This window comes from Rousettus aegyptiacus, unplaced genomic scaffold, assembly GCF_014176215.1.
Source record: "Rousettus aegyptiacus isolate mRouAeg1 unplaced genomic scaffold, mRouAeg1.p scaffold_m13_p_7, whole genome shotgun sequence".
Classification (NCBI taxonomy): domain Eukaryota; kingdom Metazoa; phylum Chordata; class Mammalia; order Chiroptera; family Pteropodidae; genus Rousettus; species Rousettus aegyptiacus.
In genome coordinates, this window is record NW_023416310.1 from 60,539,203 (window position 1) to 60,592,999 (window position 53,797).

Here is a 53,797-nt window from a genome sequence, read left to right on the forward strand (position 1 = left end):
CTCGTCAATTCATTAGGCAGCAACCGAAAAAGACAACAAAAATAAAAAGATTTAGAAACAACTTTCAACACGGCTTATAACAATAGTTATAAGTGCAAGGCACTGGATATTATAGTAACACCTTTGTTTTGTTTTGGGCGGGGCATAAATCTTGCAAAATACATATATACAGATGAACCTCATTTAACTCTGATGTTAAGGCAACATAATAAAGATCTTCACTTACAGCTTAATAGAAGGAATCCCCAAGAGCTTTTAAAAAGATCTGTGACATCAAAACTATTTTCATAATAATATTAAGGCCTTATTATGTTTTAAATTCTCATTCTCTCACCAGTGTATAGTGAACTTTTTCAGATGTTACATGATGTGTTCCATCACAAGAGATTAGATGAAGAAGCAGATATGAGGGTCCAGGTGTCTTCTATTAAGTTAGAATTAAAAAGATTTCCAAACACTGAGTATGAGTATGTAGTTGTTTGCAGAACAATATCACTTTCCTCAATAAGTCTGTTTGGCAAAGTATAGTTATTTTTCATAAAATGCATGATATTTATGTTTGTTACGTTATGTAAAATAAATAAGAAAATAAATGTTTAAAACACTCTCCATTTTAATTTTTAACATAGTATTACCGATGACAAAACTCACATAAACAAAAGCACTTTGGAATCCTCAATTATTTTGATGAGTGTAGACACTGTCAAACCACCGGCTTCCATTTCAGGAAGTTTTCTGACAATGCAATTACTTCATCCCTCACCCTGCTGCTGAGATGGCTACTGACTCACTGTCTTAAATCCCACAAAACCCACCCGTTGAATGGTAATTATATCTTATATTTTTTTCTAAGTCTCAGAGATCCCAGGGATATCTCTCTGGGCTGTCTCCTGATGGCCAGGACGACGGGCCTCTGTTGATTTCCTTTTATTAAAGTTTCAGACAGGGGTCTTCCTGCTCCCGGTATTTGAACATCACTACAGAATGTGTGTTTTTCAAAAGTTAACGGGCACGGCTCCTGCAGATAAATGATATTCCTTACAAGCCATGAGGGACAGCGCCACTTTTGAGGGTGTAGCCCAGTCAGGGGCATGTAATAACTTCTCACGCGAGGTTTGGAAAGAAATGAATAATTCATTTATAGAGTTAAGCCGGCATTACAAGTGAGGAAAGCCTTATTAACTGCCAGAAAATTAGGCAACAAGGCTTCAAACTCACTTCCTAGTGTGACGCCACAGTCCTTCCTACACTCCCCCTGGAGAAGGTAGGCCTGCCCGGCCCACAGTGGCAATGGAAATACTTGGCGAGGTTCGGTCCCTGGGGTCAGATCCTCTCGTGCAGGTTCAGATCGTGTCCGGCATGTAGACATCAGGCTGGAGGACAGCGGCGGAGCCGAGCGCGGCTAGGCGCCCATGGTAGGTGCGAAAGGAAAGAGGTGGCAAAAATGTGCGCCACCCTGAGCGCAGATATCCGGACTCCTAGGCGGATCCCCACCGGCTGGATCCTCACCTTGCGGGGAGCAGATGCGCTCTCTGGGCGAAGGGGTGGAGCCGGCGTCTGCCTGCCCATCCCGCGGCGCTCCGTCTTCCTCCACCTTGTCCTGCTATTTGCCAGGTAGACCTAAGCTGGCTTCTCCCCAGTGAGCTGTTTAGATCGCGGGTCCGGTGGATCCAGAGGCGGGGGATGTGCACAGGAGGCTTCGTGCGACGTGCAGTGGGAACCCGGGGATCCGCGACCCGGGCGGGGGGCTGAGGCATGCCTCCCCCGGGGCGTAGGACACACGCACACTGCCTCCCTGACAGATTGCAGAAGGGAGTGCCAAGTGTCCACAGAGGCGGCTACGGAGCACCCTGGGGCAGGAGACTCTGCTCCTGTAGCCATCCTACCCTGCCTCGCCCCGAAGCGCCTCCATCCTGGATGCTGGAGGTCGGGCGCTGAGAGTAGGGAGGGAACAGTCTTGAGGGCATGTCTGAGTAAGTGTGGGGCCAAAGTGGAGGACTCCCTAGGAAGAAAGGAAGATCAGTGGCCTGGCCTGGGGTCCTTGATGTCCAGATGCAGCGTAAGCCCGCGCTGTGCCGCTTCCCCTCCCACCACCTTCTCTTTTTCTTGTAGCCGGATATAGGGATGGTGTCCCTTCTGCTGTGCGGCCTGTCCGTCGCCCTTCCGCTTTTTATCAGAGCAGGTATGTTCTGTTTGTCCTCGGGTCTCAGAAGCCCGCGCGCCTTCCCGTCCGCACCTAAGGGTTCCTGGGGGACCCGAACCGTGCTGATTACACTTCCCACCAGATCATGCAGAATTCCAAGGAATGAGAGTTTCACTTCCAAGTGTCCCGTGCTCAGCCCCGAATGTCACCTTTGAGTTTTGAGATAACTTTGGAGACGGGGAGGATTAGGCAAATTTGCAAGTCAGGATTTGAGTTAAAATGCTCAAAAGGTTGTAATACTGTTTATTTTATAGACAAAGGTCATTTTATGACCCAGGATAAAAGCAAAGAAACCAACAACAGAACAAATTTCTTCCAAGAAAAACTAAGCAGTTCGGTAGATAAGGACTTTAAAATGAGCAAATTTTTAATGGTCTTTTTTGGGACGAGATGCTTATACCTTTCATTCAAGACAGGGTGAAATTACTGGGAGGCAGAACAAAAAGAAACCAGGACAGGAAGGGCTCAGAGAAGGAATATTTCCCCAGACAGAGTATGATAGAATGAAAGGTTACAGTGGAAAGGAAGTAGAGAATCATTCCGGGAGGGGAAGATGACTTGTGAGGAGGAAACTGAGCCAATTCCATCCAATGGACACATTCGAAGGACCGAATTATGCTTTCAAATCAGCAGACTATTTTTAGGACACTCTCACACCAAGAAAACACTGAAATAAAATTGGCTACAAAATGGAGACATTTGTTAAAACTAGTAATAAATAACACTAGACTTATCTTTCCCCTTTCTTTTCCTAGACGAATGCAAGAACATCAGTGTGCAAAATGAGACACCATCGGTAGACCAGCCTTTTGCTGTTAATTGCACATACCCTCCGCTAACATCTGGGAGAACATATGTAACATGGTATAAATATCCTAGCAAAATTCCAGTATCCAAAAACATACAGTCTAGAATACACCAGGAGCAAAACTGGATTTTGTTTATCCCACTGACATGGAACGACTCTGGGATTTACCAGTGTATTATAAAGTAAGTTACTCATTTAACATAGAATTAACACACTCTCTTTTTCTCAAGTATATAGTTATATGTATATAATTTTGTTAAGAAAATTCTCAGTAAACTCTTAATAAGCATAGAAAACTAATGAAAATAATAAAATATAGTTTTATAATTATCACAAGGTGGTTTCCAATGAAAACATTTTGAAACAACAGATTTATAAATCGGTTATTGAAACTAACTTTTTTTCACTGATATGATGCCACAAGCCAGACTGGCTTACAAAGGCTGTTTATTCCAATATCATTGCTGCCTTCTTTCTTGGAATGCCAAAAGGTTTTGAGGTAGGTGGCAAGCACATGCAGATAGGAATAAGCCTCCTTTGAGTACCTTTTTATAAGGCATCTACTATAGAAATTTAACAGTGACTAAGCATCAAGTATGTTCCAGACCCCATGCTAAGCCCTGTGTTAGAAAGTAATGTAAATGAGTGAGTGACACAGGTCTGGTGGGAGACAATTGAGCCTGGTGGGGATTGTGATGATTGGGAAGACATGCCCCACCAAAGGTGGCAATCTACTCAGCTCAAATCCATTTTCCAGAGAGAGAAGAAGAGGGAGAGGGAGGGAGAAGGAGAGACAGAGAGATAGACCGAGAGAGAGACAGAGAGAGAGATGAACTTTTCAATAAAAGTTTTGTGTGTGTCCTAAAAAAAAACACATCTGTAAACCCAATTTTTACTCAGGGCCCCAGTATTGTTACTCTCCCTTACATGCACGAGCTTAACAAATTATTTTACCTCTCTGAGCTTTGGTTTTCTTTTCCGTACAATGAAAGTCATGCCAGCCTGACGGGGTGGGAGCGAAAACGAGCTGAAATCCCATGTGAAGTAGGAACTCTGGAAATGCAGTTTCAGTCTTCCTCCCATGTTTCGTTTCCGTGGTGTTTGCTGGCCCCTTTCTGTGTCCTAGGATGGCCCATGTCCCACTGATTCATGCCACGGTCCTCATTTTCATATGTCAAATCAACTCTAGGAACAAAATTACTTAGTGATATACAAACAGAGGCGGCTGGTAGCTCATCTGCCCAGCCTCCTTCCACAATTTCACTCACGACATAGATCAAGCTACTGATGTCTTAGGGAGGTCTGTTCTCCTGTTTTTTATTCTTGGTTACAAATTAACTAGAGCTGGAGACTATATGTCACACAAATGCATCTGGACATCTAGGCTGGATTTAAAATATTTAAATTGGGAAGCTGTGAAATGGGGGAAGTCGTCTTTCATAGAAAGGAGGCATAGATATCTGTCATGAAAGAAAATAAACATGAATTTTCATAAATTTTTAACATACATATATGGTACATAGCAAACTGTTTTACTTTGAAATAATTTCAAATTTACATAAAATTTACAAGAAGATAAAGAACTCTCATCTACCTTTTATCTAGAATCCTCATTATTTACTATTTTGCCACATCTACCTTATTATTCTCTCTTCACATATATGAACATTACATACGATATTTTTTCTAAATCATTTTTTACAAATCATTTTAATTGTATACATTGTGTCACTTTATCCCTTAATATTTTAATGTGTATCTCCTATCAACAAGAATATTCTCTTACATAATGACAGTATAATCACATTCAGGAAATTGAACTATCAGACAATATTTTTAAAATCTAATTCCCAATCCATATTCTAATTTTATCAATCATCTCCATGATGACCCTTATAAATTTTTTTCTTTCCTTTTCAGTAGAGGATCTGATCCAAGACCATGCATGCATTGCCTTTGGCGGTCATGTATTTTAATCTCTTTTTATCCGGAATAGTTGCTCAATCTATTTTTGTGTGTGTGTGTGTGTGCGACATTGACATTTTCAAGGAGTAAAGGCAATTATTTTATATTATGTCTGTTATTTTGTGTTTGAGCCTCCTCCTCAGTGGTTTGTGTGCACTTCAGACAGTGCTCAGAGGAGCCTGGTGTCCCTTGCCCCTCATTGGAGATGTTCATTTTGATCACTTGTTTAAGGTGTTGTCCTGTGTTTCCACTGTACAAATGCTTTTTTCTTTTTGTAATGAATGATTCGTGAGATGCATGTTGTCTTGTTTGAGGCAGAGGGTTTGAAAATAACTTAGACATATCTGAAGATGAATGGACTCATTTGGTTTTGTGATTGTTTGAGTTTACAAGGTTCCAATCTGTTATTTTCTTCCAGTAATACAAACATGTGTCACCAAATACATGTAAACCTAACTGTGTTTGAAAAATATTGGTGTAGTACTTCCAGAAATAATCAAATGAATTTACCAACTGAATACAAACAAATATTACACGTTGGAAGAGATGACAGTCTCACGTGTCATCTGAACTTCCCGAAGAGTTGTGCTTTGGATTCAGTAAAGTGGTATAAGGTAAATAAAGATAATTTTTCTATTAATATTTTTCTCCTCTTCTTTAAAATCCACTTGTCTTTTCCCTTTAAGTTTTATTTTTAAGGCAGAATTGGTAAAGAATCTCACTCAGTTAATTATTGATTTTTAAATTTATGGTTATTATACCTTTGTAATATTTTATTATTTGTATTATTTGTATCTACCACCTTCCCTCTATTATCGTTATTTTTCAGACTATTCTAAGTTATTCTTTTTCTAACAGATTGATTAGTTTGCTTGGGTACTACATGAACATGAGTCGATAATTACAAAGTGTAAAAAGTCACTTCCTAGAATGTCACCTTCCCACTCCTGATCCATATTTGCCCTAGCCCATCATACCCTTGTATAATGCTATAGAAACAAATGAAACAATACACCTTAATTCTTTCTTTTTTATGCAAACAGGACATTCTATATTCACCTTTCTGCACCTTGTGTTTTCACTTTCAACATTATTATTATTATTATTTTTGAATAAGTGTTAGCCCTTATTACTCATCAAGAATTGAACATCTACCAGGTGCTCTGAGTTACATTATAACTAATCCTTAGAACATGCCTAAAATTATTCTCTCATTGTATTGAATATTGTCTTTTTCTCAGTATTATGCAATAAACAGCAGAGCTTTTTGATTCCAAAGACTGAATGCCTTCTGCCATTCTCTCCCCTCGACTGTACTGGCAGACAATAACACATAAGACATAGTCCTTGAAATGGAGGAACACTGGCTTACTAATAAAGGTTGAAATAAGCTTTCCCCAGGTCAGCTTGTTAGCACTTGCCAGCACAACCATCTGAGTCAGGAGTTTGCTTCATGAGAAAGTTTTCACCTACTGGTTCAATTTCTTTAATGGTGTGTTCATTCGATTTTTGAATGAGTTTGGTAAGATTTTGTTTTTAAGTAAATTGCTGTTTCATTAAACATACAAAATACTCTGACATGAAACTGTTTATCATCTCTTCTCTTTTAATGTCAGCTTTTGCAGTAAGATTCATCTTTTAATTCCTATTACTATGTATCTCTCTCCCTCCCTCCCTCCCTCCCCCCCCTTCTCCCTCTCTCCACAAACACACATTCTCTCTCTCTCTCTCTCTCTCTCTCTCTCTCTCTCTCTCTCTCTCTCTCTCTCTCTCTCTCTCATATCTCATAAGAGATCTATCAGTTCTATTCTTTCAAAGAACCAGTTTTTGGCTTTGTCAATACTTTCTAATATATAAATCACATTTATTTACTTTATTTCCATTTTCCTTTCTTATAAGAAATATGGCAATGAATGTCCTTATCCCCATCTTTTAATGCACATTTGTAAGTGTTTGAGTGATCACTAGCCTTAGAATTGCTAAATTGTATGCTTATGCTAAAGTATTCAACTTTATTCAACTTTATGATGTTTCCAAATTGCTCTAAAGAATTTATATTACTTTATATTCTACCAACACTATTCTGGATTCCCTAAAACCTTGTGTAGCACTTTGTATTGTCAGACTTAATTTTTTTTAAATATAATTTTGATGAGCATGAAACGTTACCTTACTGTTATTTTAGTTTGCTTTTTCTTTTCTTTCTTTTTCTTTTTTTAAATTTTATTTTATTAGTTTTAAGTATACAGTACATTGGTTAGACATTAATATAGTTTATAAAATGATCCCCTAATTATTCTTTCTCTACTTTTTTTTTAATTATTAGTGAGATTGACCAATTTTTTGTTTTGTTTTGTCATATATTTATGGGCCATTTCTGAATCCTCTCTAAACTGCTTACTCATATCTTTTACTGTATTTCTTTTTTCATTTTCTTACCATTTTCTTACTGACTTGTAGAAGATTTCATATATTTCTATATTATGGATATCAGTGCTTGACATGCATTAAATTTTTTTCCTTGAAGTGTATATATGGAAAATACATGACTAATAAGTAGACAAGCTTGATGAATTTTCAAAAAGTGAACACATCTTTTAATTACTCATCTACCAAGGTTCAGAACTAAAATATCTTCTCAGAATCTCAGAAGGGCTGTTTCTGCCATCTTCCAAAAACTATGTCCCCCTATTCCCTCGAATAACCACTCTCCTGGCTTACAGTGTCATAGATTAGTTTTGCCAGTTTGTGAACTTTGTTGAAATTGAGTTATATTGTATGTAGTATTTTGTGTCTGCCTTCCTTGACTCAGTAGTAAACTTGTGAGAATCATCTATGCTGTTGCAGGTCAATCTTGTTAATGCATTTTTTTGTTGTTGAACAGTGTTGCATTATTATTATTATCAGACATTTAAACTATTTCCAATTTTTGGCTATTAGGAATAAAGCTGCTAGGAACATTCTTGTGTATATATATATTTTGGTTCACATATTCATGTATTTCAGTGAAACATTTACATAAGAGTGAACTGGTTAGGTCATAGGGAATCTAGTCAAAGCAATTGTGCCAATTTACCACGACAGCTGCGGTGTGTAAGGGTTATTTTGCTTCAGATATCTGACAACACAGGATATGTTCAGTCTTTTTAGCTTGGACAGCTGGGGAATCATATCTCATTTTGGCTTCCGTTAATATTTCTCCTTTACATTTTGGATATGCATGTGTATGTGTATATGTATGTATATATGTATATGTATATGTTTATGTATATGTATAATTATGTGCCTCTTAAAGTATCTTGCCTGCTTTTATACTTATTTTCCAAACTTTTTCTGTAAAGAGCCAAGTAGTGAATATTTTAGGCCTGTGGGCCAGATGGCCTCTGTTGCAACTACTCAACTCTGTTTGAGTAGAGTGAAAACAGCTATAGACAATATGTAAGTGAAATAAATGTGTGTGGTTGTGTTCCAATAACATCTGATTTATAAAAATAGGCAGTGAACCAGATTTGGCCCAGTGTAGTTTGCTAGTTTTTGGTCTTGTGTTTTTTTCATTGATTCGTAGTAGTTCTTTACATATCTGGATATGAGTAATTGTTAGTTATATGTATATGTTGCACATATTCTTCTAGAGGCTGTGGCATGCCTTTTTGTTCTTGTAATGGGGTGTCAGCCTTCATAATTGTAGTCTAGTTTCTTAAATTTTCTTTTGATTAGTGCTTTCTGTCCTACCATCAGGTCACAAGATATTTTCTTATGTAATCTGTAATTTTCATTGTTTTTCTCTTTTTTGATTGATTTCTAAGTGTGTGATAATAGGTAGAATCAAATTTTATTTTTTTTCCGTTTGGATTTATAGCTTACTTATCCTTTCTCCATTGTTTTGCATGCCAAATCTGATTTAAATCAAATTGTTATTTGCCTGTGGATCTGTTTCTGAAATCTCTGTACTGTTCCATTATTTTATTTTTTATCTTGTATTGGTTATTATGGTATCAGATAAGTCTTATCAGTTTTGTTTAAGTCCTATAGCTTTTTCTTCTTCCTCAGTATTGCCTTGGCTATTCTAATTCCACTGCAGTTACACATATTTTGTAATCAGCTTATTAACTTTCGCAATAACATTGTGGGAACCTCTATTGGAATTGCATGGAATTTATAGGTCAGTGAGGAAATAACTTTTCTCACTTAGTTCTCTTTTGGGTTGTTATCTGTGGATCATTATCTTGTTATTTGTGGCATTCTAAAGTTTCACATAAATTTTAGAATCAGTGTGTAAATTTCACAAAAAAATAATAGTTTGGATTTTCATTGTGGTTTTGGTATATCTATTGATAAATTTGGCAAAGGTTGATATATTTACATTTTTTGAGCCTTCTAAACTATAAACATGATATAATCCCACATTTGCTTTTCTCTAATTTCTCACAATGTTGTATAATTTTCTGTGTAGTTATCTTGCATGTTTTCTGTTAAATCTATTTTTAGAAAATTGATGTTTTCTGATGCTGTTGCAATAGTATGATTTTTAAAAAATATTCTGTTTGTTGCTGGCATACAGAAGTATAATTTATCTTTTGTGTATTGTTCTTGTATCTAGCAAACTTGGTAATTTCATTTGTTTATTGTAATGGTTGATCTGTAGATTATTTTGGATACCATGCAGACACAATCATGTTATTTGTAGATTACTGACAGTTTTATTTTCTACTTTCCTATCGTTTTAACATTTATGTTTTCTTTCAATCATATTGCACAAGCTAGGTCCTCCAGAACATTCTAGAAGGTATTACAGCTTCAGTGTTACCAATCTACTACAGCGTTATCACCACTTGGGAACTGACAATAATAGCATCTGTTATTTTAAGCTTTCAATATTTTCCTATTAGGTGCAATGTTTGTTTCAGGATTGAAAGGCCTTTGTCATATTAAGGAAGTTCTCAGAGTTTGTTTGGATTTTGATTATGAATTAATATTAAATTTCATCAAATGCCTTTTCCATTTATTATATATTTTTTCTTTTACTGTTACTGTTTCTTAATCTGTTACTGTATTGAAACATAAGAATTGTTTTTTGAATGTTATACCAAATTTGCATTCCTGGAATCACCTAAATTAGTATGTAACCCTTTTTATACAGTGCTGATTTGGCTTGCAAATATTTTGTCTAGGATTTCTTTTTTCACCTACATCATAGAGAGATTGGTGTGTAACTTTTGCTTCTTGCTTTGTCCTTGTCAGATTTTGATATAAAGGATATGTTGACCTTGTAAAATAAGTCGGGAAGTAATTGTTACTTTCTTCTAGAAATGTTTAAGATTAGCTTTATTTTTTATTTTACATGCTTTTAGAGTTTACTAGTAAAGTTATGTAAGATTGGAACTTTGAGGGAAGGTTTTTAAGTTAAGGACACAGGTTCAGTGTCCTTAATTATAGAATTACTCAGATTTCCTCTTTCTTCTTGTAGCAGATTTAGCTCACTGTGGATTGAGGATTTACCTTTGCTTGGCTGGTTAAGTGTATTTAATTAATTCAGTCAGTGATCAAAAGATACTTTTTGAAATTATGATTGATTCGGTCTCTTTTAGGGCTGTTTGTTTAGGGATTCAGCCAAACTTTGTGGCCATTTAAGATCCCAATTAAAGGCCTGAGAGTTCATCGAGGCTATTCCTCCTTGGCAGACACCAACCCTAACTTTTGTCCCATAAGCCATAGATCTATCGAGTGCTGTCTTATCAGTCTATCAGTCCTCGCCCTCAGAAATATTTAGAATAGTTAGTGCTAAGCACCTTGTTTTCCATTAATGAAAAGCTCATCTTGATGACCATTTCAAAGACATTGCTATAAACTTTATAGCCACCACCTGTGCCTTCCCGACTTGTGACAATAATACCTGGTATTTAGGGAATGTTCAGTAAATATGTATTGCCTCCAAGTTCTTTCTACTTCCCAATATTTTTCATTTTTTTATCAACTATTAAGCCAATGAACAAAATTACATAACAAGTATTCATTTAATGCCTATCATGTGTCAGGACATATAAAATGCACTTTACATACTCTGTCTCGTTATTTTTTTCTTAGCATTGACTCTCACTACAGTTTAATTATTAACAATATTCCTGTTTTGTTCAGAAGGTTTTAATTTCCAGACCACAGTCTACTCAGTCTCAACTGGCTTTGACTGTGGCATTGCCTTAGCTTTGAACTTCTCAGGATATAGAGTCATATATTCCGCCAGTGGCTTCTTTAGGCTCTATTTCTCAGGCATTCCCTCTCCCACCTTACAGCCTCACAACTTCCACCTCCCGGCATCATTATTATAACCTGTGAGGGTCTTGACAGTAGGAATTTTTTCCCGGAAATTTTTTCCTCCTGACTTGGACCTATTATGGTCATAGATATGAAAGCATTTGCCATTTGTAGAGAGGTAGAACTTTAGAAACAACTCTGCCACTACCCCAGTGTCAAGATATAGATGTTTCGAGTCTTAATTTTCTCACTTATAGAATGAGGGTTTAGATTACATGATTTCAGAATGCTCTTCAAGCCTTAAGACTACTCTTCTGAGGATAAAATATGTTCTCTCTTATTCCAGTATGATCAGACTTTGAGGGACTGGGTGATTATTAGCAATGTAGGAAGTGTTATAATCTTTATCATTACTTAATATAAATTTCAATTTCTGTAAGACTTGGAGATGGACTCAGATCTGTGATTACCAGACCTAAGTGGACATTGAATTTTACCTTATGGACCTTTTAAAATATCAGATGCTCAGACTCACCTTCCACTAATCAAATCAAACTATCCATGGGTAAGCCTCAGATATCTTTATGTTAAAGGTAACCACTCAGCTTGAGAAGATAAGCGGAAGCTAGGAAGCAAGCAATAGTAGGAGGAAGCATCATTCTGAAAGTGTCCACCTGTCCAGATTCAGTGACTCCAGTTATGGCTCTGTTTTTCCACTAACTAGTTCTCTTTGGTCACTCTTTGGGCCTCGGTGTTTCCATCTGTAAGATGGGAGGGTTAGAATACATTCTCAAAATATTTAGAGCCTATTATCTGCCTGGCACTGGTGATGTAATATTGGAAAAGTGTCCCTGCCTTCAAAAGAGGTTATAGCTCACCAGAGGAAGCCAACAAGTAAACTAAATTTTTTATTGTAGCATGAGGTAAACACACAAAAAAGGCAGAAGTAGATCAGTCACTAGGAATGTATGAGAAATGCTTCCTGGAGGAAGTGACCTTTGAACTGTGCTTTAAGAATGACTAGCAGTTAACCTGGGGAAAGGAAGGAAGGATGAAAATTCAAGAAAAAGAAAAGAGTGTGTGAAAAGGTGTTAGGGAGAAAGAGAATGGTATTTGAGTGGCATTGGTGAGAGTTTAGGGTTCATGTAAGAGTGAGCCAAGGTGATGTTAAGAAGTAGATGACCTTATATGCTAACCTATACATAGCCTTTTCCCCACTTACAGTATTTTAACAGCCCATTACATCATCAGGATAATGACATGATCAACTTTTCATTTTGGTAAAGTCCTCATGTAGGCGCTGTAGTGAATAAATTGGAAGGGCTTGAGTATGGTGGCATGATGACCACATAGGCTGTTTCAGAAATTTAGTTAAGAAATGGGGACTGTTTAAAAGAACGTATGAAGTAGAACTGATAGAATGAGGAAAAACAAGGAGAAGAGTTAAGTGGAGGGTACTTGTTCCTGATGGCCCCTATTTCCTCTGTTAATCAAAAGACGTTATGTGGAAAATTTGAAAAAAGCAACATAGGTGAATAGGTGAGAGAGAGTTGTAGGAGATGCAAAGAATTTGTAAGGTGAAGAACATAAACTTGTAGTGGTGCCAAGACGCCCATTTAAATGACTGTTAGGAAACAGTCATTTAGTGCTTGTCTGGTTATAAGAGAGGAATGATGGGGTTGACGTGGGTTGGCGGTGTTACAGCATGAACATGCTGGAAGGCTAAAGGGCTGGAAGTGGGGGTGATTAAAAAGATGACCACACGAGTCTAGGTTGGGTAGGAAAGGAAATAACACCTGAAGGAAACTGGAAATTAGAAGAAAATAAAGAGTTAAGGGGATCGATTCAAATTAAGATTTTAAAAAAGAAAGGGGTAGATGAATAGAAGGATCAGGTAAGAAAAATACAGTGGATATGGTGGGTAGGCGCTCACTATTCATGGTGAGCCTCTTTATACTACGGAGGCTGTAAAGCTAGAAAATAATATCGAAAGAACTGAAAACACACCCTACGTTTTCCAGAGTTGCCTGCAGCTGTGGTCTTGGATGTGATTCTGTTTCTCCAGATGGCTTCACTGAAAATCTAAAGTGAGGATGGTGGATCTTCCTGCTTTTTTTTCTACTGGACAACATGGCAATGGGAATTGTTTGCAGCGATATTTTGGGTTCCAGTCCCTAGGTTTGTGAGAGCTGCAAAGCAGTGCATATGTCTTCCGATTTATTTGTTGGTGTGGCTCTACCAGATGTGGCATGACTTCACACTACAGTTGCATAAGTGGCAACTCTTGATCTCTGACTTGCGAGTGGTGTATTTCAGAATCTTAATTATCATTGTCATGGTTGTGGTAGAGGGAGCAGCTGTCACATGAACTAGTTTTGCAGTGTGGTTCTGGACTAGATCTCACTCTGTGAGTACTTCTTAAGATTTTGTAGGCATCTAATATCTTGTATTGAATTCTTTTCTGCCCGAAATAGAATGCTTTTTGTTTTCTGTGGCTAACTGCAGTCTGAGAGATATGGCCTCTTAGAGTTTTGAAGATTAAATGAAATAATTTATGCACTAAGCATTTCATTCAGTGTTGGTACATAATGATTACTTAATAAACAATTATTAGATATTGTTATTATTTAGTGAAAATAAAGGAATGGAAGAGGTGGAATAATAAGAAGTTATAGCAGAATGGTGGCTCTGTTTTTAAGAATTTGTAGACATAGTAGTGATGGACAATGACAAAGTCCAGATTGTGGCTGGGAGAATTGAGGTGACGGGAGTAAAGGTGGTACTTGAAATTGAAGGTTCAGGTACTAAAACATCCATTTTTACAGGTAATAAAGTATTCATACCTGGAAAAGTAGGCATGTCTCCATTTTTTTTTATTCCAAATTACTCCTTAATACATGATTTCTATCCTATCACTGTGCTGAATCTGTACTTCCTGAGGTTACTACTGGCTTTCCATCTGCCAAATCTGACATTCATTTTCAACCCTGATTTTGATCTCCTTGTAGCATCCATCACTGCTAGACGTTGCCATCAGGTAAGAATTCCTTCTTCTTTCTAGCTGAGACATTCATTCTTGATCTCTGTTTTCCCCTGTCCCATCCCTTCCTTAGTAATCATTACTAAATTCTCATATTCTTTATTTGGGTCTTAGATTTTGAGATGTCAATATCAGTCATGATCATCTTCTAATCTTGTTTCAATTTCATTCAAATGAATGGCTCATAGAACCATCCATATACAGATGGCTCCCAACTCTCTGCCACTTGGATCTGTAGCTCAACCTCCAGATACTGTCCAATAACATACCATATATTCTTCTTAGACATTTCAATCCATGCAACTCACCAAAATCACCACGATTAGAGCCACTTTTTATCTTAGCCTTGAATCTGATCATACATTTGTATTTTCTTTACATTTTCTCATGTAAAGATATTTTGGGGTACCAAAGCTGGGACCACAGAAGTCCTGTTCTCTCTCCATATTCAAAATTTGTCACTAAATTATGTGGATTGGAATTGCTTAAAATGATTGTTTTTGTGTTCCTGTCTCACTGTCACCACTGTCCTGCCTTATTTCATGCTTCATTTAGCTTTATGGGAATAAGTTTATGGGGATAACTTCTTAAACCATTTCCTATTTTTTAGAATGTCGCATCTTTAATCTTTTCCCATGCAACAACCAGATGGATAATTCTCAAAAACAAATTTAGTCAACTTATTCCTTTGCTTAAAAAGCTTCAGATATTTATCCCCCTTTCAAGTGTGGTTCTTTTCTTTTCTTTTTTTTTTTTTTTTTTTAGTTTTTATTCTTTTATTTATTTTTTATTTTTTTATGACTGGCCTTCTGGCTACCTCACTGGTTTCATCTCCATCACTCTCATATAGTCACTCCAACTTAGAATGCTATGGGTTATTTTATGTCTCAGAATCATTGTACATGCTGGGCTAGGAGTGTTCTACTTGGTGTTTGAAATATAAAACGCATTTAAATATTGGCTAATGTTATGGTTAATATTTTAATTTTAAATCTTGTAGTGAGATATCACCCTCAAAATTTTAAATAAAAATTAAAAACTGAGAATTTAAACTCTAAAATAATGCTTAAGTAGATTACGGTAGAGACCATCCTAAATATTACAAAAGAATGGATGGCTCTTAAACCAGGAAGGCTAAACTTTAATATGATTAAGTATCTGGAAAGAAAGAATTAGTCAATGAGAAAGAGTACTGATCAGCAATGGAAACACAGAAAAGGAAGCCCCAGAGACTGTGCCAACCCAAGCTTGTCCAGGGAAGAGGATTCCATAGTCCAAAGATTTAAACTTTTTGCTTGTTCTTTCTCTGAAGAAGAAACATCACATTATCAGAGTCTGATGCCTTCACGCCTCTGGCTCTTATTAGTAATTCCCATTCCATTTGGTAAGCAATTGTCTGGTTATAATTTAGTTTCCCATCTAGGATATTTATAGAGAAATAATGTAAGACTTCTAGAAAGTAGTAGTTCACATCATAAATAAGCAAATGTTTGTCCTGGCATTATTTTCACCTTTTGAGATAGATTTGTTAACACAATTGCAGAGAATGAGATCTTATGCCGAATTGTGGCTGACTCTGTGAGGGGACCGCTCAGAACTTGGACAATTAAATCTTTATTTATGTTAGGGGTTTGCGTGTTTGACTGTGAGCTTTTGAGGGTAGGAACAGCATCTTGTTCCTGCATGACCGGGATCTCTCACAGTGCTAACAAATAGCAGGGCTTAAAATGACTCAATTGTTCAATAAGTCACCCTGTAGAGTGGAGCTTCCTGAAGAAAGGGAAAAGATTGGAGAAAGAATTCAGAAGTGGGCCTGTGAGATGGAAGAAGTGGTGATTAGCATGAGAGTGTGTGCTTCTGCCAGGACAGGACAGATGAATGGTGATGCTTGCCCTCTGGGTGACTGCTGAGGATGACAAGTGAGAACGACATTGCCAAGAATAACCAGTCTTCAAGTTCAGTCAGAATAAGGCTGTTTCCTTGTTGGCGCAGTGGAAGTATGCAAGACGTGAGAAGTGACATGACATCTGCTGTCTGTAAGCCTGGCCAGCATACTTTGACTATGGTGATGAGTTATTTTGGACCTCTGTAGACTCTGACCTTTGATAGGTGCAGGTATGATTGAGCCTGTAACACAGTGGAAGCCACCTTATATTTGCAGTCTCGGACAAGGGGCGTAGTGTCATTAGATGGTGGTCCTTTGGGACAGCTGGACTCCTGTAGGTAAAGGACTTTCCTGTCTGCTGACATCTTTCTACCAGACTCATTTATGCCCCAGTCTCAGTCCTCCCCCATGAAGTCTTCCTTCCAGTCTATGTAGGCCTCTGTCCATTCAACTCCTATAAACGTAATATTTATGTCACTCATTTTCACCTGTTAAAAATTCTTCACTAACTGTATATTCTTCAGTTAGATTATAAAGCACGTAACGTCTAGGGACCAAAGTGCTTCCTTGCATCTCTTCACAGTGGTAAGATGGTGCTAACAAGGAATGAAACTGATACCCCAAATACTCTGAATTGATTTCTTTTTTGGTATTTAGGACTGTAAAAAGATTAAAGGAGAACGGTTTGCTCCTTGGGGAATAAAGCTTTCTGTGAACAATGTCTCGGCAGAGGACAGAGGAAACTATGCATGCCAAGCCAGACTGACACATGCAGGGACACGATACAAAATTTTCAACAGGATTTCTGTGAACACCGGTAAGGGCTTAGCTCCATCGCCTGGCTTTCTCCTGGCTTTGCGTGAGATGAATCTCTGATTTTGAGAGAAGTGATTCTTGATCTTGACTTTCCTGAAGGTTAGCAGGCTCTGGGAGTTGCTGTTATTAGAATCAGAGAGGCCAAAGAGGGAGGCAAAAGGGCACAAGCGGTTTAGTTTCCTCATCTGAAAAAACAGAAGATTCAAAACTCTTGGTTTATTTAGGAAAATTGAGTGAGATCACGTATATAGAGTAGCCATTGGGGTGCCTGGCCAAGTCTAGATATTCAGTAAATGGTGGATATTATGAATATTGCTTTAATTTCCTCAGTCCTCACTACCATGGCTCTTCCAGTGGCCCATTCCAGGTTTGCCCTCCCCTGGCTCAGGTGCTTCAGAGTGTCCAATGCTCATGGAATTTTAGCTCTTAAATATACGTGCTGGAGATCTGAAAGCAGAATCTTGGGGGTAGAAAAAACCTTGGAAATAATTTAGCTCAAGCCATTAATTTTACAGAGGTCCAGGAGGGACAGACTTATTGATGCTTACAAAGCTGGTTAGTCACAGAAATTGGGCCAAAACTTGGGCCTTCAGGGCCCAAGCAAACATTTTCTGAACATATTCAACAAGGAGTTCCTGCTATGTTGCCTTTTGCTTTTTTCCCAGTAGAGGGTTGTTTTCTATATTCACTTATCTAAGTGGAAAGAACTTAAGGCTGAGTATGTCTTTTACTTGGACCTTTATGTTTGCCACTAATTTTTGTCAGACTTCATGTGCTAGGGGACACTTAGAGACTTCTCGATGATGTGGCCCTCTTAGGGGATGTGTTCAGCATGGATGGCTTCCTGTTTTCCACCTGGAGCCCCTTAGTTATGAAAATTAATTGCATTAGATTATGACTTTTATGCCTTGGGATTTTGCTAACTGCTATAATCCTGTAAGTGGGCACTTTCTGTGTCTCATTCACAGAAAGTGAACCCCTGACATCAACCCAGCACATGGCCTCTGTTAAGTACAGATCCAGTATGGACTGGATGACTGACTCCTACCATGCTCTAGTTTTATCAGGAGCTGGGGAAATTCTTGGAAAGGAGAAATTTCAAAGGCAAAATGAAGAATAAGACTTCAAGAGGTCACTGATCCCAGTAGTCTACATTTCACATCATTGCAATAAACATTTATTTATGATCTATTATATGCCAAAATTATTAGAACCTGATCATTAAAAAGAAAAAACAGGTTTCTTCTGCCTAGTGGTGGAAGAGCTAGAGATATAAATGGATCATTTTAATATCGTGTAGTAAGAATAGAGTTATATACAGTTATAGGAGCAGGAGTTACAGAAATAAAGAAGAGTAAAGAGGGGCAGAGAAAATACTATAAGGCAAAGTGTAGATGTGTCTACCATCATAGTTGATGTTGATATAAAATGAATCTGTTTAGAGCATCAGTATGAGGTGAGGCATGATGGAAGCTGTGGGCATAGAATCAAACTGGGTCAGGGTCAAGGGGACCCATTATATGTAGGCTTTATCATGCAGCACTGACGAGCCCTGGAATGGGTACAAGCACAGAGTAACAAACCTGCACTTGGGATGGGTGAGCTCAGTCTTGAGATGGTTTGAGCAGGCATTTAAAGGGATCTAGAGGCATGGTGGTCACTTAGGCAGCTGCTGCAACATCCAGAAGAGTACAAAAATCTGAACTTGGATGGAGGTGGTAAGGATTCGTCTTCAGGCAGTCATTTAGTGACACTTTACTGAGTGCCCAAGGCCAGGTCCTGTGCTAAGCAGAGAGAACATGGTGATGGGGAAGACAGCCCATGACTACTGCTCTGATGGAGCTTTGAAGTCTGAGCAGGGAGGGAGGCAGAGATTAATCAAATAATCTACTAGTGAGCAACTACCAAGGAGATTAATGCAATGAGCGAAAGGAAAATAGGATATCAAGACACAAGGACCCGTTGAGAAGACAGTGGGTCAGGGAAAGATTCCTGATAATAGTGATGCTGACAGTCAGGAACCATTAACTGAGAGATGGAATGAATGAGATTTTTTGAGACTGAGTGTGCAACCAAAGTGAAGATCCTATAACAAGACAGACCATGGTATATCTGAAGGATGGAAAGCAGATAGGTCGGCTGGAGCAATGCTGAGTAAGGAAGATCATGGTAAGAAATGATGTTGAAGAAGTAGCCAAGGGCCAACATTGGGTAAAAACATACAATCTGAAGTGGGGAGAACAAATTTTATCTAAGAACAATGGGAAGCAGCCAGAGGGTTTGAGAGCAGGACAGCAGCATGATGTGACTTATGTTTCCAGAAACTCACTGTAGCTGCTGTGCATAGAATGATCTCTATAGAGATAGCAGTGGTGGTTAGTAGACAAGTGCAGCAATACAGGTGAGACATCGGGTAGGCACAGGCAACATGATGGCCCTGAAGATGGAGTGATGTGGATGGACTTGAGGCATTTTAGGAGGTAAAAGATCTTAGTGTTAGACTAAATCTGGGGTGAGGGATGTGGCAAGGTCAAGAAAGCTTTGCCTTTGGGCATGTACAATTAACTAGATGGTAATACTATTCAATGAAATAAGATAGCTCTGGAGAACAATTTAGGAGTGAGATTCTAGGTTTTATCATGGCTAAGTTGAGTACTTGGTGCTCTTGAGGCATTCAACTGGAAATATGGAGTTGGCCTTGGTCTCTGTGAGTCTGGAGCTTAGAAAAAGTGCTGCAGATTCAACTTATAATGTTACTGGCCCTTAAATGCTGTTCAAAGAAGTGGATGTCAATGAGAGTGCCTAGGGAAAGAGTAGAGAATAGAAAATAGAAGGTTTAGTGGTAAAGAAAAAGGCACAGAGTGAGAAATGTCAAGAAGTAAAATTAGTTTGACTTGGTGATTGATAATTTCAAGAGAGTGAGAGAAAAACTGTTGCCAAGGATGACTTTCAAATTTTAGTTGTGCGTGATCAGTGGAAGGTGGTTCTTTATCTAGCTGGTGATGGCCTTTATTTGGGACACACTAAATTTGAAGAATTTCTAGAATCTGCAAATATTATGGTCATTATAAAGAACATGTGTTTTTGCATTTTCCAAGCTTCCTTTTTATATTCCCCCTAAATGTATAGGAGGAGCGTGGGAGTAACAAAATTATTAAATTTTGGTGGACAGATGGGGAATGGAAGAAGTAGAGAAAGACAAAGGGGAGATATAAGGGAGATTATTATAGAGTTGAGTGTAGGAATGAAGAATTACAGTAGGGGTAAAGGAGGAAAGAATATGGAAAAGCAGGGTTGGAGGATCGAAGAGTGGAATTGGGACCTGGGCAAGAGATTTGTTCATATCTACCTCTTAAGAAGTATATTTGGATTATTAGATAATGAGATTTTATTGTACAATTTCATTAGTTTATATTTGTACCAAATATATGATGGGAAAGAAAATTCTCTTGGTAGCCTGTCTTTTAGTTTTTTTTTTCCTTAGCAATTCAATTATTTATGATTTAAAAATATGCATTTGTGGAGTCATATTTTGTCACACTATGAGTTTTGATTTTGCTTGACCAATGTTTGTTGAAAGTCTGCCCTGTGCCATATTTTTTGATGCCATTTTCTCATTAAAGAAATTGGGAATGTATCATGTGTATTCTTACTCAATTTCATGTGGGTATGATTTTTTAACAGAAAATGTTGGACATGGAAGAAGAATCCCTAATATAACTTATCCCCAGAACAATACAATTGAAGTACAGCTTGGTGAGTAATGTTATAGGAGCCATTAAAATCACCAAGGGTAGAAGTCCATGTGTGCACATATCCTTTTGGGTGTTTGAATTTCATAGATGAAGACACACCCCATGCACATTCAGTTTCCAGAGCTAAATGTATCTGAGCTCATTAGGAGAGGCATCAAAACCAAAATTTAGAGAGTGGAAGCCTGGGGAAGTTGTAGTATCAAAGCTCTGGCAGTGAGCACTGTGGGTCTAAATGATTAAATTCACTTATGACAAGGTGATGAAAATGTAAAAATCATTCCTGAATAAGATGATACTACTATAACGTTGATCGAGAATTCTGAATTATATTATCTCACCCTGGAAAGTATATTAAAGGAGTAGGAAAAGTTATGTCATATTCTTTATTTTACATAGGAAGAGACCAGTAAACATCACCTCGCTTGTAAAATAAAAATATGTTGAGTAACTTCTGAGGAAAAAAACGTAACTTAAACAAAGTTTTTATTAAAAGATAAATGCTCAGGTTGGGTTGAATATTAAAATATGATAACATTCTCTTCTCAAATGATATAGATTTAAAAATACATGACATCAGAAGGTATAGATTTAAAAATACATGACCTATTCATAAACAAGATATATCTTGCAAAAATAACACAAAAAATCATGTTGGCAATATTAATCTTTTAATCTGATGATATACCTTTCAATGTAAAAATTGAATGGCAAATTGAACCATTTGATACTAATAAAAATTACAATACCTAACCCTAATAAAAAGTTGTATGTATCAAGTAGCAGTGCATCAGAATATATAAAGCTAAAACTCAGATATACAAAAACAATGCAAGATAACACAACTATTTCAGTTATTGTGGGCAAGTTTAACATACTCTGGTTTTGACACATTAACTAAATAAATAGGGATCTAAAAGATTCTAGTAGTATAATAAGAGTAATGTATTGTATAAATCACACTCATAAACACCTATGAAAAACTCAAGACTCTCAGAGGAGGAAATTATACAGACCGTATGGTGCAATCACAATGCAGCAAGTCTAGAAATTTACAAAGTAAAAACAATGATAAACCTTACATAAATAAAATTTACTTATTTTAAAAATTAAGGGACAACAAATTTATCTTCTAATTATTTGCTTTGTTGGTTAGATTTAATCCATAGTCATAGAATATTTACAAAATAACAGCAGTGAAAACATTAAACTTTATGGAAAGTGTCCAATGCTAAACTCTAAACAAGTTAATCTTTAAATATCATTAGTATTAGTAATGAGTATAGAAATAATTAAAATACATAAACTAACCATTTAACTCTTTAAAAGGGGCAACTAAATAATTCTCTGGAAGAAAATAACAAAGATAAAAGTAAAAACTAATGAATTTATTAAAAGATAAGTCCCAAAGTTGGTTCTGAGGTAGAAGTGTTCAGGGAAGGGAGGAATAAGAACAGAAGACCGAGAAATCTCCCACAAATCTAATCCCCCAAATGTAGAGAAACTCAAATGTAAAAGGCAGAAGTGAGAAAGGTTATAAAGCAACAAGTAGAAAGGAGATGAAATCTGTTTAAAACACTTTGGACTTACACATTTTAAGAAGTCTTGTTAATTTTTAAGAAAATAATAGTGCCGATAATAGAGGATATTTGTCTACATATCATTACCATGTGAATACTCTAGTGGATTTCATAAACACCTAGAAAAGATAAGTATATCTGTTATTAACTCTCTTAATTAACTTTGTTCCTCCTTCCTGTCTGAAAATTCTAGCCAATGTGCTCAGACAATAAAGAGACAAGAGATGTAAGTCTTGGAAGAGGATGTTAAGCACATAATTATTTTAAATGATCTATGAATATCTACTTGGAAATTCTAAGAAAGTTTTCTAAAACACTCTAAGTCACCATAATCACTGTTTAGTAAGGTTTTCCAATACAAAATAAACTTTCAAAGCGAATAGCATTTTTATATGCCTGAATTAATTATGTATTATGTAATTGGGGAAAATGACATTCAGAATTGCAATAAAATAATAAAATAGTAGAGAATAAAATGAACACGAAATTCGAAAGACCTGCTTACATTAAAATAATTATGTTTTAAGCAAGGACATTGGAAAAGGCAATTTTTAGTGAATTTCCTTACTGTGTCTCTAAATGGGAACATTCAATATCAAAAATAGGTTATTTCTCCCAGATTAATAAACAAGTTTAATATACGACCAAATAAATATCACTGAATGTCCTGAAATTTAACAAAGCATTTCTAAAATTTATGCCAAAAAATACTGGAGTTAGCAAAGAAATAACTGAATAAAAGAAGTAGAGACCTTTCCTTGTATACATAAAAGTATTATACAATTACAATGAGTAAATATTGATAAAATACAAATAGATTAAAGCAACATAACAAAAACAATAACCAGATGGTAGAATATGAAAGAATTTAGTAAAGGTGATTTATGGGATTTAAAGATGTGTAGGGAAAGAGAAAGAAATGTATATCAATGTTGGTGTACTTGTTAAATTTGAAGATTATGTAGTTCATTCTTTACTTCATATCACACACAAAAATATATTTTTAAAGAATAAAAAAAACATATAAAAATAAAACCACAAAAGTAACATTAAACAATAAAGATAATTTTTTATCTAATTTCAAAATAATGTAATTTCTAAAGATAAAATCAGTGGAAGAAATCACAAAAGATAAAAAAAATTAGAATAGCATAAAAAATGTAAATATCTGTATAGAAGAAAAATGGTAAAGTAAAATGTGAATGACATACTAGGAGAGAATGTTTGGAACAAATATAACAAAAAATAGGAAATATCATTTCTATATAAAAACACCAACAAATTAAGGAAAAATGAATGGTTCAAATGAGGCAAATAAATAATTAATAGAAGAGAAAAAAAACAACTAACAAAAAATGAAATTATATTCATCTACAATTGAAGAAATGTACATAAAGCAATGATATTTATTTATGAAATGGATAAGGAATAAAATTATGTATAACACCAAAGATTAGCAAGGGGAAAATAAAGTATTCTGAATTATTAATAACAAATAAGAGAAATCCCTTTAAATCACATGTGTTTAAAACTCTCCAAAGATTTCCCATTTCACTCAGAGTAAAATGCAAAATCCTTGCATGTCCAACACGGCCCTCTGGGTCCTCTCCTTCATTGCCAGTGCTCTTGGAGCTCTCTGCCCCATTTTGCCCCTTCCCTTTCTGCCATTCTGCTTTGGTCATGCCAGTCTGCCTGCTATTCCTTGAACATGCCCAGCACGCCTCAACCTCAGGAGGTCTCAGATGAATGTCATCTCACCTGGCCTCCTCATTAAAACAGTAGATCTCATTGTCACCATCATGCTCTATCTCCTGAATTTTATTTTTCATAAATCCACTTATCATTCTACCTCTCCTATTTTGAACTTCTTTTTGGTATCTCTAATTCTATTTGAATCTATACTCCCTAAGAGCAGGCTTTTTGCCCATTTTGTTTCTTTCCCATATCACCAGTACTCAGAACAATCCCTAGAACATAGCAGATTCTCAAGAAATTGTGGCTAAATAGATAAGTAAATGAATAGATTGATATAAACTTAGTAAAGGAACATGCCAACATATATTCAGAAGCTTCACAAATATGTATAACTTTTGATTCATTAAATTCTAAACCACATGCTTGAATTTTTAACAGAAACAGTGGAGGTTGTATACTGAATTTATAATCAGCAAAAATATGTCAATCTGAAAATGACACAATTTGTCAACCACAGTCCTACCCAAAAGGACATTTTACAAAGAAAAATTCCAAGCCAATCTCATTAATAAACACCAGGTATACATACCTGAAATATGTACATGCGAGGGGGGGAGAAGGTGGTGTGGCTATTCACTTAATAATAATTCAGTAATTTTACATTTATAGTCTATATTTTTAACTATACATGTGTTCTATTTCACAAAAGAAATTCATAAAAGAACTTATTATGACCTGGAATAAAGAAACTTGAAGTAGACTATTTAGAAGTACAGTGTTATTTTTACATGTAGAAAATCATGTAAATATAAATAAAGTGTAAATGTAAATTTATCAAACATAATTTGTGAATGTGCGTGGAGGCAGAATAAGGACAGAGGAGAAAGGGTAGAAGTCACAACGGGTGAGGTAGAAAAAGCGCTGGATTTGGAATTAGAAAGCCAGAGTTCACATCTCATTTCTTCCTCTAACGTATGACCTTGGGCAAGTCACTCAATCTATCTGAACTTAATGTTCCTGTCTGTAAAATGAGGATATTAGCATCACCCTTTTCTCCCTCTTGAAGAGATGAAGACTAAAGGAGAAAAGCGTGTATGAAATATTTTGTAAACTGTCAAGTTCTTTGCTAAGGTTACTAAGAGCAGAAATAGTATTTGTATCTTTGATATTGTGGAGAACATTGGTCAGAAGCTGGCAGCAGATGTATATCTCTTTACAATAGATATCCTGCAAAGTCACTTGTCCCCTGTGATCTCTGTCCAGGGAGGGAACAAAGCAGATTCACATTGACCTCAGGGCCATATTCTTGGTAATCAAAATACCAAGGCTCAAAAGCAAGGTACATTTGTTAACCATGTCATTTTTGGTAGAATTTTCATTTAATATTTGTGAATTTGATTTTTATAGGCTCTGCCCTTACTGTAAACTGCAACATAGAAGATAGGAAGGATAATACAAATCTGCGGTGCTGGACAGTCAATGGCACTTTGGTGGATATTTACTATGAAGAATCCAAACGAATCCAAGAAGGAATTGAGTAGGTGTTGTTTTTCTAGCTTCTCCCAGAGCGAGCAAGAATTTCTCCACTTATGTGATTTTGGTGTTAATACTGCTTTTTGGATGGTTCTCACTGTCCCCTCATCTTTTTATCTTTGTCTTTCAAAGATCTTCTCAGTGCTGTGTGTGAGCAAGCATCTGCTTCAAAGAAGTGTGAAGGGCTGATTATTCATTCCCACCATGACCTAGTTAGAGATGAGGCCGAATGTGAAGTATGGCCTTCAGGCAAGAAAATTGATTTCTGTCAGCTCCTACTTAAGGCCAGTCTCCTTCCTAGTTAGTCACGTGATGAACCAGAGGCCTTCGAGGCTTAAGTAGCAAAATAATAGGCAGCAACTCAGGGACTCTTGTGGGGAACAGTTTGTAGTCATTAGCTGATTCAGTGGTATGAACCTATTTTATGGTGGTGGAAATTGAAAGATGTGACAGAAGACTCGTGGAGTTGGAGAACAGAAGAACTTGTGTTGGCCTTGCAGTGTAGCTAAGTGGAAAGGAAGAGAGAGAAGAAGACCCTTTAGGGCTGGGATGGTGTCTGAAATTAGCAGAAGTACACTTCCTTGTCATCATCCAGATGGTAATGCAAATTTGGGACCTCACGATGCACATACTTCATTGAGTTACTCAGAGAAATATTCATTGGGTAAAATGGTGGCCTAATGTGTCCTCTGAAAGGGAACCTTATCTTCCAGACTAAAGGTTATAAAATACATTGGGTAAAATGTGACTCATGTATTAATGATTGGCTTTTTTCTTCTATAGAACTCACGTTTCTTGTCCGGACCATATTATTTACACAGTGAACATAACCTTCTTGGAAGTGAAAATGGAAGATTATGGCCACCCTTTCATGTGCCATGCTGGCGCGTCTGCAGCATACTTTATGTTAAAACTCCCAGGTAATGTCCCCATGGGTTACATACTGTTCAGAGTTTTCAAACTGATGGCAAAGAAACACATAGGAAAGAGAAGTGACGTTAAGTGTTTAGTTTGAGACGGCAGAATGTTATTAAACAGAGAAAATGGATACGAAATCTAGGGAAGAGCTGTTGGAACATCTGAAGATGCTTTTGCAGTAAGGCTATGACTTTATTATAGCGTACTTTGCATCATTTTAATACACATCGAGAGTTTAGGCACTGAAATTCTAGAACGCAGAAGTGTTCTTTTATGAAACCTGATGGCTCAACTTTTAAAATCACATGCTTGTGATTTTTCAGCTTTTAGGTTGTTTGTTATATGTAATTTTACACGAAAATTAAATGTTTATGTATGTTTTTATCATATGACTTTGTAAAATTACCTATAGAGGCTGAATTCTGGTATTTGAGCAGGAGGCCGTCAAATGTGGTGTGTCTACACAAGTTGCACTGTTATCACTGTACAGAGCATATCGACATTCCATTGCAGGTGATAGAACCAGAGGGTAAACGGTGATGGATGAAATCGTAACTTTGATAATAGCTTAAATTATTAACATACCAAGGGAAGTGTCTGAAGCCCCCTGTAAAATGTTGATGTGTAGTTTACCAAGACAGGTTTTTCTCTTTTGATTCTATTACGATCAACTTTATTTTTCTTGGCTAGCTACATGCAAGAGAGAGGGCTTCAATTTGCCAGTGTCCTTTCACAGAAATCTGCCCATCCTAGAAGTTGAGTTCTTTGTTTCATAACCGAGACTGAAGATGACCAGCATAGATCTACATGCCAGTGCTGACTTATAGATACTGATGACCTGGAGCCACTGTGTTCAGAAGGATTCTGAGGTCAAGTCCTGGCTCAGAGGAAAATTGCTGTTGACAGTTCATACCTGCCAATCATGTGAGAGGAAGGGGGCTAGTTTGTCTTCTCTGTTTTAGGTCAGTTGAGAAACCCGTGCTTCACCAAGTTTATCTTTGGTCCTATTCACACTAATTTCACGTCTCACACACAATGTGTTTTTGGACACATGTACTTTTCTTTTGCCTGAGTTCTTAGACACATTACCCTCTTAAATCTAAGCCTCTCATTGGTTTATGTGTGGCCAAAGGTGAGGTTAAAGCTTCTCCATTTGACTTCCTTATTTTTGCTGAAAACATATCCAGATCGAATCTTATTTAGTTTGTCTGAAGCCGGGTCACTAGAAAGTTAGTTGAATTGGGTATATTTGTCTGTGAGTTTCTTTTAATTATTTATTCTCAGCTACCATCTCGGTTTAAGGCTGGAGGTAGCCTTATGGACTCAAATGGCCAAAAATATTGCCCTTAGCAGGGCCTTCAATGGGCATCTGGTGTCTTAACAGTGAGTTTTCCACTTATTTAAATTTCAAAGCTCAGACTCCGTTAGAACTTATTCATTAATATTCTGTTTCCACTTTTATTAACCTTTAGGTCATATATGGAGCAGAAAGTATCAACACTCCTAAATGCAGTGAATGATCAGCTCAATAATTTCTGACCATTGCTCCTGTATGCTTACCAGGGGCTTCTTAATCTCATAGGCAGTGTGGGCATGGTCTTCTTATCATGGCCATTTACTATAACAAGATCCCTGAAGGGGACATGAAGGCTTCCCAGACAAAGGTCCTCCCAAAAGAAGGGGTAGCATTGGTGTTCCAAGAGCTGAGGAAGGGCAAAGATGCGAGAGGACAGGAGAGAAGAGAGACTGCATCTAAAAATTAGCAACTCACAGTTCAAACACGTGGTCAGGATCAGATCGGGCACCAGTGTGCAGAGCAGAGCTACCTCTATTTGGCTGCGTTGGGACTTAATCAGTGGACTGATACATTTTTAGCACAGAATGTACTTTTACTTACTGTGCTTCATTATGCCATGTATTTAAAGACACCCGAGAGTAGCTAGGGATGTCTTTGGCCTCAAAATGTTTTGCAACATGGTGCGGCCTAGGGCAGGTTGTGATATGCTCTTTAATGAGTATTTAAAAAGTGAAAGTATTCTGAGAGTTCAAAGATAAAGTAAATTTCCCCTCCCCACTCCCCTGAACACATACCTTCTGGTAGAGACTGCAGGATGAGGAAGGGGGCCGTTGGAGGTAGTTATGTATGTGGTGGATTCTAAGACTGGGGAGGGTTTCCCTTCCTGTCCCCTCCTTCCCTTTTTCTAGTCTCCCCTTCCTAGAACCTCTTTCTTTGGCAGACCAGGTTTGGATTGCGGTAAGGAAGTGCCATTCGTTTTCTCAGATATGTAGGAAGGATCCTGTTTCCGCAGACTTGGCCGTCCACAGGAGCTGGTTCTGCTCCTCGACCACCTCCTGCCCATGGCTTTTTCCATATTTGCTCTCCAGTGTGCTCAGCAAGCACAGCAGTGTGTCAGCACCCTTCCTGAGACTGTGGCTCTCCGGCCAGCACCCAGCCCGTACTCTGTTGTCTCAGTGAGGCTGAGGCAGGTTAGGGTGTGGCTCGTGGCCAACAGAGATGGAGGCAACCGACGGCTCCTTATTTATGACACTAGTCCCACTGCTCAATGTCAAATAACTGGGAAGGCAGTTTTAACAATATTACTATCAAGAAAGTGTAGTGGTGTCACGTGGACCACTTTTCTAATAATGTGCTCAAGCCTCACACCTGGAGAGTCTGGTGTCGACTAAGTAGGGCCTGGCCTTTTGTGTTTTGATAGCAAGTGAAGCATGCTATGTCTGTCTTTGGGTGATCGGGTCCTACAGAATTTCCCTTCCCAGGTTCCCAAAATTTGTTTCCTGAAATTCATGGTTCAAACCATACTAGTCTACTCCCATACCTATTACTGAACTACAAATAAAAATATTTAAGCAGCATTCTCATCGACATTTGGCATTTGCAATGTGATCTGTGTAAGTAGAGTGTATAATTGACACTTTGTATTATAATTTTATTTTTGCTGTCATTTGTAGAGCCAGATTTTCGTGCTTGCTTGATAGGAGTGCTTATCGCCTTCGCAGGTGTGACAGCATTCGCCATGTACACCTACACCATTTTTAAGATTGACATTGTCCTTTGGTATCGAAGTGCCTTCCAATCTATGGAGATCATGGAAGGTAAGTGTGGGGAACCGGAGAAAAATGCCTCAGAATTGGTGTTTACTTGTCCACGTAATCATTGTAAATATACTTGATCGTATTTTACTAGCTTGCCTTCTGTGTTGTTGGCAAATTTAGAGGAAGGAATCTCCCTGAAATGTTCCATACTTCTGATAAATGATTTATCCACAAGCATTGTTCAGTCAAATTAGGCGTGCAGGCCAGCAGTGACGGAGTGACAAACATTTACTGAATGTCAGGACCAGATCGCCTTCTGAGTCCCATTGCAACCATTTCAGAATGGTTCTCTCACCTGGTGGTGTTTGCAAAAGAAGAAAATTTCTCCTGGCCAAAGTGCTCTTATCCATGATGTACCTTCAACACAGTGGATGTGTGGACAAAAGTTATGTTATGGAGGAGAAATGGAATGAAGGAAGAAAGGAAAGAAGGAAGGAAGGAAAAAGGGAAGGAAGGAAGGAAGGAAGGAAGGAAGGAAGGAAGGAAGGAAGGAAGGAAGGAAGGAAAAGGGAAGGAAGGAAGGAAGGAAGGAAAGAAAAAGGGAAGGAAGGAAGGAAGGAAAAAGGGAAGGCAGGAAGGAAGGAAAGAAAAAGGGAAGGAAGGAAGGAAGGAAGGAAGGGAAAATGATCAGCTCCTGCCTCACAGAGTGCTGTGGGGGAAACTGAGTTCAAGTCCAGGAAAGCACTGAGCAGGGGACCTGGGGCACAGGAAGGCTCTTTTTTGCCTGGAGGTCAAAGCAAGCTGCCTGTGCTGCTGTGCCTGGGGGTTTTGGTGTGTTCTGTGGATCCTGTGATCTGCCGGCACTATTCAGCACAGTAATGCCCAGGGTGGTCCTGAGACCCTGAGAAGCAAACATTTCTTATCTTTGTGGCTTTAACTCCGAGATATAGATATTGTCTTAGAATGGATGTGATCTATTAAAGCCTTGAAAAAATAATAAATCTGCTTTACAGTGCCCTGATTGGATGGAAAAATTAATAGCAGGCCAAGAGGAGTTTGTGCGGCTCACACTTGTGAAGATGCGCAAATTTATACCTTTCAAGTCTGGAGACTCACAATGCTGAAAGAGCGGCGACATGGGGAAAATGGGTGTCTGGCGTGTTTTGTGAGTCTCTGTTCCAGAGAAGGCCCTGTTTACACTAAGTGCCTGTTTTGCGTATAAAAACATAGTAGTAGTTGTTGCTCACATGTTTGATGAAATGCAAATGTTCTAACACAGACTTTATTCTATATTAAATTTTAGAATCAAACTTAGCAACTCTTGAGCAACAAAGAAAGCAACAAATACATATACATTTTTTGATGACAAAGTTCAATTGTGGCATTCTGGTTTTGTGTGCTCAGTGAGCCTCTGGTGCTGGGCACAGTTGGCCAGATTTGGAATTTCTGTTGGAGCCGCTCCCTGCGAGCCTGCCTGTGCCTGCGTTGTGGCCTGTATATGCTGAGAAGAGACTTTGGTGTGTCATTACTCGTCTTTTCTGACACACAGATGTGAGTGGTTCAGCTGCCTTCTGTTCATTGACTGAGAGAGAACTATGTTGACTTAGATGATATTCTTGGAACTCTGGCCTTGTGATGTTTGTCACTCTCTGACTCATAATGACTCTCAGAAGTGTGAGTGATGAGTGCACGGCAAAGTTGCCTGTTAGTGAGGTCAAGTTTAGCAGGAAAAGCAAAAAGGAACAGTGACTCACACTGAGCTGGGGAAGCTGAGCAGATGAGACTTGGAGAACTCTGCCCTCTGCTGAGCTTGGCCTGCAGCCCCAATTCAGAATCCTCAGTGGCCTGAGGATTTGGTGAGCACACTTACGGTCAGCCAGTTGTCCTCCTCCTTTTTTTTTTTTTTTTTTGCCTTCTTTTTTAATCCAGACACACTTTTATGATTCTCGACAGCTCAGCCTATGAAAACTACCCTGTAATACCCACTGGAGTGTTGCTTTACCTGGTGATGAGACTCAAAGATGAGTTGCAGATTCTGGTTTTATCTTTCATCTTGCTTTCCTGGAGGACAGTTTCTGATTTTTGTGGGGTAATGGATGGCAAACACAAATGAGGAGGAAAGAGAAATTGTGTCTTTTTTACGATAAAGTATTTATTCCATAGATTTGTCAGGCTTTATATGTGATGAATAGTTTCATGTGTCTAACTCGCTGTCGTGTTAAGAGTCATCAACAGGCCTGGCTATAGTCCACAAGTTCTGTGCATGCCTAATAAGTCACAGGAGGCACTTTAAAAATTCTCCTGCCAGGTGCGCATGTGTGTACAATATAGTACAAGGATCAGTTTACAAATTGGCCCGAGTGATATGTATATGCCTCACCCTATCCCAAATAAATTTGAAGAGAATGTTCACATAGAACAGAACGATCAAAAACAAAAACAAAATAGGTACAGTGAACACAAGGCAACAAAGGAAGAATAGTAAAATAAAGCCAGGATAGAGGTCCTGACCAACCTTAGACAGTTTTAAAGGTGAGCTTGCTTTAAAAACAAAAGCAAATACATGATTCATTGTGTGCCGTTCACAAAAAACCTCTCAGTTGCTCATGAGAGCTCATGGCCTTTTTCTGGGACAATTTTCCAAGAAACATCTATTTTTTTGTAGGGAGTTTCATTTCTAAAGGACGTGATTCAGTGAACCTTGTGTGTGATTTTTATTATCATGGATAATTTCCATGATAAATGTAACAGATTTCATGTGGTTTTTCTTCTAGTGTCTTATATGTATTTATAGGGCTACAACACTGGATCTTATGCAATTCAGTGAAAACACGCGAGGGCCAAATCGATTGTCTCATTTTTCTACTGGTCCAGTTTGGTTTTTGGGCAATCTTGCATAAACATTAATTTACGCGACAGCCAATAAGGACATATGTAGATGCTTCAACATCAAAAGCAGGGTTGAATCTCCTTAGAAAACAAAAGGAATTTCTCCAGAACCTGAGTAAGCGGTCACCCACCACTATATAGAGGTGGGCTGTGAGCTTCTGCTAGCATTACCCAGTTTCCTCAGAATCTCTCTTGGTAGGTATATACTTCTGCAAGTTTCTTGATGAAATAGACAGTAGGGAGCTGTCCGACTCATCCTTATTTGTTGCTATTTATTGCTATTTCCTCAAGTGCAATTTTAGTTAGTATGGTTGGGAAACAAATTACTTCAGAATTTGGGGGCATAAAACAACCATTTATTTTGCCTGTGTGTGCTGTGGATCAGGAATGTGGAAAGGCACAATGGGGATGACCTGTCTCAGCTCCATGATGTCTGGGACCTCAGCCGGAGGACTGACAGCTGATTTTGGCTAGTGGCTTCTGGCCTCAGCATTTCTCCACAAGGGCCACTCGAAACAGTCTCTCTGTGTAGCATGGTTTCTTGCTTTCAAGAACAAACAAGCCAGGGTAAAGCCATGCTTTCTTTTATGACTATGATCTTGAATTTCTAGCATTACTTCTACCCTATTCTCTTCATCAAGGCAGCAACAGAGTCCCCGCCCAATTTTAAGGGAGTAGAAATAGATTCCATCCCTTTATGGAGTGTGACAAAGATCTGAAATAGCATGTGGGGCTGGAAATATTGTTGGGGAAATTTCTGAAAAACGCAGTCTGACACAGTTGCACAGAACTCATCGGAGATTAACTTTGTGAAGTTTCGTGCTTCCAATTCTCAGCTATACCAGAAGGAGTGGTGGACTTGGGTTTGAATCAGAGCTGTGCATTTACCAGCTGGGAGACTGGTGAAATTATGCAGCTTCTTTAATCCCTAATCCCTATAGACACGTGACCCTCACAGCTGACACTGAGAAGAAAAGCCATGAAAGGCTGGTGTGCAGTGACCTGAAAGGACTCTTCAAACCCAGCGGGCTGAAGCAAAAAAGCAAAACGGCTGCAGCTTGATCTTTTGCTATATTGGTCAGTGTTACAAATTGGTCATTTCAAAGTGATGAGAAACCACTGCATGTTGAGAACAAGTCAGCAAGTTTTATTTCTGTTCAAAAGCTTAGTCAGAAAGAAAAAAAAAAGATGACTGATAAATTGGAAGCATGAGAAGAGTCACTAATGACAGGGCTGGGGACAGAGATAGTGGTGAACCTAGATGTTTGTTGTGATATTAAAGCCAGGAAATTCCGCATTTACTTGGCAGGTGCCACTATGAACAGGGCACCAACCTAACCAATGCTTTAAATAGGAAAATTTAATTCCTTCCTAAAAAGTTTTTGAAACATAAATACTTGATGAAATTTTTTTTCCTATTCCCTCCCCACCCTCTCTATGTATACACAACACACACACACACACACACACACACACACACACACACGCACGTGTATAAAATCTCCAGGCTTTAGAAAGTCAAGTGTATGACATTAAATTATATGCAGAAAAATATTCACTTATGGAGTGGTGGTCTAGTCTAGTGACATTTAAAGCATTTCATGAGGATTTTTAGCTAGGTTGAGTTTTTGCCAACTCTAGACCCAACTTAGTCATCCCTTTAGTAACTGCCTAGGACCCTGATTTATTAAAAAGCTGAATCTCTTCATGATCTAGAACTTCCCGATCCACTACATAGATGCCACACTTTTGATTCTCTGTGAAATCAAGCTCCATTCAGACATTTGGCCATGCTGGTGGAGACCTCCTCTGCAGCAGGTCCTGTAACAGGTGTTGAGGGTAGAGCAGGAGCCAAACAAAGTTCCTATTCTCATACAGCTTCCTGTGATGACAGGGAGTGAGAGACTGAAACAGAATGTGCATATGTGTGTGTGCAACTGCACATGTGCATGTACTTTTGTTACTATTTCCCACAGGATGGCCAGGAATGATGAGCAAAGACGTGGAGGTTGGCAGTGGTTGATGTGAAAATCATAGCTATGTGTAAACTCTAAAGTTCTGTGCACATTTTGACTACTCTTATTTAGACAAAAACTAGAACACAAGACTTTGCTCTCTTTTATTAGGCTGAGAACAACTCCTTTCCGAGTCTGTTCATCAAACAAACTTCCACAAAAGTGAATAGAAGAGGCTAGCTCCCCTCCCCACTTCCTGTTAGGTTGGCTTTACATTTCCAAGTAGCCTGGAGTTTGAACATCACATTTTCCAATGAGACGCCCACTCAAACCGTCTAGCCATGCTAAAATTTCTTGCTCATTCATATGACCCCTGAGCAGGGCATTCATACACATACATACACATACCCCTTTCATGCCCCTTCAAGCTATTTCCTTTCATAGCCAGTTTTCTCTCCACTTTCAGCCCCTCATTTTTTCCCCCTAAACTCTCCCTGCCCTTTAAAATCCAGGAGCTATCTCGTGTTCTTTGTGAGTTTTTTCCTAAGAACTCCAGAGGATGGGGAATTTTCCTGTCTTTCTGTCTCCTGTTCATTCAGCCATTTGTTATCTTATAAGGCCTTGGATTGTTTTTATTTCTACCTCTATGAATGATGTTCCTAATTAGGTCTTGTGTGCTGTCCATGTGTACATTGGTGAGGGCAGTGGCTGATCCTTGTGGTTGTTCAGTCAGCAGTCACTCATTCTGACGGCGATGACATGTGTGGTTGTTTTCGACTGCTCAGTACTGCCCAGATGATTCCTGGAGTCTGTCAGATGCTTGGCCTCTGTACAAAGTGGTGTGAATTGCAGTGATGCAATTCACTGGTGTGTCTAAATTGTGAGAGATTTGGCCTGGCGCAGTTAAGACGGTATTCCCTTGCACATGACCAGTCTAGGATGACATTGATGGAGACTCTTGCTTTCAATTCTTGTTTTCAGCCACCTCACAGGAGTAGTATAACAGAAATGAAAAATGCCTCTCATAGGCTTGTTAGGAGACTGGACATGACTGAGGAAAGAATCTCTGAGCTTGAGGATCTCTAATTAGAAATCTATAAAACTAGAAAGCAAAGAGAGCAAAGACTGAAGGGAAAAAAAAGAAGAAAATATCCAATTACTGTGGTACGACCACAAAAGGTATAACATGTAATGGGAATGCCAGAAGAGAAAGAGAAAAGAATGGAAATATTTGTAACTAATAATTGAGAATTTTCCCAAATTAATGTCAGACATAAATCCAGGAAGCTCAGAGAACACTAAGTAAGGTAAATGCCAAAAAATTGCCCCAGATTTTTCTAGGCATATCATTTTCAAACTACAGAAAATCAAAGATAAGGAAAAAATCCATCCCCACCCTAAAAAACAACCAGAGGCAAACAAACACTTTACCTATAGAGAAGCAAAGATAGTAGTGACACTTGAATTCTCAGAAACCATGCAAGCAAGAAGAGAGTGGAGTGAAATATTTTAGGTGTTGAAAGAATGAGATACTGAGTGTGGCAATGCTTGGCACTGTGTCAGCCAAGTGGACACTTGCTCTGGTGCCATTGACCCAGGCAAAAAAGGACATGGCAGCAGCTCAGATTTTCACTTTGTTAGCGTAAGAGAATTTGATAGGAATAATTCCGTGAGCTTGTCCCATTTATTTTTTCAGATGGGAAACTGTATGATGCATATGTCTTATACCCCAAGCCTCAAGGTGAAAGCCAGAGCCATCATGTGGATACACTGGTATTAAAGACCTTGCCTGAGGTGCTGGAGAAGCAGTGTGGATATAAGTTGTTTATATTTGGCAGGGATGAATTTCCTGGACAAGGTATGTTTTAAATGAAGTGAAAAACAATGAATGAATAAAGAGTAAAGAAACTCTCTCTTCGTTCACTTTATAGGTGATGGAGGCTCTACTGGCCTTCCCCATCAGACCACAGAGAGTCTTTCACCTCCCCAGCCCATAGCCCCTGTGCTGAGGAGGTCGGGGCCAAACTCTCCGCTCTCAGTAGGCTCATTCCTGCAACAGAGTAACTGGGGTCCTGGTTGAAATAGTGTGACTCTCATTTTGAGTAACGATATAGTTGACCCATTCACGTGTACAGGTGGCAGGTGCTGTAGCCTTGGCAAAGAGACTAACTGCTAAATATTTTTTGTAGATGCAGATATGTAAATCAGCTCATATTTAATGCTGATTTTACAAAACCCAAGCACCCAACCCTTTCCTACCTAAATAAAATAGAAGTTATTTGTTTATTTCACCCATTTAATAGGGGTGTAGCTTTGGGCAGTGCAGTTAATATCTCTGAACCTTAGCTGTCTCATCTGTCAAATGGGGACAAGAACCCTTCCCTGACTTGGATGAGAGAGTTAAATGACTTTAAACCAGAGCAGGTGCTCAGTACATTACACACTCAGTGAACAAACGTTTTCCCTGTGAAAGTGATACACAGTAAATGACAGATATCTGAAATAAACATCCTTTCTAGTTGTCAGGAAACCAAGATTACTACTTCATATTATTTGATAGTGGCTTACTTTGGGTCATTTTTAAAGTACTTTGGATTTGTAGGCTGTTCATATCCACAGTGAGACCACAGCTATATCTCACCTACAACTTTTCAAATTATAAAATTATCCTCCATGAGGAAATGAAACTTACATATAGTGCTTGCCATAAACATGGGAAAGAGCTACCATTTCATAAGCATATAAACATTTATCCATTCACTTATTCAACAAACATTTATTGGGCACCTGCTACGTGCTAGGTAATGCTCTAGGTCCTAGAAATATTAAAATAAGCCAAAGAGAAGAAGAGCTGACTTTTGGGGAGGTTGCAGCCTGTTCTTATAGACTAAGTATAAAAGGGATATAAAACTTAATCTTTATTTCTCAAAAAAATTTATGCACAGCTAGATAGTTGAAGAACTCTCACCTCCCCTCCCTATGAAATCATCAGGGTATGTTACTGGTTTAAAATTAGTCCTATAAATCCTGTTCATTTAAATAGCTATAAAGCACAAGAGGAAAACAAATAAAAATTAACATGACATTTGAGCTAACTACGTTTTTCTTATCCTTTTAAAATCTATTTCTTTTTTAAATGTGTTCATCACATTCTACCAGACCTTCAGCTGAGTCTGGGGATACAAAGCTAGGCATGGTAAGATCCTTGTTCCGAGCAGTTCGCCATCTGTGGGTGGAGCTGGTGGGCCAAGGAAAGTGACATACCAGTGACTAACCATCGAAACATGTGATTCATGAATGTAGAGGACCAGTTTTTTAGGGGAAGTCAGGAAGGATTCACAGAGGGGATGATAAATGTTAAAAAAAAAAAAAAAAAACTCTCGTTAATCCATTCCAAAGTCATATTTATTCTTAAGTCCTTTCTCAGCATCCATTTCTAATATGCTCAAGAGCGTTAACAATCTGGGCTGTTTTCATCATGAGATCTTCTGCATCTTCTTTCTTTATTTGCAGCTGTGGCCAACGTCATCGATGAAAACATTAAGCTATGCAGGAGACTGATCATCATCATACTTCCCAGATCAGGAACTATGGGCTTCGACCTATTAAAGAACATGTCAGAAGAACAAATTGCAGTCTATAATGCGCTCATCCAGGATGGGATGAAGGTCATTCTGATTGAGCTGGAGAAAGTCAAGGACTATACAGCCATGCCAGAGTCAATTCAGTACATTAAACAGAAGCATGGGTCTGTCCACTGGAGTGGGGATTTCACGGAGCAGTTGCCGTGTGCAAAAACCACGTTCTGGAAAAAAGTGAGGTATCGCATGCCACCCAAAAGGTTCCCACCATCTTCTCCTGTCCAAGTGCTGACGCATACACTTGGTGACCTCACTACTGGCAAGTGGGAAGCCAATGCGGGCTTCATCACCCCATGATGGAGAGTTCGTCCTTGTGAAGTAGCTCACATTTGGACAAAGTGCATTGCATTCGGGTCATCTGCTTGAGGCTTGCTGTTTGTTGTGTGCTTGTGAGCGAGAGGCTGTGTCTATTTACTAATTTTGATCAGAGCTACTTCTTCAGGGAAAGACACCATCTCCCCAGAAGGCCCTTATTAACTTATTGGCTGTGAACATGTGAACCTTCGCTAAACATTGGCTAGATCAAGCATTTGAGCCCCTGCAGGATGTGACATATGGCATTGTAGATGTCAGGAAGTTTAGCACACAATGTGGCATCCATGAGACCAAGGATGAGAGCCTGGGTAGTCAGGGGACAGGAAGAGGGCAGTTTGCGGGCTTGGGTAGGCTGGCAAGGATAATGACGCTTTTTTCATTCCTGACCAGTGTCCACTGGGCCTTGGTCCTCAGGGAGTATTTGCTAGTCTATGAGCCCTTCTTACTCTCTAGTGTAAATAAATAGCTGTGACCACGGTCTGAGCAGGTTGGTACTGCAAGCAAATAAGGCCATCTAGAATAGTGGGGACCAACCGTGTGACACTGGGTTGCCCGCTAATCACCCTCTTGTTGGGGCCCATCCTTCGATAGACTTTATATATCAAACCAAAATGAGTTGTAATCACTTATTGTTCCAGCTGGCCTGAATTCTGAGTAACATGTGAGAGACGTGGTCATCACCTGAGATGATGTCATTCTAGTCCAAGTAAAATATGATGACCTTTCAGTTAGCTAAGGCACCCATGTCACAGGTCAAATTATGATTTAGCAAGTTGTGAAGGTTTTTGGTACTAAAAATCAGCTGTAAACTCTTACCAGGACCTTCAAAGACCCTAATTTGAGGAATTTTGATATAGCCCAACTCTTATTCTGTCGTTGAGGACACCGAGCCTTACAAAATGGACTGCTATGGGCAGAATGTTTGTGTCACCCCCAAATTCACATGTTGGACTCTAACGCCCAAAGTCTTGTTATCAGGAGGTAGGGCCTTTGGGAGGTAATTAGTTCATGTGGAAGGAGGCCCCATGAATAGGGTTAGTGCTCTTACAAAAAAGACCCTAGAGAGCTCTCTCACCTCTTTTGCCATGTGTGGACACAATGAGAAGTCTGCTAGCTGGAGGAGGGTCCCCACTTGACCATGTTGGCACCCTGATCTCAGACTTGCAGCCTCCAGGACTGTGAGAAATAAATTTCTGTTGTTTATAGGCTCCCTGGTCTATGGCATTTTGTTCTAGTAGCCTAAACAGACTAAGGCATGGCCCTAATAGCGGGGCCTGGAAAAGGGTCAGCCCATGGGCAGGACAGGAGATAGAGACAGAGCTTATGGGAAGGGGAGGGGTTTGTTGGGAGAAGAGTGGCTTCAGGATGGGGAGGAGCAGGGTGTATCAGGGGAACACAGGATCAGGTAGTCTGGGCCTTTCTCCACAGGCCGTGGAGGGTATAGAGGGTCTGATGAGGTCTTAAGTGATAAGAAGCACAGTCTGGACTTAGAATTTATGTTCCAAGTTGACCTAGTGTTACACATCTGTTTATCATCATATTCGGGTCCTGACTCGGCATCAAGCCACTCTATTTAATATTTACTCTTTAAAGATTCTTAAATTGCGGTAAAATATACATGATGCAAAACTTACCATCTCCACCATTTTTATGTATACAGTTCAGTGTCATCAAGCACACTCAGAGTGTTGTGCAACCGTCACCACCACCACCTCCAAAACCTGTTTGCCTTCCTAAATTGAAACTCTGTCCACATGAAACAGACTCCCCGTTCTGCCCCTCCATCCCCTAGTTCTTGGCAACATTCTACCTTCTGTCTCTATAAATTTGATGATTTTAGGCACCTTATGTGAGTGGAATCATAAAGTATTCGTCTTTTGTGACTAGCTTATTTCACTCAGCATAATGTCCTTAAAGTTTATCCATAATATTTTCTTTTTGTTTCATTATTTTTACCTAGTCCCTGACTCCCTTCTTTCTTTCTTCCCTAGTTGAAGGGTGCAGTGAAATGAGACAGATGCTCTATTTTATTATGGGGCTAAAGCCAAGCACCAAAAGTAGTAAGCTCACTAGGGTTCTAATCAGATGTTTGTAATTTCTTTGCATCTTGGTTTATCTCTCTAACACGAGGATAGTAACTCCTCATGATGTATTTGTTGACTTAAGTAAAATAAGCTGTTTCTCAAGGTGGATCCGAGAGCAAAACGATGGCCACTGATGTGTCCCTCATTGTGTCCCCCTCACTCTCCTTCAATCTTTTCTTCTCTGGTTAGTATCCAGAAATTGTCAGCACTGCTGGAGAAGGCTCGGCCTCCGTAGGACGCCTGAATGGCACTCTGCGCTTCGTTTCATCTCTTTTAAAGAAGGAAAAAGGATGACAAAAAAAAAAAATAATAATAACCCATAGCAGTATACCACCAGGTGAATTGGATGACAAAATGGAGGTTTTCTTGTCTCCATCAGGAGGCTGCTCATCCTCCACCTCCCCCTACTGCAGAAGAGAACGTGGTCAAAAGAGACAAGCACACTTGCACACCCAGCTGAAACACATTGTGCTAAAATGTGTGCCTGGGCAAGCTGTGTTTTCGTCTGTCTCCTCTTTCCTGCATGCCACCAATCTCTTGCTGTGGGGTGGGGCTGGATGGGATTCTGGACACTGTTGAGCTCAGTTGTAGAGGCAAGCTGGGTGGATAGGAGCTGGGAGGACATCACCGTGGGCCGTGGTGAATCCTGCACGGACGCCTGTGTCTGCTTGCTGTACGCTCCTTCCCCTCTCTGTCCACAGTGAAAAATTAAACTGTAACTGTGGGAAATGTCAAAAGTCCATGAGTGAATTTCATTCTCAATTTTGAAATGTGAATCATAGTTTTGTTTAGCACTTATTTGTAAATGACCTTTTTTTTTTTTTATTCTAAAAAAATAAAAACCTATTTCTACTTCAACCAAATACCGGTCTGTCACTACTATAATTCCACTACCTGGTGGTGGCGCCATCTAAGAAACGGGGCAAAGCCCGACTGTGATTATAATTACAGGAAAATGTGAGGATGATGTGCAATCACATTTACCCCTTACTTACTGGATGTATTATTTCTGATTCCGAGTCACTGGCACTTATTGTTTTATTTGATTTATATTTGTTGTCCCTGAACTTACCTGAGGACTCATGGAGAGACCATGATGGCGCTGTGGTCTCCATAGACAGTCTCACCCTCATTTATGCCTGTGTTTTTCCCTTCTCTTTCTTATCTGCAGGATTTACTTGCCTTCCCCCCAACCACTACCACCTTTGCCACCAGTACAGTTAACATCTTTCTGGAAAAGAAAAACATTTATAAGGAGTGAGGCTTGGGCAGAGGCTGGATGATTTCTCAATATATCTATCAAGGCTAGCCAGGTGGCAGACTCATGTTTTTATTTTCTCTCTACCCCAGACTGAGCCATGTGCAAAGCAGACTGGGTACAGCATTTAGATCCCAAGGTTTTAGCTCCAGTGCTGGGATCTGCTACCAATGGCTTTCATATTTTTTAAACTACAAACTACAGGATTAAATATTTTATATCGCAGTTTAGTATACACATACACACATGCACACAGATTGAAAAATGTGTGTTCTACGTTACTTTTTTCTATTTTATTCTAGTCTAATTTTTCAAAATCTGGGGTCACAGCCCGTCAACTTGTTTAATGACAGACTTGTGCTTCCAAAGCAATTTAAAAACCATAGCTCCAACTTCCCAGCCTGCTTGTCACCCGGTCAATCATGATATTCTGCTTTCTTCAATCAACAAAGCTTTCTCAAGGACTTATTAGGACTCTTATTATCTACACTTCTGGATCAATTAGCTCTGTTGGTTATTTTAACTGACCAGAGGGCAGCAGCATCTTCCCAACAGCAGTTTAAAGTGAATACAATTTCCTGTCCGTGTTAAAGGATGACATTAGGAGGAAAAGAAAGCACCTCCCGTGGGTGAAGAACCTAGAAGGCATTTCCTCCCATGAGACACAGGAGAAACTGAGGTCCACCCCCTTAACTTGGCAAGAAACAGAAAAGTTGCTTCCCCGCGGCACCACTGTGCCCTCTGCTGGCGACTGAGGCCACGCTCTTCAACCGCTCTTCACAGTCCTCCCTCCAACTGCGGTGTCCTGAGGCTGGAACTTACCTAGGCAGAGAATGGGTGCACACTCAGGATCACCTCTCCGGGACTCTCCAATGTAAGGCCAAGAATATCTTTCTTCTTTGGCTGTGGGACACGTTGAGAGAGTGCCATTTTCTAAGTTTGTCACTGCGTTCCTAATCCTTGCTTCAGAGACTGAAGCAAACTGTCCGTGAGAGCTGTGAGTGGGGACCAAGAGGGCCCCCTTCTTATGTACCCACCCACAAAACAGGACTCTGGGTGTAGCGCTTCCAAAAAAAAAAAAAAAAGAGCGATCCTGATGTCAAACTGCCTAGAGTCCAATCACAGCTCCACCACCTACTAATTAAGAACACTTGTTAAAGTGGTGATTTCTTAAGCCCCCAGGCAAGTCACAGACTCTGTGCCTCAGTTTCTTCTTCTGTAAAAAGGGGATCATAAAAGTAGTGCTGACCCCGAGAAGGAACACACCTGCCAAGAAAGACTCCTTGTAATTAATTGAGATCAAATTCATAGCCAGAGTCCTACAGCTCTTGTTAACAGAGGCATCTCGTACACTGCATTTCAAGGAAAAGCTTTATAGATTGAACCCTCCATCTGCTGCACTGTGCTCCCGCTTGGTTGAGTCAACCATAAAGGAATTCCTGGTATTGTTTCCATACCAAAGGACTAAGACCTGCCCCATCCGATTGTAACTGAGCAGCTATTATCCTTATTTGCATCTATACTGACCAATAAAGCAGCCCCATAATGACCTATCAGATCACAAGAAGTTCACCATTTGGGACAGTGCTATTTGGACCAATCAAATTGCACAAATTTGAGTTCCTCATTTGTATAAAAGTGGATCGATCAGAGACTAGGGTGGGGACCTTTCTCTTTGTTTCTGGTGTGCTCACTTTTGGTTTCCCCTGGAGCCTGTTTTTGCGGTTTGTAAACTGTTTACCTGAATAAAGTTTCCCATTTCCCCTTTTACTGCACTCCACATTGAGGACTCCTGTTGGCATTAGGTTGGTAGCAGCAAACTTTTGTTGACAAAACCTACGTTGTAGGATAACTAGTAAGTAAAATGTTTATTGGCACCTGTAAGACCTCAGTGAACATTGACTTTTATTATTATTATGTTACAATAATAATATTATTTTTACTATACTGTCATTTTTACTGTAATTATTATTTCGCACTGTATTAACGATGATGATAGCTAACATTTACAGAGCACTGACAACATTTTAGATATTCTTCTACATGCTTTACACACATTAGTCCATTACCAGGCCAGTGAAGTAGGTATGCTACAGATTTCTATTCCATGGATGAGGACAAGCATGGTGCCATTTTAAAGGATGATCAGAGGCAGAGCACCTGGCTTCAAGGTATCTTAATTTCTCTTTTCCATCAGCTACAGTGTACCATCTCTAGAATCCAGGTGAGGATAGTACTTCTTTGATAGAATGCTTATAAGTATCAAATGCAATATGTGAAAAGTATTATAAGCCCTAGACAAAAACTAGTTGTTGTATTACTGTAAATACAGTAAGCCCATGATTACTTTACATAACCAAGTTAAGTTAATTTCTATAGTATTTCTACCATAAGAAAAACATGATTCTATAAAAAATATAAGCTCATGAATTTAGAGATTAATTACATTTTTGCTTCTTTAATGAAAGAATGCATTATAGGGCTTATTTAAAGAGTGATTTTCAAAGTTTATATGAACTAAATAAAAAACTATGAAATCATAAAATGAAAATATAGATATATATCACCTTGGATCAGAACAAAGGAAAGATTGACATATTTTTTCTATGAGTCATAAGTAAAATAAAAAAGCATAGAATAAACTGAGAAAACATGGGCAAAAATATGAAAGATAAGAGTTGATTTCCATAATGCCCACTAGAACAAAAGTCGAAGAGTATGAACAAGAAGTTTACAAAATAAGGGCTAATTCATACCAAACACTCAGTCAATGAGAAAATTATAACTTCACAAATCATCCAATGCTACTAGTGAAGGATGTTTGCAATGTGCCAGATTCTATGTTAACCTCTTTAAGTATATTATCTCACTTAATATACTCAATGAGTCCTGTATTTTCTTCATTTTAAAAATGAAGAATTTAAGGATGTAAGAGATTAGGTGACCCACTAAATGGTACCACAGTTGTGAGAAATGGCCCTAAGGAAATCTATCACTGACTGAGTGTTTCATAATATTGTAGCAATACCATTACATTTGGTGGGGAGGATGATAATGGTAGTATTATGTTTCCAAAAGAGTCCTTGTGCTTTAGAGGTGAAGTATTGCAAATTCATGGATGAAATATTATGATGTCTGAGATTTGCCTCAAAATAATCCAGTGCAGGGAGAAGTGGAGCACACGGAATAACTGATGAAACAAGAAGGCCACAAATGAGGTTCATGGGGTCTACCATACTATTTTCTCTATTTTCATATATATATTTAAAACTTTCTCCAAAATTTTGAAAAGTAAAATGGTTATAAAGAAGATTTTTAAAATACTGACCCCTCAAACACTTGAACAAATTCGCCCGTGGTAAAGGACAGACAGTATTCTGAAGAGTGGGATGAAGCTAGAGAGGGAGGCATTTTGTTTTAACTTCGTTTTGTTTTCAAAATATAAACAGCTTGTTCTTTTCCTGATTCTCTTCTCATTGGAAACATTTATAAAAATAGGAAATTATTTAAAAACATATTTATTAACCTTTTGATGTATATAAAAATATGTACAGGTATTTAATCTTGTAATATATACCTAATTGGTCCCCAATAAAATACTTATATGTCAACATACCAATATATCAAGAAAATAATTACAAACCAATAAACATGGAACTGCATCTTTTTTTACTAAGGCATAATTGACATATAATGTTATATTAGTTTCAGGTGTGTGATGTAAGTATTTAATATTTGAATATAATGTGAAATAATCACCATAGTAAGTCTAGTTAACATCTGTCACCATAATACATAGTTACAATTGTTTTCTTCTGATGAGAACTTTTAAGATCTACTCTCTCTTAGCAATGTTCAGATACTCACTAAGGTATTATTTACTACAGTCACCATATATCATTTTTAATGATTGCATAGTATTCCACTGGCTAAATGTATTCTAATTTATTTATCTGCTCTTTGGTTTATGGATGTTTAGGTTGTTTCCAATTTGTTACTTTTGTGAACATGATGCATTCATCTGATGATTTGCTTTGGATAAATTACTGGAAATAGTATCTCCAAGTTAAGACATTGGATCCGTCTTTCCAAAGTCCCCTCCAGAAAGCTTATCTTAGTTGTGTTGGTTAAAGGGGCCAGAAAGTGAAGTACTCTAAGGTATCCCAGTGAAGAATTTCAGGGTCAGGTTTGAGTTCCTATTTTGGTAACGGCAAAAGGAAATTTTTTGTTTTATGTGTTTTTGTACATTTCAGAAGAAATGATCAACAAGTTGCGGTGAGATGTGTTTCATTTTGAAGGACTTGGGAACACATTTCTGTATTCTAGGGTGTGGTTACATGGCTCCCAGGCCTGTCTCCCTGTCTCGTGCACCTGTCAGATTGTGCATGCTCTGCTGCTGGTGACCCCTTTCAGGACATGTCCTCAAACAGGGCTTTGTTGTGGCAGCTCAGATTCTCCTGCAGGTTTGGGCTCTGTTGTTGTTTCACACAGTTGGATGCATCCTAAAAACTGGACAGGCCATAATCCAGGGGTGAGGAAAAGCTCAGGGCTCCAAATGGGTGGGGAGCAGCATGTAGCCTCCTTACTAGTTAATTACACAACAGCAACAACAAAATCTGGCTGTGTTATTGCCCCCACCTACCCCAAGCAAAAGAGCCCCATGTTGTGTTTTGGGTGTCTATTGTGTTTAGGGTAGGGAAAGGAGAGTGGATAGAGGCAGGATTGTGTCAGGAAAGCTGCAATGGAGAGCTGCTCCCCTCTCGGGATGGAGAGATCCCCTAAAACTAAGAGAAGGTTTGGGATTTTAGAGTATTCTTGCCCTGCTTTGATGTCACCCTCTCTGATTTCATTTCACATTCCACAGTGGAGAGGACACAGATATTCTTGAGAAATTTATTGAGATATTCTTGAAAAGAGATGCATGATATGTGTTCTCAGTAGGCACTTAATATCTGCTTGTTGGAATAAGTCAGCAAAACCAAATACTTTATTGAGAGTAGATGGACAATAGCTGGAAACCACTCCTGACTTCCATGCTTGAAAATCGATTTTCTACTCAGTGTGCCAGCTTTTCTGTTTCAAGCAATACCAGTTGGCTTAGAAAATCCCCTGAAATGACTGACTGAATGATAGATAGGCTCCATCTGTTTTTTTTTTTTTTTTTTTCAGGGTGCAAGAAAACAGTGTTGACATCGCTCAGTTCTCACTGGTCTTGCCTCAGAAGGTACCGCCCTTGCCTGATCTGGAGTTGCAGACCCCCAACATGGTGCTCAGGCCTACGGGCCCTCTGCTGAGGTCTCTGAATAAATGAATAATAGGAGCATGGGTGCAGGCGTGTCAGTGAGATTTGCTTATAGTCTCCCTCCTGTCTGACTTTGATTTGTGAACCTGCATGATGGCTTTCTAGCAAAGTGAGAATGATCCGGCCTGATTTTATTTGTATCTGTGATTTGATAATGAGGTTTGAAGGCCAACTATCGAACGGGTGGATGATTTGTGTTCCCTTGTTGCAGAGTCTGATCTCCCTTCAGAACTTCGCCCAGTGCATCTCCTAGGGACTGAGTGGGAAGCCCAGCACTGAGTGGGTGCCCTCCCAAGGCTATGCCTGTCCCACCTCTCAGGGGTATGTCCCAAGCAAGATGTGCTTAGCCTGGGTTTCTGGAAGCTTCACCAGCCCCAACACCTGCTCCAGTTCTCACCTTCCAAACCAAAAGTGAGAGTCCTGTACTGTAAACAGGTCTGGAGGGATGCAAGAGCAGAGTGTGGTCATTTAGCAGTGCTGTGACAAATGCCCAAAAAAGGCCTTTCGTGGTTTGATTGCCACCTTCTACCGCTCATTCACTCAGCAAGTGGGCCTCTTGTGTAGAAACAAAGATGAGAAAAACAGCATGGTCTCTTCCCTGACAAGGTCTCTGTTCACACAAGCTATATAGACAGATGAGGGAGCAACAAGAAAGGGGAGGGAAGACGGGCAGTGAGGGGAGTGGGGACACAGGGCAGAGAAAAGTAAGAACAAAGAAAATCACGGAAGAGAAAATGAATAGATTGGAGATCATATATCTATACATCTATATCTGTATCTGTGCCATCTATATATGTTTTTAATGCAACAGTGGTCACAGGGGATGTAGTTGACCTGCATGTGACCTTATCAAGTGAAGAGGCTGCAGTGACTTGGTTGTTTTTGACCAAGGTCACCCTGGCTGATGGTCTGGCTCTCCACGGCCATCAGACCTGAGAGCGGGACAGAGCTGCTGCAAGAGGCCACCTGGAATCTTGGAACAGAGTTGTGCTCTGTCAAGCTGGTTTGTGTAAATGAAACCCAAGGCTGAACCTGGCACCAGGCATGTCCATTTGGGAGGTCCTGCGGAGTATGCAGAATAAATTATTTACAGTGGTTTTCTTTTGGTACTCCGGTAATCCCCTGGTAAAATCAGCCTGAAATGAACCCAGAGAGCAGGTGTGGGGGTCCCTGGGTTGCCCGTGGGACAGGGGTGGTGATGGAGTTGGAGCAGGGAGGTTCTGCTTTGCTGACGACAGAGCAATTTGGAATAGGGTGGCTTGTCTTCAGGACTGCTGTCACCTACTCAGTCAGCCCCCAGAGCAATGCCCTTCCCCACCCTGACCCTACCCTGCCCCAAATCAATGCTAGCTGTTAAATAACTAGCTCCAGAGGGTCTTCCTCGTGTCTGTGAACCCTGCCAACTCTCCTGGGAGAAATCTACTTGTGTAACCTTAATGACAAGACCAACTTTAACCCCTGCAGGTAACCAGCAGGGATGTCCTGCATCCATAAGCACAGTGAGGTGGCTGGCACCCTAAGCCGCACCCGCAATTCCTCCAAGTGTCCAACAGGGGGCAACCTAGCCCTTTTTTTTCTTTCTATTTCAAAAGCTTCTAAGACAAATTGAATCCACACAAAGCAATACAAATCTATGTAGAATAATATGTGTCAGAGAAAAGACTGGCACACTGATTCTGCATCCTTCCTTCTTGCCTCAGAAACAAGAAACAATCCCTTAAAGACACAACACACAGTCTTAGGCTTCTTATGTGGTTGAGCTCACAAACATTTTCTAGGAATGTCCCCTCGAGGAAAAAGTGTAAAATGAAATCTCGCTTTATCATGTCAACTACTCCATAAAACTGTTGTAGCAGACAGAAGGCAGGTTTAGCCTGGTACCTGAGCTCAAAAAGTGTGGTGCAAACATGTTTTCTGTCTCCCAATGCTGTACCCCTTTCCTACCAGACAGAAGTGCCCGTAATGATAATTTGGTTAGACGTTCTAGCTTTGTAGTCACTTTTGGTGTTATGAAAAGTCGTTCAGGGCTCATGGGATGCAACTCTAGTTCATATTAAACCTTTAATAACTTTTAAAGTTATTTATTGGGGTAACGTTGGTTAATAACATTATATAAGCTTCAGGTGTACAATTCTATACATCACCTGTGTATTGCACTGTGCGCTTACCACCCAAATCTAGTCTCCTTCTGGCCCCTTTACCCTGCTCGTCCTCCCTCCACATCGCTTCCCCTCTAGTAACCACCACACTGTTTGTGTGTGTGAGTTTGTGTGTTTGTATTGTTAGTTCGTTTATTGCTTTCTGTTTCATATCTTTTATGTGAGTGAAATTATCTGGTTCTTGTTCTTTTCCATCTGATTTATTTCACTTAACATAATGTTCTCAAGATCCAGCCACGTTGTCACAAATGGCAGTATTTCATCTTTTTTATGGCTGAGAAGTATTCCATTGTACGTATGTACCACATCTTCTTTAACTAGTCATCTGTTGAAAGACGCTTGGGCTGTTTCCATGTCTTGGCTATTTTGAATAATGCTACAATGAACAAAGGGGTATAGATATCTTTAAAAATGTGCTTTAATGTTTTTGTTAGATACCCACAAGAGGGGTTGCTGGGCCATATGGTAGCTCTATTCTTAATTTTATGAGGAACTTTCACTTGTTTTCCATAGAGACGACACCAATTTACATTCATACCACAGTGTATAAGGGTTCCCTTTCCTCCACATCCTTTTCAACACTTGTTATTTCTTGTCTCATTACTAGTAGCCATTCTAATAGGTGTGAAGTGGTATCTTATTGTGGTTTTGATTTGAATTTCTTCTATAGTTAGTGAGGTTGAACATCTTTTTATATTTTTTTTTGGCCATTTGTATGTCTTCTTGGGAAAAGTGTCTGTCCAGGTCCTCTGGCCATATTTTAATTAGAATATTGGGGTTTTGTTGTTGTTGTCGTTGTAGAGTTGCAAGAGTTCTTATATATTTGTTTCGAAGGCTTTCTTCTTATATATTTGTTTCGAAGGCTTTCTTCTCCTCTTCCCCACTCATGGGAGATAGAGGCTGAGCCTCTATTGGTTGGAGGGCAGGTGGATATGGGTTGCTGTCATACACCTGTCCTCTTGCTGTCTCTCTTACCTTAATTGGAATAATGAGAGATGGAAAAGAAAGATGCCTACATCCCTGACTGCATGTGGTGGCAGCTTCCTCCCGGGGGCCTTTCAACTGCTGTCTTAGCTCATTGCCACAGGCCTCAGGTGGATGGCTAGTGACACCTTCATGTCCTACCTTAAGGAGCTCACACCTGCTATCCTTTCAGGCTGACGTGCAGTAGGGTGAAGGGACATACCATGTACCTGGTGGGGGATGGAGAAGGGCCTATTCTGCAGTATCCTGCTCAGCAGGCCTTTGGTTGGAGCTGTCTGCATGTGGGTTATGGGGAACTAAGCACATTCTCTTCTCAGTCTCAGGCTCAGCTGAAAATTGGGGACAAGAAAAAGTCAGCTTGGATTTCTTTTTCACACATTTTCAGATGAAGAACAGAAGTTTTAAGTGGTTGGAACTCCATGACCTAAGAGTTTGGTCCCTTGAGACAGTGTTCTTCGAGGTGTCACCACTGAGGCACAACATGAGAGATGGTTTCTCTTCCCCTACTGTTCACCTGACTCTGACCCTACACACCAGTGAGTCAGTGTTGGGGACGGAAAGACGGTGGGAAGGATGGAGGGAAGGGCCCTGAGAGTCAAAGGCAGATCTGGGGTGGGGGTGGGGGTCCTGACATGGATTGGAGCAGGTTGTAATTGGAGCACCCCTTAAGTGACAAAGTGGAAAGCCCGTGAATAAAAAGAAACTGATTTTCAAGTTACAAAAACATAGAAACTCAGATCTGCCTTCTGGTCATCACTTAACAGCTTTGTGACCTTGGACAAATTATTTCAGTACCAAGCACAGGTTTCCTCATCTGAAACAGGAGGACAAATTACAGTCATTGCATTGTCCTGTGAAGATTAGATTTAATATGCATAATTCATCTGACAGAGGACATGCAATAAAAGATGTTATTAGTCTTTATAAAGTCATCAAAAGGAAAGGTGAATTTTTATCAAAGATTCCCTAAAGTCTTACTTTATTTTGATATAAAAACACTGATGAGAAGAAATATTTTCAAATGAAACAGGTTGATAAATTTAATTACCCAAAAAATAAGAAAACTTTTTTACTCCAAAAACAATATAAAAACAAAATCCAGGCCACAGGCTGAAAGAAAGTACTCACACATAATAACAGAGGATGAATATCTGAAATATGAGAAGAACATCTAAATATTAAAGAGAAAACGACAAATAGAAAAATGGGCAAATGCTGTAAGCCAGAAAAACTGAAAGAGGAGAGGAAACTACATGATCCAGACACATAAGAAAGCTCGGTCTCACTAGTAAGAAGGGAAGTGCTGTTCATCAATAATTACGGTTTTATAGCCATCACATTCATGAGCTTTAAAGAGTCTAACATACTGGTGAGGGCTCTGGGCTGTGGGAATTCTCCTTCCCCGTAGATGACACTCCAAAGTGGTGAACAGTGTGGAGAGCGTTTGGGCAAAGTGAACGATGCTCATCATCGCCGTCATAGGTGTAGCCTAAAGCAATTCTCACATATGGGAGCGAGGACATGTTTAAGAATAGTTATCGATGCATCATTTCTCACAGAGAAAATTTGGAAGCAAACTAAATATATCCACGAGTAGGAGAATAGACAAGCTGTGGTATATTCTTTAAACTATATTTGCAATTTTAAAAGAATGAATCTGAGCTACATGGATCAATGTGGGTAAATTTCAAAGCAATATTGAAGAAAAGTTTTAGAAGAATATACACAATATACTAGTTACATATAGTAAAAATATAATAAAATGTAAAACAGTACTAGATATTAGTTACAGATGTGCACAAATGCTATAAAATTTTGAACACAGTGGCTACTAGGGGGAAGAAGACAGTGAAATGGCCCTGGCTGAGCCACATGAGGGAGTCTAGTTACATCAATAAGTGTTTCACGTCTTTAAAAAGAAAAGAGGAGGAGGAGAGAAGCAAATGTTACAAACTGTAGTTTGGGGAATCCCAGTTGTAGGTGCACACATGTGTTTATAACATCATTCTCTGTGTTTTCTTTTTACATGCATGAAACATTTTATTGTTAAAACACATGTGAATGGGGACAGAGTTTTAGTTGGGAAAGATGAACCAGTTCTGGAAGTGGATGGTGGCGATGGCCGCACAATGATGTGAAGGTACTTAGTGCTGCAGAACTGGATACGTAAAAATGGTAAGTCTTATGATGTGTATATTTTACCATAATAAAAAAAAAAATACCTTGAAATTGATATGATTCTGTGCCCTTCAATTTCTATATTATGTTGATGGAACAAAGCAAAGGATAATCTTACTTGTGAGTTTATCATAATCTTATTCACTATCTCTAATGTAGGGTCTTTTGATTGTTGTATGTCATTCTGGGCTCGAGCTTTTGGGAACAGCATGTCGATAAACATCAGATGCCTTTGATTCTATGTCCCAAACAAAAGCTTATTATGGACTTGAATGGTCCTTGATACCTATTACTTGATCCTGTGTCTCAATTAGATCTGGCTTTCTACGTAGGTGGTTAGCCACCCAGTCACATTTAAAGGACTCTGGAGCACTGTGTTGCTCAGTCTACTACTGCTTACATTTCTAGAATAAAAAAAAGAGTAAGTGTAGGAAATATCATCAAGAATACTTTATTAAAATGAACTTTTCTGCAATAGCTTCTTTCACACACTTACAGGAGTACATTTAGTTGGTTGTGTCACGATGTGACGGCTAGCTGAAATAGAGGGGACATGTACAATGGCGGCTGTTACAGGAAAGGAGCAGAGAACTGACGTTCGGTGCCGGCTGCTGTGGAGAGAGGCTGTAAGTGGGTCCCACACCCGGGACAGTGTATATTCTTTGTAATCAGGAGCAGCAGGACAAAGTTAGAGTGAATATACGTGTTTTGTACCAACACATAATCATGTCACAGGGAACTACACCTGGTATCTTCAAATGGCGCTTCTGGTGTCTAAGGGATTAACATTTTGTTGAGCCTTTATTATATGCCAGGCACTTACCAGACAAATCTTCACACCACCCTTCTGGGGCTCATTTTGCGGATGTGTAAGTCAAGCTGCAGAGCATTTAAATACACAATAGTACTTGAATCCAGGGTTTGCTGACTCCAAAATTGAATGTGCCATGATGTCCCTATGTGATGCTTTTTATTCCTACTTTAGCTTGTTCCTAGACAGCGTCCAGGTTTGTGGTGGACTACACTTTAGGTATGACCTGCATGCTTTCTTTCCATTCTTTTGACTCTATTAGGAAAATCCTTGCTGTATGCAGGTGGACCCTCTGGCCCATGGCCTGGACTTGGTCAGTCATAACACTGGTGGTCTATGCTTGGTTCGAGGATGGCCTTGTGACCCAGGATGGGTGGGTCATAGTCTTTCAAGATTCTTTTTAGCTGTAGTAAGTGAGAACGTTTCCTCTCCCTCATTCCCTCTCTTTCTCAGAAGTAGATTTGCCAGAAGGAGTCTTTCTGTTCACAAGCACAGGAATTGTCAAAATCATGAAAGAATCACTCCCAAAGTGATGAGCTACAGAGATAAGCACAGCCAGAGAAGGAGAGAGAGAGAGCCCGAAAGAGTGATCAGGACCTGTGGCATTTTGGAGACCTGGAGCCTGCCGTGCCTGAATTCCCTTGGAATTTGCAAGTTCGGGGGGTTAAATATTCATATATCTGCTTAAGTTGCAGTTCTGTTTTTGAAAGAAATGAAAGA

The 53,797-nt window shown here is 39.2% G+C and overlaps 1 protein-coding gene across 1 annotated transcript; it reads left to right on the forward strand.

Annotated features, from left to right (window-relative positions):
• The first annotated feature begins 1,361 nt into the window (after positions 1 to 1,361).
• Positions 1,362 to 38,625, forward strand: IL1RL2 (interleukin 1 receptor like 2). Its single transcript, XM_016120747.2, has 11 exons — positions 1,362 to 1,415; positions 2,113 to 2,182; positions 2,959 to 3,193; positions 5,395 to 5,590; positions 16,811 to 16,970; positions 20,654 to 20,725; positions 25,404 to 25,533; positions 26,313 to 26,449; positions 29,418 to 29,561; positions 36,042 to 36,203; positions 37,859 to 38,625. Exons 1-11 carry the CDS (start codon positions 1,413 to 1,415, stop codon positions 38,281 to 38,283), a joined length of 1,734 nt encoding a protein of 577 aa, XP_015976233.2. The 5' UTR covers positions 1,362 to 1,412; the 3' UTR covers positions 38,284 to 38,625.
• Positions 38,626 to 53,797: the final 15,172 nt, after the last annotated feature.

Excerpts from the sequence above, each read along its gene's own strand:
- IL1RL2 (XM_016120747.2), top strand. Across the intron at positions 2,183-2,958 it reads TCCGCTTTTTATCAGAGCAG|ACGAATGCAAGAACATCAGT; the intron begins GTATGTTCTGTT and ends TTCTTTTCCTAG. Across the intron at positions 20,726-25,403 it reads TACAATTGAAGTACAGCTTG|GCTCTGCCCTTACTGTAAAC; the intron begins GTGAGTAATGTT and ends TGATTTTTATAG.